At 39.7% G+C, this 72089-nt stretch overlaps 1 protein-coding gene across 1 annotated transcript; it reads right to left on the bottom strand.

The window, feature by feature from the left end:
* Positions 1 to 12849: 12849 nt before the first annotated feature.
* CD101 (CD101 molecule) lies at positions 12850 to 71444 on the bottom strand. Its single transcript, XM_056819259.1, has 9 exons — positions 68454 to 71444; positions 55932 to 56312; positions 53267 to 53683; positions 51515 to 51904; positions 40516 to 40896; positions 38338 to 38745; positions 34484 to 34894; positions 31844 to 32239; positions 12850 to 17549 (listed from the first exon to the last, which is right to left on the bottom strand). Exons 1-9 carry the CDS (start codon positions 68497 to 68499, stop codon positions 17284 to 17286), a joined length of 3096 nt encoding a protein of 1031 aa, XP_056675237.1. The 5' UTR covers positions 68500 to 71444; the 3' UTR covers positions 12850 to 17283.
* Positions 71445 to 72089: the final 645 nt, after the last annotated feature.

Below are 72089 nucleotides of genomic sequence, written 5' to 3'. Positions count from 1 at the left end.
ATTTGTCTGGATTACTGTCAAGTCATTGATCTTTGTCTCTTTTCTGCCCAAATAGCTCATGCAAGCTCAAAGTCTTTTGGAAAACTAGGCCAGGGGTTGGGTTGATTTCTCCCAAGTCCTATTTTCTTCCAAGAAGTGTTTTAATAGCTGCAGAGTAGTACAATTGGTACCCACTGAAGAGAGGAACTCCCAAATTCCCAAGGTAGCCCCTCCTGGAAGGCTCATCTCTCCTGATTGCTAATGGGTCACATACTCAGGGAAAGAAACATACAGCAGAAGGTACAGTCAGGTTCCCAAGAGTCAGGTTCAGGTTTAGTATGGCAAATAGTTCATGTACCAGCTGCATGTGGGACTAGCTGACATAGGTGCCTCGGTGGTTCCAAGATTGGCCTAAAGGCATTCTTATACCCAAAGGGTTATTAGTAACATCATCTGCTCAGTTCATAGATTATATAATTTGAGCTAGAAGGGATCTTAGAGATCACCTCTTTGAGATTTATTATGATTATATAACCAATACATGGTTAGAGGTTAAGTGACTTGTTCAGGGTCACACAGTAGCATATGTCAAAGGGTCAGAATCCTGGTTCTGAAAAAGCACTCGATCCATTATGGCACATTGCTTCCTTCTGCCTTCTCTACTATATGTATACATATATATATATATATGTATATATATATACATATATGTATATGTAGGTATTTATTCATATCTATGTATCTTTGTACAGATATTTATTATATATACATGATGCTTTTTACAACTTAAGACATTGCATATTGTGAGAAAATTGAGGGAATCAAAGGGATTAGGATAGCAATAATTATCCCACAGGATAATTGTGGGAATTGGGAAAATGACTCAATTTTGGAGCTAGCTTAGTTTCCTTTCTATTCAATTATAAGCCTAGTCCAAATTCTGTCTTGTGAGAAAACTTTAGTTAGTTGCAAAAATTGGGAGAAAACCTTATTCATTGTCTGAACCTAGCCCTGTGTGGCTGGGAAACTGGAATACCTGTACCTGCTATTTAGAGACCCTTAACTAAAGACCTAGTTTATGTTGACCAGAAATGTAGTCAGATCCTAGCTCAAACATCTCATGTGTCTTATCCAAAAAATAGCCCCATCCTCATCAAGTGGTTATTGCTTCCATGTTCCTTTGATTGTTTATAGGTACTGGGGGATGAAGGGAATACTTCTTTTCCTGAATTCAGGGAACTGCATCTATTTCTTCTCCCTCTTCCAGCTTAGAAAATCTCTAGTTTTACTATCCACATTCAGAGGAAGAACTGTGGGAGTAGAAACACAGAAGAAAAACAACTGCTTGATCACATGGGTCGAGGAGATATGGCTGGGGATGTAGATTCTAAATGGACATCCTAATGCAAACACCAACAACATAGAAATAGGTTCTGATCAAGGACACATGTAACACCCAGTGGAATTGTGCATTGGCTATGGGAGGGGTAGGGGGGGGAGGGAGGAATAGAATATGATTTTTGTAACCAAGGAATAATGTTTGAAATTGACCAAATAAATTTTTTAAAAAAAGAAAAAAGAAAAAAAGAAAATCTCTAATTTTTCATTTAATTAGAAGTCAGATTGCCTGAAGTTTGTATTGTTTCCTTTTAACTAATTGGTCTTTTTTAATTAACTGTTTTAAAGTCTGGGTCCCCCTGTTTGGGGTCCAGCCCTAAATCGAGGAAGGAGCCTGTGCCTGATTTGCTAGGCAATTGGCATGCATTGCTTAATAGATTGATAGGCTTAGAAGATCAAACCTTTGTTTTTTCAGCCATTTTATCTTTTGCTCATTACAATATATGATAGTTATAATTATTTTTGTATGCTTAGAGGAGGCACTAACTACCTCCTCATCAGTATATTGCAAAGGAAAAAAAAGGAATATCTTTTTAAAAAATTGAAGCTTCTGTTAACATGGGGCTAATTATAAAAATAACCATGATGCTCCAAGGAAACATTCATCATAGGCCATGCTACCAAATTTGTCTCTTAGGACACTAACAAAGTTTATAGAATGTTAAGGCTGGAGGGACCTTTGAGGACCTCCTTAACAGGAATATCAATCACCAACGCTGGCTCTAAATGATTTTTTAAAAAAGAGGAGGGGGCCTTAGCTTTGCAGTTAACAGAAAGTAAGGATGGCACTTTACAAAATATTGGCTCCAGATTCCTGAATTAAGTTCCTACTTGGAGCACATCATGCTCCACAATTAGATACTATAGAGGGGAAAAGAATAGAAGGAGAAATGCTAAGAAATTCACAGAAGGCAAAATTCACCAAAGGAGCCAGCCATAAAAGCCAATTTCAGTTTTTTAGCTATAAGTACAACCAAGTATGAGTATCAAACAAGGTGAACCAGAGATCCTAAGGCAAGAAACGAATTTGATCTCCCTCGTATTGCTGAGACTTTTTGGAAATGAGACACAGGATTAGACTATAACTGGAAGGAGAGCATAACCTATTCAAAGGGAAGAAGACAGGGAAAGTGGGGTGGGGAATAGCATAAAATCACATTGTAGAATAAGAAGGCATACTAAGGTAAGGAAGTTCAGACAGCAGGGTGGGGAAAGTGAGCTGGAGAGCATTTGGAAGAAGATCAGTTTAGGGGACAAGAGAGGTGCTATGTCATAAACTACCTGGACAGAAAGGGGAAGTAGATGAGGTCTTTAAGAAACCATTGACCAGCTTGGATTGCAGGCATGACATAGTGGTGAGAAGTAGGATGGTGGGAGAAGAAGAATACTGGACTTTGGTGCAACAGAAACCAAGGTTCAAATCCTGCCTCTAAAACCTACTAATTATATGATTCTGGCAAGTCATTTTGAACCTCAGTCTCCTGACCTGTAAAATGGGAAGAAGACTTCCTGTGACATCTTTCTCATAGGGTTACAGAGAAGAAATGAAATTGGCATTTTTTTAAGTCTTAGAGGCATTATAGAAATGTCAGGAATTATTAATAATAAGGGATTTTAATTATATAGATGTCTGCTGGAGAATTCTTAAGTATGGGAAGAGCTGATGAAGGATTGATTCAGAGAAAGGATAGGTAGAGAGTTCTTAGGACTAACATTCTCTGAGGGAAATCTGCCCCAAATGGAAGCTCTCCACAATGGTTTTTTTCTTATTTTATATTTAATTTCTATTAGTAAACATTTATTTTCTACCTCATTAAAAAAAAAAGACCAAACCTTCATGACAAATAAAACCCTACAGACAAAACAATTTGCCAGATGGGTAATGTCTGAAAATGTATATCTCTTATGCATCTTGAGTCTATCGCCTACTTCTTTGGCAGTATGGGAGTAGCATGCTTTGTGATTGGTTCTTGAAATCGTGGGTAGTCATTGCATTGATCAGATTTCTCCCATCTTTGTCTGTATTTATACTAACAATGTTTCTCTGATACAAATTATTCTTCTGATTCTGTTCATTTCTCTGCAATAGTTGGCACAAAACCTCCCAGGTTTCTCTGAAACTATCCTTTTTGTTATTTCTTATGGCATTTGTTTGTTCATTTGTTATGTATCTGTCATTAAAAAAAAAATCTTACCTTCCATGTAAGAATGTGTGTTGGTTCTAAGGCAGAAAAGCAGTAAGGTCTAGACAATGGGGGTTAAGTGACTTGTCCAGAGTCATACAGCTAAGAAGTGTCTGAGACCAGAAATGAAACCAGGACCTCCCATCTCTGGGCCTGCTTCTCAATCCACAGAGCCACCTAGCTTCCTGCCTCTAATCTTTCATTTTTGAAGAAGATTGAGACAGTTAGAAAGAAAGCATAATAAATAAAGTGCCAGGCCTGGAGTCAAGAGAACCTGGATTCAAATCTGATCTTAGACTTGTAGAATAAGAAGGCATACTAAGGTAAGGAAGTTTAGACATCAGGGTGGGGAAAGTGAGCTGGAGAGCATTTGGAAGAATATCAGTTTAGGGGACAAGAGAGGTGCTATGTCATAAACTACCTGGACAGAAAGGGGAAGTAGATGAGGTCTCTAAGAAACCATTCACCAGCTTGGATTGCAGGCATGACATAGTGGTGAGAAGTAGGATGGTGGTAGGATGGAGGTAGTTGTGTGACCTTGAACAAGTCACTTTACCCCAATTGCCTAGCCCTTGCAGCTGTTCTGTCTTAGAATTGATAATAAGACAAGTCATAAGGGTTTTGAAAAAATGAAGAGGATCAATGCTATCACAGGGTGATGTCTTGAGTTGCACATAAATTAGATTTAAGTGAGGCAGAGTTGCACAAAGCCATCAGTCTTACTCTCTGTTCCAGAATCAGAAGTCCAGTGCCAAGACAAAAGGCAGGATGACTGGGGATGGCTGCAGATTCAGTCAATGACTGCGGCATATTCAACATTAGGTTGAGCTTTAAGGGCTCCACAACACCTGCTTCTGCTGTCTTTATGGCCATTGGAACACTGTTCTAATTGTTTTCCTCCACCACCCATTTGGTGGGAAGTTTTCACTTGCTTCAGGTAGACATTCTACTGTTGGATCTGAGATCTGCTGGTTACCCTCAACTTGGTTTAGCCCATCTGCAGAGAAGGTTTTACTGGTATGTGGTCGCTGTGCATGCTATAGTTTCTTGGAGCCACAGACGATAGTTGGGTGAGAGGTGAACACCACAGGTGGAAGAGCAGCCCTGCAAACGTACCTGGCAAGCCTTACACCAGAAGGGACTAGGCATCCCTGAATGCCCCATATGTATTATATATTTTATATATATATAATAGTATTGTATTACCAAAAATGAAATTGTAAAGACACAAAGTAAGAAAATTCTGATGAGGAAGAAAAAGAGTTCTCTGAAGTTTCCTAAAGATACTAATTTGGGTGCATAAGGAATTTACGAAAAAGTTTCCATTTTTAAAAGTCCTGTACAGGAGATGGGAGCAAGGGCAGTAAATGGAAGATAAATAAATATAAGCACATGGCACATCTCCAATGCAGAATCTTTCCCCGTCACCAGGCAACTCCACTTGGTAAACTCGGGACATCTGGCCCTTTCAAATTCACAACAGGCATGTTCATCTCAGGGTCAATGTTTGGTCACCTATACTTAGGGAAAAAACAAAACAAACTGAAAAGGAAGCTGGAGTTCCAAACCTAACCTCAATCTCACCTAGGCAGGATATATGTTTTAGCTGCTATGTGCTTATTGTGCCAGGGTAAAAGAAAAGGGGGTGAGCTGCCCTTCTCCCACCCCTCACAGGAAGTGCCAGAGTTATATGATGACTCCCGATGGTTTGAAGGAAGAGAGACTTAGGGGGAGAGTTTTTTAAGCCTACTAGTCATAATCTCTTTTCCAGTGGCCAAAAATGGGATCACTCCATCATCCCCAGGGCACCCAAGGGCAGAAACAATCAGGGAGATCATCACCCTCAAAGCGTTCAAACACAGCAATAGTATGCATGGTTGGTCAGAATTAGGTAGGACATCCCTGCACACACTCTGTGCAATCCACAGTTATAAAAGAATCCAAAGGGCAATGGAGAGATACATGATGGATGGAGATAAGCTACCATGAAGATTGGATTTGGCTCTCTCCTGATTATAACAATGAAGAGCTCTTCCTTGATTGTGAAAATTAAATTGTAATCCGCTGTCTATTTTTAGATTTTAATTCCCAAAGTGTAAACACAGTACTTAAAGTTGATCTACCCATTTTGGATTTTAACCACAAAAAGGTGTGGTTAAAAGTCATACATTAAAAAAGGTCATACATTGAGTGGAAGGTTTGTGACCCACATGTGAAAGAGTGGGCAGTCCTGGAGTGGAGTATCGGCTGTGATTGGTGGATGTAAAATTTTGGGGAAGTGACACAAGAGAAAAAGGTCTTTAAAAGTGGAAACAGAGACACATTTGAGAGAGACACTCAAACTTGGAGTGAAGACAGTCACCGTGCTGAGTGTAAAGACCGATTTCTTTGTCCTTTCTGGAGGTGTGAGCCTCCGGGAAAGGCCCATCATCTTGAGACTCCTTTCCCCTGGCTGGGGCCTTAGAATTGCTACCTGGGTTAGAGGAAGCTGGAGCTTGCTTTCTCTCTCTCTCTCTCTCTCTCTCTCTCTCTCTCTCTCTCTCTCTCTCTTTTTCTCACTCTCTCTCTCTCTCTCTCTCTTTCCCCTTTTCTCTCTTCCTTAATATTTTCCTTCTATTATAAAAATAAACTACCATAAATTCCATTTTACTTTAGTAATTCGTTTTTGGGATTTAGAAATTAAATTCCTGGCGACCAATTAAATATTTGTCCAACCACAAAACTAACAATACCAAAAGATATAACGTTGACTTGCACACACAAATTGGCATAATGGTAGCCTTTAGAAATTCATCAGGACTTCCAGGTAAACATGGCTGCAATCTAGACGCAATTCGCTTCCCCTCCCCGGCACCGAAGGAAATAGACTACCTCAAAAGAGCATAAAAATCACCTTTGGAAGAAAGGAGGGACTCTGCAGTACCCCAAAGAAACAAAGGTACGTGGGGTTTGAACATTTCCACACTATAAGGAAGAAGAAAAGCTTGCACAAAAACATGAACTGAGCTGCCCCTCTCCCCTCCCCCCCCCCCCCCCCCACTAAACCAGAGTAAGCTATCAGAGCGCTCACTGGGACAGTGAGTGAGTGAGGAGCGTCTCTGTCTGGGGGGGGGGGGGAACACTAGGGTCCTTGGGATCTAAAGATTGCAAGGAAAGGACCTCTCAGGGCGGTTTCAAGGGAGAATCCTGCGCTGAGCGCAGGGGGCTGTGGAGCTGAACTTGGGGAGGTTGCGCTGAGTATCTGGGTGGAGCTAAACACCTGGGCGGGCTGTGCTGATTGCCCCAGCAGTCAGGCTGAACCTGCTGCTCTAAGAAACCTCGGAGGCTGGGAAGAACTAGTCTGAGGCAACCTAAATTCGCAGAAAACCCACCCATATCACCCAGACCCCAGACCAAAAAAAGAAAGTGTTATAAAACCACTAAAGGGATGGCTCACATGTCCCCAAATCAAGCCTCCAATAAGAAAGGGGGGAAAAAGTGACTATTGAAAACTTTTATGGAGGGAGTACCCAAGGAAAAGAAGAGAATGAGGATGAAATCCAAACAAAATCAGAACATGCCTCCCAAAATGGAAACTATCCACAAGCTCTGGAAGATTTCAAACTGGAAATTACCCAAAAGATGGAAACCTTTTGGGAAAAAAAAATGGGAGAAAGAGATCATCAGTCTGATAGACAAGACTTCACAAATGGAGAAAGAGCTGGAAGCATCTAATAGAAGGGTAGTGTAAATCTTGAAATCTCTCAGACTTGTGAATGTTAAAAATTTCTCCATCAGGGAATTCTTAATTGGAACAAATTCCCCTACTGAGAAACATTCCCCATTTTGATGTGAGAACTCGCCAGGATCAGAAATGGGAGGACCTCCACTCCAACCGTACTTAAGACTGCTTTAGGGGAAAAAAACTCCTTGCTAAACAAAAAAAGTACTTGGATCCATGCTTATGGTGGGGCAAGGAGTTCTTTGAGCCAGGCCTGTTTTTAGAATTGATACAATGAGATGCTAGGTACCTAAAAGGATCGGGCAAGTTTTGTCTTAATGAGATTAGTTGACTCAGCTGTGTTTTCACTGGTTCAGACTTACTGAGGAGATTTGTCGACTTAGCAGGAATTCAGATGGGCAGTCCTTTGGGAAGCGTCTACAGTGATTGGTAGATGTAGGGACTTAGGGGAGGTGACATGGGAGAAAAACCCCTATATAAGAAAAAGCAGAATCTCTTGATGTATATCCTTTTGGATATATCCTTTTGGAGAACTCCTTTTGGAGGATCTCTGATGAGGACCGCTTGGGAAGAATCTCTTGAGAGAGGCTCTGGAGAAGGGAAACTCTTGGAGGACAATCTCTAAGGAGGTCTCCCTGGAGCTCCTCTAAGGGGACTCTGTCCCTCTGGAGGCTCTGGAGAGAGGCCCTTTGGAACAGTCTCTGGCTGGAAGGCTCTCTGGTGAAGTCACCTGATATGGAACTGGCCTGGTGTTACTAGAATCCTTGTTTAGTCAGACCTTGTGGTGAGTGTTAAGAAACTGACTGATTTCTCTCTTAAGACTCAGGTCTAGGCCATATTGGCTTGAGGCCCTCCATACTTATTCCTTTCTTACTTTCTCTCTCTTTCTTTAATTCCTCATTATGTTATTAATTTAAAAATCTCTATAAAACCCAGTTGACTTGGGTATTTGAATAATTGGGAATATTTCCCTGGCGACCACCTTATATTTGATTTAAAAACCAAGACACTGTAGTGAAACATATTTGCTACGGTCAAATTTATTCACCCTCCCTTGTATCTATCACAATTTATATCTTCCACTATTTTAATCACTACAGTTTAAGACCTCAACCATTTTAAATCTCACAGCAGACAAAGCTGAAAAGCAAAACCAGTTCCTAACGACCAGAATTAAGCAGCTGGAAGACAGCGAGATCACAAAACAGCAAGTATCAATAAAGCAAAGCCAAAAAATTAATGAATTAGAAGAAAACATGAAATATCTCACTGAAAAGGCCACAGACTTGGAAAACAGAGGAAGAAGAGATAACCTCGGAATTATTGGTCTCCCCGAAAAACCAGAGATAAACAAAAACCTCGATGCTATTCTATAGGAGATTATAGAAGATAATTGCCCACATATTCTGGAGCAAGGGGGCAAAATAGAAATAGAAAGGGTTCATAGAACACCCTCTATACTAAATCCCCAAAAGACAACCTCTAGGAATGTAATTGCCAAATTCAAGAGCTTCCAAGATAAGGAGAAAATCCTACATGAAGCCAAGAAGAGGAGCTTCAGATATAGGGGGGCTCCCATAAGGATCACACAGGACTTAGTGGCTAACACACTAAGAGACCGCAAAGCATGGAACACGATATTTAGAAAGGCAAGAGAGCTGGGTCTCCAACCAAGAATCAACTACCTGGCTAAACTGACTATATACTTCCAGGGGAAAGTATGGGCATTCAACAAAATAGACGAATTCCAAGCATTTGCTAAGAAAAGACCAGAACTTAGTGGAAAATTTGACATCCAATCACAGAAAGCAAGAGAAACATGAAAAGGTAAATATGAAAGAAAGGGAAAAGGAGATCGATCTTATCTTTTTCTTTAAGTAAAACTCTCTCCTATAAGGACTACATTTATATCAAATTATATATATTAATATGTGGGGAAAATGTATTGTTTAACTTGCAAAAATTGTATGCATCATAAGAGTAGTTAGAAGAATCATACATAGGGAAAATTGGGGCATCAAGAAGATTTGGTGAAAGGGGGGGAAAATAAAGAAAAAGGGAGGGGGGGAATTGTCGATAATACTAACATTTACTTCAAGAAATGGGGGGGACTAAATAGAATAATTTTTCCCATACAAAGATACACATGGGAAGGGGAGGGGAAGAACTCTCATATGAGAAGGAGAGGAAGAGAGCGTGAAGTGGTATTACTTAAACCTTACTCTTAGTGAAATCAAATCTGAGAGGGAAGAACATCTAGATCCAGTGGGATCCTGAATTCTATCTTACCCAATAGGGTAAGAAAGAAAGGAAAATCAAGGAGGGGGTGGGAGGAGGGAGTATAAAAAGGGAGGGAAAGAGAGGGGGGAGGGGAAGGGAGCATAAAAAGGGAGGGGCCAGAAAGGGAAGCATATCAAGGGAGGGGATTAGGGGGACTGACCTAAAGTAAATCACTGGTTCAAAAGGATATAGCTAAAGAAGAAAGGTCAGAACGAGGGGAAGTTATCAAAATGCCAGGAAATCCACAAGTAACAATCATAACTTTGAACATGAATGGGATGAACTCACCCATAAAACCTAGACAAATAGCAGATTGTATTAGAACCCCAAACCCTACCATTTGTTGTCTTCAAGAAACACACATGAGGCAGGTTGATACTCACAAAGTTAGAATTAAAGGATGGAGTAAGACCTTTTGGGCCTCAACTGATAGAAAGAAGGCAGGAATTGCAATCATGATATAGGACAAAGCCAAAGCAAAAATAGACCTGATCAAAAGGGATAGGGAAGGTAAATATATTCTGTTAAAAGGGAATATAGACAATGAGGAAATATCACTAATCAACATGTATGCACCAAATGGTATAGCATCCAAATTTTTAATGGAGAAACTAGGAGAATTGAAGGAGGAAATAGACAGTAAAACCATATTAGTGGGAGACTTGAACCAACCACAATCAAATTTAGATAAATCAAACCAAAAAATAAATAAGAAAGAGGTAAAAGAGGTGAATGAAATCTTAGAAAAATTAGAGTTAATAGACATATGGAGAAAAATAAATAGGGACAAAAAGGAATACACCTTCTTCTCAGCACCACATGGCACATTCACAAAAATAGATAATACACTAGGTCACAGAAACATGGCACTCAAATGCAGAAAAGCAGAAATAATAAATGCAACCTTTTCAGATCATAAAGCAATAAAAATATCGATCTGAAAGGGTACATGGAGAGCCAAATCAAAAATTAATTGGAAATTAAATAATATGATACTCCAAAATTGGTTAGAGAAGAAATCATAAAAACAATTAATAATTTCATTGAGGAAAATGACAATGGTGAGACTTCCTTTCAAACCTTATGGGATGCAGCCAAAGCAGTACTTAGAGGAAAATCCATATCCATGAGTGCATATATTAACAAATTAGGGAGGGCAGAGATCAATGAATTGGAAATGCAAATCAAAAAACTTGAGAATGAACAAATTAAACCCCCCCAGAAGAACACCAAACTAGAGATCCCAAAAATTAAGGGAGAAATCAATAAAATCGAAAGTGATAGAACTATTGAGCTAATAAACAAGACTAGAAGCTGGTACTTTGAAAAAACAACAAAATAGACAAAGTACTGGTCAATCTAATTAAAAAAAGGAAAGAAGAAAGGCAAATTAATAGCATTAAGGATGAAAAGGGGGACCTCACCTCCAACGAAGAGGAAATTAAGGCAATCATTAAAAACTACTTTGCCCAACTATATGGCAATATATATACCAACCTAGGTGATATGGATGAATATCTACAAAAATATAAATTTCCTAGACTAACAGAAGAAGAAATAGATTTCTTAAATAATCCCATATCAGAAACAGAAATCCAACAGGCCATCAAAGAACATCCTAAGAAAAAATCCCCAGGGCCTGATGGATTCACCAGTGAATTCTATCAAACATTCAAAGAACAACTAACTCCAATACTATACAAACTATTTGACAGAATAAGCAAAGAGGGAGTTCTACCAAATTCCTTTTATGACACAAACATGGTACTATTTCCAAAGCCAGGCAGGTCAAAAACAGAGAAAGAAAATTATAGACCAATCTCCCTAATGAATATAGATGCAAAAATCTTAAATAGGATACTAGCAAAAAGACTCCAGCAAGTGATCAGAAGAGTCATTCACCATGATCAAGTAGGATTTATACCAGGGATGCAGGGCTGGTTCAATATTAGGAAAACCATCCACATAATTGACCACATCAAAAAGCAAACCAATAAAAATCACATGATTATTTAAATAGACGCAGAAAAAGCCTTTGATAAAATACAACACCCATTCCTATTAAAAACACTAGAAAGCATAGGAATAGAAGGGTTGTTCCTAAAAATAATAAACAGTATATATCTAAAACTATCAACTAATATCATCTGCAATGGGGATAAACTAGATGCATTCCCATTAAGATCAGGAGTGAAACAAGGATGCCCATTATCACCTCTACTATTTGACATTGTACTAGAAACACTAGCAGTAGCAATTAGAGAAGAAAAAGAAATTGAAGGCATTAAAATTGGCAATGAGGAGACCAAGTTATCACTCTTTGCGGATGACATGATGGTCTACTTAAAGAATCCTAGAGATTCAACCAAAAAGCTAATCGAAATAATCAACAACTTTAGTAAAGTTGCAGGATACGAAATAAATCCACATAAGTCATCAGCATTTCTATATATTTCCAACACAGCTCAGCAGCAAGAACTAGAAAGAGAAATCCCATTCAAAATTACCTTAGACAAAATAAAATACTTAGGAATCTATCTCCTGAGACAAACACAGGAACTTTATGAACACAACTACAAAACACTCCCCACACAACTAAAACTAGACTTGAACAATTGGAAAAACATTAACTGTTCATGGGTAGGACGAGCCAATATAATAAAAATGACCATCCTACCCAAACTCATCTATCTATTTAGTGCCATACCCATGGAACTTCCAAAATTTTTTTTTACTGATCTAGAAAAAACCATAACAGAGTTCATTTGGAAGAACAAAGGATCAAGGATATCCAGGGAAATAATGAAAAAAAAATACAAAGGAAAGGGGACTTGCAGTCCCAGATCTCAGACTATATTATAAAGCAGTGGTCATCAAAACAATTTGGTACTGGCTAAGAGACAGAAAGGAGGATCAGTGGAATAGACTCGGGGGGGGGGGCTTCACTGCTATATTGACTCCCCTTCCTTTCCCTCACTTACATCATGTGATTCTTATGCTTTTCCTCTTATAATTTAAAGCTATAAATTAGAAACTGAAAATGTTATTTATCCCTGTTCTTATTCATAGTTGTCTTCCATATAGATTAATTTCTCTCTGTTCCACTTCCTCAGTACTTTTTTCTCAAGATTTTCCAACATATTTTGTCTAAGTCTTCCCTTTTCCTTGATTTCCCTCAACTTCAGGTCATAGTTATTTGTGTATGTGTTATGTTCTCCTTAATAAGTTTATAAAGCTTTATGAGGACAAAGACTTCTCTTTATATCTGGACCTGTGATTTTATTATTGTGGGGAACCCCCAATGAGGAGACTTGTCTAATATAGCTCACCAATTGTTTTAAGGCTTTAAATCTTAGAGAGAATGGCCTGGAACATGGAGAGGTTCAAAGGCTCACCTACAGTCACACAGTATGTGCCAGAGGTGGGACTTGAACTCATGTCTTCTTGACTCTGAGGTCAACTCTATCACACTGGATTTCAAGGATGCATTTAATAAATATTCATCAAATAGCTTAGTCAGAAAGGAAGATTTTATTCACATTTGATACTGATCCATGATCCACAGAGAACACCCTCTAGGTAATGTTCACCACCTCTGAAAGACCACATGTGTTAAGGGGTAAAATTAAGGTAAAAAAATGGCTGTGTTCAATTCAAATTAAGGAGAAAAGAGAAAAGAAAAAAATGTTTTATACTCACCTGATATCACAGCTGTGTTTTGAACTGTTGAGCTAGATGCTTAAAAGACTGACTTAAGAAGGTAATAAAGAAAGAGGAAAGAAAAGTTTCACAGAGATTTGAGGGTACTCTTCACAACCTTCATGGATTAGCCAGACTGTTAAGGAGTAAAATTAGGGTTGTTGACTGAATATATTATACTAGTGGTTGCCAGGGATTAAAATTCAATCCCAATAAAATACTCAAGTCAGTTTTGGATTTTTATAGTGGTTTAATTACAATAGAGGGAAGAAATTAAGAAGAGAGAGAGGAAAAGGAATTGGACTGCTCTGGCAAGCCAGATAGGAGTTCAGTGGCCTAGGCCTTCTCAATATAGCTTGGCTTCCAGCCATGAGGCCTCCTCTGAGATGAGGGGCCTCCCAGGAGAATAGCACTTTAGGAGCTAAAGGATAAGAGGAATCAGCCCAAACCACTCACCAAGCATGCTAAGAAAGCTGCCACAAGCTCCCAAAGCTGAAAGAGCCCCCAAGAAGGGGCTTTGGGAAAAAGCCTCCTCATGAGAGAGCAAGAGCAAGAGAGCCAGAGAGATAGAGACCCGAAATATTTAGACAGTTCTTTACATCACTTCCTGCGTCTCGCATACACAATGGTAGCTTAAGCTTGGCTTAGGACAGCCCAGGGGGTCTGTCAGTTGTTCCTGATTTGTCACGTGTTAACACATATTGTCATAGGCCATCCTCCTCAACACTTAATCCTTAAGTAGGGGTGTATACATTCCTGGTTGCTAGAATTCTAAGACTAAGCAGGGTGGAGTAAATCTAAAATTCACACATGTTATCACAGTCAATTGAGAGAACCAAGTGACTTAGGAAGAAGGGGAAGGATGAAGAAGAATGGGAAACTATGGAAATAACTTCCCCGAGTTCATTACCAAGCCTTTATTGAAAAGACATGAATGAGCAGAACATGGTTCCTAAACTAACATTGCAGGGTAGAGTAACTGAAAGACAAAATTCAGAGAGAGGAAAACTGTAAAATCAGGGAATATGACAGTCCCAAAGGCATAGCAGAATGAAAAGAAAAGAGCTCCAAAAAAGCAGCAGTTCCAAAGCCCTGAGCCAAATATCTAATAAGCTAATCAAATATAAATAGAAAAGACACACTTCAAAAAGATAAATCAAATTTTAAATGGAAGGCCAGTTCTGATGGTGATTTGGTTTAATTCTCATCCTGCCTATCCCTCTGCTCCACTCTGCACTGGAGTGTCAATTGACACAAAAAAATTGATGATGATTTTACTTTGAAGTAAAACTTTATGATGAAAATTTATGGATGAAAAAATGTGCTGTGTTCACTGACAAAGCTTGTGCCTTTAGGGTATTGCTAAATTCTGTGTCTTCTCATGGTAACAATAGAAAGTCAAGTATAAGCTACTATATTTATTAGATATTGTAGCATCCTATAACAATGATGATTTTACAAATCATATCCTAACACACCATAAGTCAGATAATGCCAAACATAATAACTGCATAAAACAAACACTGATAGAATATAGCTTAAAATGGAAGGAGTAGGAAAAGCTAGGTGGCTTAGGGGATTGAGAATCAGGCTTAGAGATGAGTTCTGAGTTCAAATTTGTCCTCAGGCATTTCCTAGCTGTGTAACCCTAGGCAAGTCACTTGATCCCCATTGGCTAGTCCTTACTGCTCTTCTGCCTTAGAACTGATACTTAGTACTGATTCTAAGATAGAAGGTAAGATTTCTTGTTTTGGGGGGATTTCTTTTGTAATGGAAGGGGCACATCATGAAAAATCCTCTGCAATACAAAAAAAGGATATATCCATCTAATTATAGCATGAATTAGACTATAGGAAGCTAAAAGGAAGACTAGTAAAAGGAATTCAATTCCCAGCTTTGTTTCTTTCTACTCTATCATTGTACAAGTCCTTCACCTGTCTGGGCTCTAATTTCCTCATCTGTAAAAATAAGGGTATTTGGGTCAGCTGACACCTAGGGTTCCTACCACATCTGTATCTTTTGAGTGAAATAATTATCCCATTATTCCAATGATCAGCCTCTTCCCATGAAAACAAAACAAAACAAAAAAGCCTTGACTTTCTAGAAATATATCTACCTTGCCTTCTTCTTGATTTCTCTGTAACTTGATCTATAGAATGCGTTTCCCCTATCTGTGAGAGAAGAATAATATATTTGTTGCCATCGACATGTCTTTAGATGAGGCTATAAAGGGATGAATTTAAGAAACCAGCGGTTCTACTGGGGAATTCTTACTGCTGCCAATGACTCCCTTGCAAAGGAGCTAATTACATTTAGAAAGGACTTTTGCCTGATAAAATAATTAAAAATAAATAGCTCTCCTTGGAAATGCAAATTGCCCTGCATTAAAGCAACCGTGCTGCCTACAGAGGCAGTAAATAGACTGATTCTCTTAAGTCTGTTTGTTATACATTGGACTTAAAGCTATCTATTCAGTCTGCTGTAACAGCCTCTTGACAGTTCTTATAGTTCATCTAAGGGACAAAGAGTTTTTTTAATTAAATTTCATTTTTTTCAATCAATGAAAATATGCCTTCTCTCTTTTCTACCTCCTTGAACCCCAAGAAAGAAAGAAAAGAAAACCCTTTTAACAAATATGTATAGTCAAGAAAAAACCAAAACCAAAAAAACATAGTCCTATATTGGCCATATATCTCAAAAAAAGTCCCAATCTGCATGGAATCTGTTCTCTCTATCAAGAAGGAACCAGCATGTTTCATCATAAATCCTCTGGAGTCATAGCTGATTATTGCATTCATCAGAATACTTGAGTCTTTCAAAGTTGTTTGTCTTTACAATATTGTTGTTACTGTGTAAATAGTTCTCTTGGTTTTGCTTAGTTCACTTTGCATCTGTTCATACAAGTCTTCCCAAATTTCTTTAAAACCACCGTTTTCATCATTTATTATGGCATCACATTCAGATTCTATAATTTGTTCAACCATTCCCCAGGTGATGGGCACCTGTTTCCAGTTATTTGCCACTACAAAAAAAAATTGTTTTAAATATTATCTCTAGTTGGTTTTGCTTAGGACTAATCAGGGAGTATAGATTTTAGGGGGCTTTGGTCCTAGTAGCTTTGGGAACCCTTTTTACTCTGAGAAGTCATTATAAGTCCCAGATCATAACGTTTTCTGGCATCTGGCCCAACTATTTCCATGTAGTAAGTACTGATTGGTCAAGAACAAAAGGCTTCAAGCAATAACATTTGATCTACCCATTTTATTTGTTTCCTCAAGTTCATGGCCCCCATTTGGAAGAGGAAAAGGTTAGTGGGTGGTACTGTTGCCCTTCCTTCTTGCCTTGATCTCAGGTCTTATTAAGTCAACAAGAATGATATCATTAGGATAGTTTTCCTGAGGTCACTCAGTGTACAAAATTTTTAAATCCCCACCCCAACCCCACCCCAAACCAAAATCATAGAGTATTTTGACTAGCCTTGAACTACAAGAAAATTTAGTCCATTAAGAGTACTGAATTTGTGGTGGGAGGATATGGTTTCAAATAATGATTCTACTCCTTATTTATCTGTGTTACTATGGGGAAGTCATTTAATTTCCATTTTTGGAAGTTTTGACGAGTTGTTATTTAAAGTCCCTTCTAGCTCTAAATCCTATACCTAATTTTCAACACCATTTCTTCCCCCATTCTATACCTACCTCAGAATACCCATTGATCAAGCACTATACACAGAGGTCATCACAATTTGGAGGGAATAAGGGAAATAGGAAATGGAATTCTTGCCTTTAAGAAGCTTATGGTTTAGGAGAAGAATCAGAATTCATGTATATGAAATAAGTGAAGAAAATATATCTATTTCCTTCTGCTGTGTTATTTGAGTAAATTCCTACTGCCACAAGGACCAAGGAAACTGACAGTAGATAGCCTGACGTTATCAAGGGTGGAAAAAAATATACACCACAAGTACAATTAAGAGTGATTCAGTCCATATGAATATTTCCAGACAGGGACTCCTTTCAGCATTCAATTGATTTCATTTTCCTCCTCCTCCTCTGGCTTCTCATCACTCTTATAGCCATTATAGTTCAGGATGTTTCCTTCAGCCCCTTTCAAGTCCACCCAGAGAGCCTTTTCTTTCTGGGCTTTAGAACTCTGTAGAGAAAACTTCTTGGTCTTCCTGTAGAAGTAGAGTGTGAAAATGAGGAGGGGAATGAAAATAATAAAGGGATAGATAACCAGGACGTGTAATAAAAGTGATGATGAACAAATCCTGGAAGAAAATGTGGGCTCTGCAACAAAAAAGAGAAAAACAATCATTGGATGTGGCAGCTAATTCTTTCTTAGTTCATTTGTATTGATCAGTTAGAAGCAATTCCTGATTTGTTACAAATAGTTATCAATAAAAGGGGGGTTAAATAACAGTCATAAGTCTCTCTGAAATCATAGGAGATGAATACTGAGGGAATAGTATGTGTAGAAATTGAACCCTTTCATCCAAGTAATAATGCTCTTTTAACAAAAACATCCTTCCCCTCCTATTGAGCTATTTATCACTACTGAGAAATACAGAGCACATCCTGGATGGCTATGGGATTCTGGTATTGGTGAATGATTCAAGCAGCAGCTACTGCTGACTCCTGGGGAAAAGATATCTACAATTTGGCCCTAAGTCCTGAAGAATTTTGAAAGTTCTAGGTTTTTTTTTTCCCTTCTAGATACAATTTTCATGGTATTTTTTTATTTTTCTGTCACCTCCCTCTCCAATGGACTTCCTTTTCTCTACATCTCCATTGTATTCTTCCTCTTTCTCCTTCCCAGAAGGCTATTTGAACACAAAGAAAAAGGAAGGGGAAAAAGAAACAGTTCAGCAAAATTTATTGAAAAAGTCTGATATGATATAAAATGTTCCACACTCATAATCCCTCCACCCCTGCAAAGAAGGTTCCGATTTTTCAATTTTCATTCCCAGGACTACAATTCTCTTTGATGACTATGTTGTTCAATCATTTTCAGTTGTGTCAGACTCTTTGTGACCCCATTTGGGGTTTTCTTGGGAAAGATAATGGAATGTTTACCATTTTCTTCTCCAGCTCATTTTATAGATAACAGATGCTGAGTCAAACAGTTAGGTGACTTATCCAAGGTCATGCAGGTAGTGAGTGTCTGAGGCCAGATTTGAACATGTAAAGATGAGACTTCCTGACTGCAGGCCTGGCACTCTATCCACTGCACCACCTAACTGTCACTCCCAAGACTATAATTCTAGATAACAAAATTGTACTTTGAATGAAGCTGCCCAAAGTAGAGTGCTCAGTTGGTGATGGCTGGGGAAATGACATAAAGATATTCAGAAGTCTAATTAGTTCAACAGCTAGCTCAGTTGAAAAATTGAGATGAAATGGCAAGTGAGTCCAAAGGCCAACCTAACAAGTAGGGGAGGCAGCAGAGGGGGCCAAATGGCAAATAGTAAGGGGTCCCCAGAAATGATGTTCATATCATTTATCAATGGACAGGATTTATGTGAATTAATCAGAAAAGGATATGTATTCTAACACTACATACAGTTTTTTATTTGAAGATGGAAGTATTGGGAGTTAGCGAATCCTAGAATTTGAGAGCAGGAAGGGCATCTAGCTTGCCTATTTCTACCACAAATATTTTTAACCTGGGGTCCATAGACCTCCAAGGAGTCTCTGAATACATTTAAGGGGTGGTGGGTGGAATTCCAGGATGGGGAAAATGTGTATCTTTATTTTCACTAATCTGTAATTGAAATATAACATTTCCCTCAATTTTTGAAAAATACCTTTCTGAGGAAGGGTCCAAAGGCTTCATTCACTAGACTGCCAGAAGGGTTCATTAAACAAAAAAGATTAAAAACCTTTAACCTACAACATAGACCTTAATTCTTGAATTCTCTCCACTTAAAAGTTTTAAGTGGGCCAACTAGGTTGCTCAGTGGATAGAAAGCCAGGTCTGGAGACAGGAGGTCCTGGGTTCAAATGTGACCTTGGATATTTCCTAATTGTGTGACCCTGGGCAAGTCACTTAATCCCAGATGCCTAGTCCTGACCACTCTTCTGCCTTGGAACTGAAACTTAGTATTAATTATAAAGTGGAAAGTAAGAGGTTGTTGGTTTTTTTAAGTTTAAAATAATTGACAGACTGTAAACTCCATGCAGATAGCAATTGTGCCCAGTAATGTCTATATAGTAGAGGTTCAATAAATAAATATTTATTCCATGTACAAGGGTCTGTGCTAACTGATAGGTATAAAAATTCTAGCAATAACCCTGAGAACACCTCTATACAGGCCTCTAGAAAGGTCACTCTAGCTTTGAGACATTCTGTGGTTTGGTACCCACTCAAAACCACAGAAGGTCAGCCAAATGTTGCAGTAGATAGAGTGCCAATCCTAGAGTCAGGAAGACTCTGGTTGTGATTTCAAATTTGGCCTCAGACACTTACTAGCTGTGTAATGCCAGGCAAGTCACTGAACCCTATTTGCCTCAGTTTCCTCTCTGTAAAATGAGCTGGAGAATAAAATGGCAAAGCAATCCAGTATTTTTTCTACAAAGACCCCAAATGAGGTCAGGAAGAGTTAGAGTGATTGAAATTATTGAACAACAACAAAGGAAAGCTTGACAAGCTTTTTTAGCCCTAGCCAAGACTATGAACCATGGTAACTAACTAAATAACCAAACAAAAGCCAGGTAGAGTGTCCCAGGCTAAGACTAAGAGTTCTTTTCATTGCCAATGTCGGATACTAAATCAAAGTTCAGACAACTCTTTAACCTAGAGTTAGAAATTCCTCCTGATTCTCATTTGATCCCTTATGGGAATACAGTGCACCAAGAGTCCATTTCACAGAGCTTTGACAAACCTTATAGGACCTCTGTGGAAGCTAAAGCTACAATGCCCATGGCACTTTTAAGAGCCTTTTGGAATTGGCATGGAAATGAATTCAAACAAGAAAAAAAAGAAGCCTTCCACTCTCCTGGGTCACATCAACAACTCTGGTTTTTGATCTATGTTCTTCCAGCTCCCCTTTCTATATTCAAAAAGACAAAAAAAGAAAGAAAGAAAGAAAGAAAAAACACCCGACCAAATAGCTCCTGTCCTCAAGGATTTTTAACAGGCACATATAACATATACATACAGAAATAAATACAAAATCGTTTTCAGATGGAAAGACCATTAATAACTGGGATGTTAAAACATTAGGGAAGGCTTAGAAGAGGACAGGGACCTGACGTGAACAAACTGAATGAGGAAACAAATACATTCAACATCACCTGGAAACAAATGTCATTGTATTATACAAACAAAAAGAATTGTAAATAAGCAATTAGTTGATAACTTCTGAAGATTATTGGACATTAGTTACAAGAACTCAATAGTGAGGGGTTTTTCCCCATCAGGAGGGCACTGGAGGCAGCACACTGGAGAGTTAGTTGTTAAATTCTCGGTGTGAACATTACACTTGAGAAATCAACAAATGCTACAAATCAGGGCTTGACTTTTATTGATTATCTAGATTTAAGAAAGTGATGGAGAAAATATTAATACTACAGACCAAATTTTAAAATGTGCCTTGGACACATCCCTTCTTCTCCCCAAAGCCTCAGTTATGAAACATTGACCAGCACACTCGTTTTCTCCTGTCTCCTTTGTCTACCCCACCCTAAAATCTTTTGTTTCTGGTTTTGGCAGAGTGAGTAATAAGAAAGCCATCTACAACACTGACTTCTGAATCCTCCCCACCCTTAAAAAAAAAATGTCACTATTTAGCTTTGCCTAGTGATTGGGAACACATTTAGAAAGGAACAAGAGAGGAAAGCCTGAGAAGAGAAGGCTAGCGGGGACTCTGGAAAACCAAGAGCAAGCTTTTCCCATTTTAAAGCAAATTTACACAAGGCAGATTGAAGAGCCAGACAGCCAGAGGGCCCCCTCACTTCCCAGCCAGGGCACTTTGTCTACGTGGCCTGAGAGACCAACTACATTTCTGTAGTTCTCTTAGGGAGGAGCAAAAGACTGGCAAAGAGGGTCCTCCCTTCACCTTTCTGTAATGACTACAGCAGCAGGAATAACCATAGGCAGCACCTGAGGTTTTAAAGAACTGATGAATTAAAATTGTAGGAGCTAAGATGAGGCACCATTTTGTATTTGGTGGGATAGAGGGGATAGAGGAGAGAGAGAGAGAGAGAGAGAGAGAGAGAGAGAGAGAGAGAGAGAGAGAGAGAGAGAGAGAGAGAGAGAGAGAGAGAGAGAGAGAGAGACAGAGACAGAGACAGAGAGAGACAGAGAGAGACAGAGAGAGAGACAGAGAGAGACAGAGAGAGAGAGAGAGAGAGAGAGAGAGAGAGAGAGACAGAGAGAGAGACAGAGAGAGACAGAGAGAGAGACAGAGAGAGACAGAGAGAGAGAGAGACAGAGACAGAGACAGAGAGAGAGACAGAGAGAGACAGAGAGACAGAGACAGAGACAGAGACAGAGAGACAGAGACAGAGAGACAGAGACAGATACAGAGACAGAGACAGAAACAGAGACAGAGACAGAGACAGACAGAGACAGACAGAGAGACAAGAGAGAGAGACAGAGAGAGAGAGAAAACAGAGACAGACTGAGAAAGAGAGTGAGAGAGCGAGAGACAGAGAGAAAACAGACAGAGACAGACAGAGAGAGAGAGAAAGAAAGAGAGAGAGAGAGAACAGACAGAGACAGAGAAAGAGAGAACAGACAGAGACAGAGAGAACAAAGAGAGACAGAGAGTCAGAAAGAGAGACAGAGACAGAGACACAGACAGAGAGAGACAGGGACAGACAGAGAGAGAACAGAGACAGACAGAGAAGAGGGCATAAACAGAGAATGAGACAGAGAAAGAGAGAGAGGCCACCTTGCAGCCCTATGTTGTGCCAGAACCCCTTTTGCCACTCAAGCCCTGAGGTGAAGTGTGAGGGGACCACTAGGATCCCTGGTTTCTGCCAGAGTCGATTACCTTAATATGAAAGGCTGTCCTAAAAGGATGGCAAAGTGTTCTGATCACCGCAGTAATTTGGCGGGTGTCTGAGAAACCGTCAGCTCTGATGATGCTTCTAAATTACCTCTCTTGAGAGAGGAGGGTTTGCTCAGGCCCCCCATTCACCATCTGCCTCTCAGGATTAGAATTAGTGACATTCAAAAGTCTTAAAAGGTTTGGCATTTTGATTCAATCGGGGTAAGTGCCCAATATTCAGAGAACGGGGCCTGTGAAAACAGAGCCAAATATGTAATGAGAACACTTCATCAAGAGATTTATTTTGGAGCATTCCTAGTCCTGGCCAAAAACATCACGAGGCCCCCTCTTTCTTGATATTACCTCAGCAGTTCTGGTAATGGTCAGGAGGCAGCTGCAGGAGCATGGAGCAAAGACTGGCCTACTGAAATTGGGGCCAGTTCATTAAGTTTGGGTAGCATGGGGTTTGTATGGATGGGCTATCTCTGTGTACCGCAATTCCATGAAGAAAAAAGCCCAGGTAAAGGTAACAACAATAATAGTAGAACTAAGAATAGTGGAACTGCCTCTTTCATTCCAAACACATATGTATTCTTTTTTTTTTAATTATTTTTTATTCTCCTAGAATAGATACTGAGTATCAGTTGCGAGGGAGAAAAGTACTAGAAAGTGTCTTTGAACTCAGGACTTCCTGTCTCTAGGACTGATCCTCTATCCACTGAACCACCTAGTTGCCCCTTACATATTTTTTTTCTTAACAGAATCTTCATTTGCAAAGTATTTTTCCTAGACAAGAGATTCCAATAGAATAGAATAGATTCCAATTTCATATGGAATATACACTTTCATTGAGTATAGGCACTGTCTCATTTGGGGCATTGTTTTGTATTACTGATACCTGGTTCATAATGGATGTTTAATAAATGCTTATTTTATTGTTCTTTCAACATTCCTTGAGCATTTATTCCACACCTATGTGCCTATATGACTCGTGATAAGTCTGGGGACTGGAACTATGATTTCATTGGTTTATATTCTGGTAAGAAATATGGATCAGCACCTTCTCTGAAACTTAAGGAATTAGACATTAAGTGACTTGTCCAGGGTATCACAATCTTCCCCAGGTTATCCTAGTAGGGAAAGCACAAACACCACATATGACGAGAGAACTCATGCAGAAGGTCAATAACACAGAAAACACATGGCCATGGAATATGGTGCATGATGAGGCACATGCCACCCCATGCCAGACATGAGAATTGTACTGTCTGCCCTGGTGGTACAAAGACAAAAGCAAACCTTCCCTGTCCTAAAGAGCGTACACACCAGAAAAGCTACAAAGAAAGTGATTCCAAGGTAATTTCGAAGTAGCACGTTCTCCTGGGTATATGAGGGAATGGGGCAATACTTCTTACCCAGGAAGACCAGGAAGTACCTCTGGAAGGAGGTGGCAACCTTGAGCTGAATTTTTAAGAAAGCTTAAAGGAATGCCAAGAGGTAACAGTGAAGAGGGTACATTCTGGGAATGAGGGATATCCTCTGCAAAGGGATGGAGGACAGAAGATGCCTTGTTATTGACATGGAACATACCTAAATAAGTGCTGGGAAATGATCTATTGACTATTAAACCGGTCCACAGCTCCCTTTTCATTCCTCTGATTTCCTGAAAGAATCCTGCAGGTTTATTCCCAAGATAGGGATGATTAGATAATTATAAAGAACTAGAGAGAAGGGGAGGGAGGCACTCAGGCAGCTGCCACCTGAGATCCCCCCAAACCATTTTCCTGTTTTTACCAAACCACCGATGAGGGGGGAAGTTGGAGGTAGAAGACCTTTCAGCTCAAACTCTCACAAACTGTTCCAGACCTTCCCTTCCCTCACTGGAGCCACTGGAATCATCCCAAGGTTCTAAGAACTAACTCCCAAACTGACTCAATGTAAGAAATCTCTCCTGCCCAAGTAGAAGCAGAGAATTGTTTGAGGAGTTGGCAGGAAAATCAAATGCTATATTTGGACTGGCTTGGGCTGGACTAGACTGGTACTCACTTGGAGCATGTGCTGGCTTAGAGGGGAAAGAGAGAAAGAGAATGAGAAGGGAAGGAAGAGACAAAGGGAGAGGAAAAAAGAAGAGGAGGGGAAGGGGCCAGGCGGAGAGACACAGGAGGCATTGGGCCAAAGTTGGAGTTAGGAGAACCAAAAAACCCCCATAATACAGAAATGCTCATAATATATATACAAATACATAATACATAGAACATAAAAATCATGTCATAAGAGTCTCCAGAGGGCATTCAGAATAATTTTCTTCTTCAGATGTAATGAAAAAGGCAGTTTATCAAGCCTTGGCTCATGATTTAAGACCTAAGACCTCTCTGCCTCACCGACTCTGAAGAAGTCAAGAACCACATAATTTTAGTCTCCAGTATTTGCCTTTTAAGATGGAATACCTGTTGGCTTTGCAGTTATCCTGGGGAGACGAACAGCAGGGGTATATTGTGCAGTGCCTCAGAAGAGGTAGAGAGAATTATGTGTGCAGTTATTATCCATTTCCTCCATTGTAAAAACCTCTGTAGGATCTTGGCCTCAGAACATGAAATGTGGAAATATGGAAGGAATGTGTGGAACATCGAGTAATTGTTGGATGGAAGAGAGGTTACTGGGGAAAAAAGCTGTCTAGCAACTTGGGTAGGGTTAGAGAAAAAGCAGGGGAAGAATAAAATCAAAACCAGACTTTTCTCTCTGGGTGTTTGAAGCTCACCTGTCCCAACCAGATAGAAACAGAAGGTTCCAACAATAATCTTTCCCATTTTGGGACATTCACCAAAGCTGGTTGGGGTCCTCCCAAGCTCCATCTCTTTCCTCCTCATTCACATTTAACCACTCTCATTCATCCCTGATATTACACATCTGCTGCCCTTCCAGGACTATTTTTCCTCATCACAATGGTCATTTCCCAGTCCAGTTGGAACTTCCATTCATTATATTTTCTTTTTACCCTTCACTCCACACTGTATGTTGCTCTTCCTGCTTTGAATCCATCTTACCATGTGCTGAAAGTCGCCTCATTGTTACCAAATAAAAATGGCTTCCCAATCTCGAGTAACACGCATGTGTTACTATTAGTGGGGTACAGTCATTGTCCACTGGAAGAACTTTCCAAATTAGGGGAAAAACTTACCTTTTCCAGGAAATATTGAAAAATAATTTGCATTTGCCTAATGTTGCTGTTGTTCAATTGTTTCAGTGGCAGCCAACTTTTTGTGAGCCCATTTGGGGTTTTCTTGGCAAAGACACTGGAGTGGTCTGCCATTTCCTTCTCTAGCTCATTTTATGAATGAGGAAACTGGGGCAAACAGGATAAAGTGACTTGTCCAGGGTCATAGAGCTAGTAAGTATATCAGCTAGATATGAACTTTCTAACACCAGACCTGTACTCTACCCTGATGTGCCTCCTAATGCCCCTAGTCTCCTAATAAGGTAACTCAAGGGAACATATCCTTTGACCCAACAGATTCCATTTCATAGCATATACCCCGAGGTGGTCAATGATAAAAAGAACAGTTTCATATATTTCTAGTAGCACTTTCTGTCGTAGCAAAGACCTGGAAATCAGGTAGATGCCCAGCTACTAGGGAATGGCAGAACAAGTTGTGCTTCATGAATATCTTGGAATATTACATGCTCTAAAAAAAGATACATATAGGAAAGATGTAAAGCAAAATAAGCTGAAGAGGAAAATAATAAATACTAAGATGGTGTAAATGTGAGAGACCATTCATTAATATGACAGTTGAAATGGAGAGCTATAAAAATATTTTATTTTATTTTTTAAACCTTTACCTTCCATCTTAGAAGCAATTGGTTCTAAGACAGAAGAATGGTAAGAGAGGCAATGAGGGTTAAATGATTTGTCTAGGATTACATTGCCAGGAAGTGTCTAAGACCTTATTTGAACCCAGGACCTTCTGTCTCTCAGTCTGGCTTTCAATCCACTGAGCCACCCAGCTACCCCACAAAAGTTGTTAATTTTTCAAAACTCATACCTGGGGCAATGGGGGTTAAGTGACTTGTCTAAGATTACACACAGATTTAAACCCAAGACCTCCCATCTAGCTGCATGTACCACCTCCAACTTATTTTTCAAGTTTTCTTGGAGAAGGTGACAACAACATGAATCCAAGGGATCAGATCATACATAGATCACAAATTGGGAGCAGCAGAAGACCTCAGAGATCATTTCTAGATCAAGTCCCTCATTTTTATATGTAACAGCAGTGAGAGATGTCCTAAGAGGGCCAGTCCTTAGAATGCACACATTCTCCCTCTAACTCTGGTCCATCATGTGGGAACTTAGGCTACAAGTAATGGGATGATGAAGAGTCCCCTGATGGGCTACCAAGCAGACTTTGCAGATCTTCTGAAAGAGGAGACCACTTCTGGCTAGGCTCTCTTGGTGTCCATTCTCTAGGAGAAAGTTGTGACTCCAGTGACTGATGGGAAAGGACTGAGCAGTGTCTAAAAGCAGTGAAAGTGAATTTATCAGAGAGAGAGAAGCCACCAGAAATAACAAGGTTGGCTGTTTGATTGGCCAAGGCCCAGTGCCAAGGTGAAATGCTTAATTAGCAGTATTGCACAAATGCCTTAGGTCCTGATGAGGTTTAAAATATTAGCCTCTCACCTAATTGTATCTACATTTGTGCTAGGTTATTAAATGCTGGGTTAGTCGTTTTGTTCATATATATATTGTGAGGTTTTTATATTTAGCATTTATTTCTGTATGAGAATAACCAACTGTGACAAAGCCAAGTCATATTGCACATTGGGTAGCTGCTCTTATTTTCCCTTTTGGGAAGGCTGACATGAACTATACATTTTCCTATAGTTAGCATCATCTCCTGGATGGTTGGGTGAGGTTGGGGGTTGTTATCAAGCCAATGAATGCGAGAAAAGGATGCCTAATTCCTGTAAATAAGAGGAATGATCTCGGACCACTGAACCTGGGCAAACCATCCGTGGGGATAAGACAGAGACAGACGAGCGAGTACTCCAGTCCTTGGAAGTCCCAACTGTAATTCCTCAAATACCCAGACAAAAAAATATCATATATATATATATATGCATATATATATAGGTATATATATATATATACACACATCTATGTATATATGGAAATATAATACTGTTAATAAGTCACTGAACTACCACCTGCCACTTCTGCCATCAGCTCCTAAAACAGGTCCTTGTTTCATCTTCGGAGTATGTGTGTGTGTGTGTGTGCATATACACATATTTTATACATGTGCGTATATGTAAAATGCATGTAGATCATAAATATACACATATAGACACATGCATTTATATACATATATGAATATATTTATATGTGAATGTATACATATGTATATTGTGTCTAGATATGCATATGTATATGTATTTTTAATATATATTTATACATGTATGGGCACCTAGGCTGATAGAGTGTCAGACTTGGAGTCAGGAAGATATGAGTTCAAATCCAGATTTAGACACTTATTATCTCTGTGACCCTGGGCAAGTCATTGAACTCTATTTGCCTCAATTTCCTATGCAATGAGTTGGAGAAGGAAATGGCAAACCACTCCATTATTTTTGCCAAGAAAACTCCAAATGGAGTCACGAAGAGTTGGACATGACTGAAATGACTGAACAAGAAAATATGTATGTGTGTATATAAATGCTAACTCTACCTCTCTGCTTATACAGAAAGATAACATTTTTATAGTGCTTCAAGGCTAGCAAAGCAGTTCACAGATTGATTTTTTCCAACAACCTTGAGATGGATGGTGATGTTATCTTTGTTTTATAGAAAAGGAAACTGAGGCAGTTACGTGATTTGCTTAGGATCACATAGCTAATAAATGTGTGAGGCTGGATTTGAACCTGGTTCCTCTTGACTCCAGGTCCAGCACTCTATTGCCCTATTTGGCTCTTGCACATACAGTCATTCTATCTACCTCTCCTCAATGGTGCTGATATTCTAGTTTAGTTTTTTCCATCCTTTAATGTACATGCAGGAAGGAGAGGTGGAGTCTCATGGAGTGCCACATGCCAGTTTAGAGGGTCAAAGAGGACCTGAGAGAGTCATGAATATGCCAACACTTTTCACACTTCTCTGTAGCTCCATTGATCCTTGGAGATATGGTGACTGACTAAATCCAAATTCGGCGCAGCTAGGTGGCGCCACAATACATAAGAGCATCAAGTATGGAGTCAGGAAGATTCACCTTCCTGAGTTCAAATCTAGCCTCAGACACTTTCTAGCTGTGTGACCCTGGGCAAGTCACTTAACCTTGTTTGCCTCTGTTTCCTAGACTGTAAAATGAACTGGAGAAGGAAATGGCAAACCCCTCTAATATCTTTACCAAGAAAACCTCAAATGAGGACACGAAGAGTTGGACAAGACTGAAAAACAACTGAACAAGGAATTCAGACTTGTTTTTTTTTTTTTTTTGTTTTGTTTTGTTTTTTCTGAGGGGGCTGGTTTTAAGAGGGGCAAGAGAGAACTGACCAGCTTTCGGCAAATCCAAAGGCTGCTAAGGCCAGTCAGAGCCTCTTTCAGGGGCTCATTTGGATACACTTCACCTGTGATTGGTATTTGGGCAAGGCTTATTACTTTCTGCTTTGCATTCACAATTCTAAGTCCTGGGGCACAGCCATGGAAGAGGGACTCAGTGGGAGTTCTGTGAGGAAAGGAAAAGAAGGATTTCTGCCAGAGATAGTAATTTGTTGAGCTGACACAAGGCTGAAAAGAGGAAAGATGGACTTCATTCTAAAAGAGGTTTTGTTCATGGCAAGAGCTGGGTCTAGGGATTGGATAGATGATGTGGTTTATATTACATGTCCTGACTCTTTCTGCTTTTATTATGCATTTACCAATTTAATTAAGCAAGGTAATTAAATCACGACCTTGGGTTAAGGTAGATAAATGAAGCAAAAAGAAAAAAGGGGTTTAGAAAAGTACTATGGGTTGGAGGCAAAGCAAAAAATGTCCATGATTCCTACTCCCATATATGACTTCCAGAAACTATCAGAATGGGATAGAATTTAGGTGATTGATAGTAATATATCCTCTGTGTCCTAACTGTTTACAGAATCCAGATGACTAGATTTGTTTAGCTTCTTAAAGACAGATGTGGAAACTGAGGCCCAGAGAGACCCATTAAAACTCAGACTTTGGCCCTCAGTTCCAGAGCCCTGATAGGTGAGCTTTCTCCTTGATTTGGTGGAACCAGGACAACCAGGACTCCATACCTCCTCCTCTTTCTCCTTTTCCCTCCACTTAAAGATAAACTCTGCGCCCAGGACCCTGGGATCTGACGGTGAACTGTCACTTTATCTTACCCAGTAGCTGGTTGGCAACCCACTTTCTGCTCTTGTTTAGTCATTTTTCAGATGTGTCCCACTCTTTGTGTCCTCATTTGGAGTTTTCTATTAAGATATTTATTTTCCCAATTACATGTAATAACAATTTTCTACTTACATTTTCTGAATATATAAGATCTAAAGTGTCTCCTTCCTTCCGTTCCCTCTCCCCTTTTGGAGACAGTAAGAAATTTGATCTGGATTATTCATGTGTTATCATGCAAAATCTATTTCTATATTATTCATGGTTATAAGAGAATACTCATATAAAGACAAAACCATCTGTTTGGGGTTTTTTTGGTGGAGATATTAGATTGGTTTGCTATTTCCTTTTCCACTTCATTTTAGAGATGAGGAAACTGAGGCAAACAAGGTTAAGTGACTTACCCAGGGTCACTTTGTCTGAAGGCAGATTTGAACTCAGGAAGATGAATCTTCCTGACTCTAGGCTCTGCATACTATCTAGCTGCCCCTAAATGTTACTCTTAGCCATTTCCAACATATGCTGCTCTGCAGTTACCCTTAGCCCTCTTCACCCCCATTTTAGCTTCCTTTGTATGTACCCTTACTTATTAGAGTATCAGCTCTTTGGGAGGAAGAATTGTCTTGTCTGCTTGATTTTGTATCTCCTGATGTTTTGCACATTGACTGGCTTAAAGAAAGCACTTGCACGACTGTTCAGTCAATCAATTCATTCATATGTTATTCATTCATTTCTGACTTGCCAAAGATTATACAAGTAGTAACAGAAGCTGGATTTGAAACAAGTCCTTTCATTTCAAATCAAATGTGCCACACAAATGAGGTTATTGATTTCTATAGGAGCCTATAACATAACATAACAAGAAGCCAAAGTATTGTGAGTACTTAAAGACAGAGAGACCCTCTTCATACATATCTGCCAGTTTAAGCTCTTGATCTTTTAGGAGTTGGTGCTGACTCTGACCACCAGCCTCTTGACCATCTTTATGATTCAGGGCCTGATGCTTCAGCCGTGAGCTCCTTCTCTCCCTGTTGGGATAGTACCTGCCTTTTATCTTTTCTTCGGTTGGAATTTAGATCAATACAAACACAAACACATGCACACACACACACACACACACACACACACACACACATACACACACATCTGCCAAACTTTTGGCCACCAGTAGTTTACCATCTGATGCATGGTTATAACTGGGTCTATAACCACCCAATCCCATGGGCAACAAGATGTCACAGGGATAGAATCCTAGGTGTGGTGTTAGGAAGCCTTGGATTCATATCTGACTTCAGATACCTCTTACTAGCTGTGTGACCCTGGGCAAGTCATTTAACCTCTGCCTGTCAGTTTCCTTAACTATAAAAAGGAGATAATAATAGCACCTACCTCTTAGAGTTAAAAATTTTTTTTCATTTATATGTAGACACAATTTTTGACAATTGTTTTGACATTTTATAATTCAGATTTCCTTCCTCCTTCCCCACTCTCCTCGAGGCAGGAAAGAGTCTCTGATATAAGTTATATCAGTGCATTACCTATTTCCATAGCCCTCATGTCATGACTGAAAACCCTCATCACATATATAATAAAAAAGTTATGAAGTTAATAAAGTAAAGGATGTTGTGCTTCGATCTGTAATCAGATTCCCATAATTCCTTCTTTGTCTCTGGACAAAAGCATTTTCTATAGTTGTTTGTGAAGATCAAGTGAGATGATATTTATAAAACACTTAGCACAGTGCCTAGTACATAGTAAGGGCATAATAATCTCTGATTGCCTTCCTTTCTTGCATAGAAACACTGAGGCAGTGATGGCAAACCTTTTAGAGACCAACAGAGACCAATTGCCCAAACTGCAACCCTCCCGCTGCATGTGAGCCCCCACCTTACTCCAGACAGGATAGGGAGGAAATGTTCCCATTGGGTTGCTGGGCAGAGAAGCAGGTGATGTGAGAAATGTCCTTGGGCATGCATAGGGAGGGGTGGAGAAGTCTCCTCCGGCACACACTGGCAGGCATGTGTGCCAAAGATTCACCAAACAGGTCACTAAGGTAATTCTGATCTTATGAGTTTCCCCCTTTCCCCTAACCCTTATTACTAAGAATAATTAAAAACAGGTTTCTCACCCCTTCTAAAATATTCCCCACCTACTTCCCTCAGGTACCACCAGCAGACAGGACCACATGATTAATCCTTTGTTACCTGAATGAAGCACCATGAGCTGTGTGCGTCCTGACTCGTCAGATGCCTGGCTGACCCATTTGCTGGGATTTGCATGGAGTTGCCATTCCTCCACATTGCACCAGTATGTCCCACTATCCGTCATCTCCACACTTTGAAGTTTCAGTACAAAATCTCCAGCCGATGAGCGATAGCAATGCAGTTTTTCTCCATATTCCTCCTTTCCATACTTGAGGATATTGTCATGTTGCATCTCTGCTAGAATTGTAACTCCAGAATGCTCTTCCTTAAAGAACCAAACTACAGAGAAAAGGGACTCTGAATTGCCTGGATTCTCCAGACTACAGTTGATGGCAACATCTTTGTGCTCAGGAGTTGTCACAGTGTAATTTGTTTTCATAACATTTAGTTTACTTCCTGGGAGAAAAAAGAGGAAAAGACCAATAAGAAGAAGACACAGATTTTTTAAGAGCAGACCTTAATTTAAAACAAAGAAATCCTTATTTTCTATCGGTATCAATTCTAAGACAGAAGAATACCAAGGGGTTAAGTGACATGCATAGGGTCACATAGCTAGGAAATGTGTGAAGCTGGATTTGAATCCAGGTTCTCCCAACTTCAGGCCTTGTGCTGTATCTACTGTGCAACCTAGTTGCCCCTAGACCATACGTTTTTGTTTTTTAAACCCTCATTTTTCTCTTAGAATTAATACTAAGTATTGTAAGGCAGAAGAGTGGTAAGGGCTAGGCAATTGGGGTTGTGACTTGCCCAGTCATATAGCTAGGAAGTATCTGAGGCTAGATTTGAACCCAGGACCTCCAGATCCCAGGCCTAGCTCCCTATTTACCCCCTGATCCAACTAACTGCCCCTAAACCTTAAGTTTTAAATATTAAAGTCTTAATATTTTATGATTTTCTTATGGGGACCAAATTATTCTTTGGGAATTACTCATGTCATCCTAATACCTCAGGGCCTCAGTTTCCTAATCTTCAAATAAGGAATCTGGGCCAGTGTATCTCTAGTCATTTCCAGCTCATAAATTATACTAATTCTCATCTCCTTACCCTCTTTACCCTTTGAATCTCATCTACCCCTCTGGCTTTGATGAATGACCCAGAGCAGAGGACTCCTAAATCTATAAAACTGCCCTCACCCTCAGGATCTCCTCACAACCCCAACCAGGTAGTTCTCACTGCTTGTTCCAGATACTGGCATAGAACAATGGAAGAAGCTTTGGATTTGGGGTTCCAGGCCCTGGGTTAGAATCCCGGATTTGCCCTTTATTTCCTATGTGACTTATGGTGAATCACATAATCTCTCTTGCTCACTTTCTTCATTTGGAAAATGAGGGAGGTGTGACTAAAGCATCTCTAGGGTTCCTCTCAGCTCTAAAATTATGATCTACTCTATCTAAAATACAGGAGCAAACATGCAAGCACTTGGGTGTATTTAAGGCACCATGTAGCCATTTATGTGAAAATGAGGTAAAACTACAGAGAGTATCTTATCTTTTTGGTGGCATAAAGGATAGCATTCTGGGCTTGGGATCATGAAGACTCATTGTCATGCCTTCAAATCTGGCCTCAGACACTTACTATCTATATAACCCAGAGTAAGTCTCTTAACCCTGTTTGCCTCAGTTTCCTCATCTATCAAATGATCTGGAGAAGGAAATGGCAAACCACTCTAGTACCGTTGCCAAGAAAGCCCCAAATGGGATGACAAAGAGTCAGACATGACTGAAAAACAACTGAAGAGCAACAAATTTTTTTGGTAGATGTGGTAGGATATATAAGAGTCAAAAAAGGATGAGGAATAAAGAGGTGAATTCCTCTGAAATTTTCCCATTTCCTTCTGCCCACATCCATTCTGCATTTTCCTCTTTTATTATACCTCAAAACATATAATATTAATAAGTCTAAATTTTTTTTATTTCTGGGTGAACTTAACTCTTGTAAAGAATACTCTTCTTATCTTGAGCTTATAAACAAACACATCAATGAAAAATCCATGATAGAATCAATCCTAGAGAGAATTAATTATTTGATCTAGTACCTTGATTTCTATGTATATTTGGGGATATTTATTATTAAACACCTTAAGAGACTATTTTGATTTTTGTTTACACTTTAATACTTTCAGGACCCAAGGTTTCTTTTTTTTCCCATTGGGACCCTATGTTTCAATGATATGACAGTTCCTTGCACAAATGTGCATCATGGACCCTGTGTGTTTAAAATACATTTATTAAAGAATACCCATTTATCCATCTTCTTGATTTGCAGTGGCTAAAAAAAATGAATCACTTAGGATCCAACCTTCTGGACATAAGTATCTATGAATGGCCCTTTATTATTTGTAATGGCTCTTTGGTTTGAATTTGTGGTTGCCATTCTTTAATGGAGTTTTGTCTTTCGAACTCCTCATAATTAACTTACCTAGAGAATAAAAGAGTGATGGCTTGATTGGTTTCAACCAATGCTGCACCCACTCATTAAATAAACCCACTAGTGAGAAAAGAAATATCAATAGGGTTGAGGTATAATTATTTGCTGATTACTAGTAGATAGTAGGCCATTGGTAAATGTTGTATGTGGCATATTAATGAAATTTTAGCCCACGCAGTTCCAAGACTTTAAAGGAACTCTGGAAGAATTTACCTATAGACTTGAGTTTTAATTCTGTCTTTTCTGATTCTTTTTCTCCAAGCTTATACCAAGAGCCACCTGTGGTCCATAACCACTCTTCCACAGTGCAGTGATATGTCCCCTGGTCACTGTTATCCATATTCAGAATGTGAAGCTGAAACAAGTCCTTTGAAATCTTTTCACTGTGAAATTTCTGTTTCCTCCTTAGAGTGTGAAGATCGTCTCCATATTGGACAATGTCATCTTGATTGGTCTTCAGGATCTTTAACCACGAAGTTCCACCAGAAAGGGGGAGGAAATACCAAGTGACACTAACTTTAATCTTTCCTTTTGTTTGGGATATGATGCTACATTTGATCTCAGCTTCCATGTTGATGGAGATCTCTTGGACTTGACTGCCTGATTTCACCATCAGTTGACTATCTAAAAGAAAAGAATGACTTCTATTATTTTTCTATCACAATGGCACTTTATAATACACACTGAGCTCATAGTTCCCATTCATATGATAGTTTTAAGGTTCAAAAAGCCCTTTATGCACATTATCTTTTGGATCAAGTGAGATCATATGTACAAAGTGCTTTCCAGACTTTCAAGTGTCATATCATGGCCAGCTAATATTAGCTTCACAACAATCCTTTGAGAGGGAAACTTATTTTATTTCTGTAGTTTAAATTTGTGTTGATATCTTTTAGTTTTATGTCCCCTTCCTTTTCTGAATATAACCCTCTCCCTATTGAGTTATCCCTTGTAACAAAAATAAAACAAGGGCAAAAAAACCCCCCCAAAACAAACAGTTCAGTAAAAACTAACCCTCTAGCTCTGTTACTCCCTGGGTGACCTTCGGTAAGTGATGTCAACTCTTTGGACTCAGTTTTCCTCACTTGTAAAATAAAGGAATTAGATTAGGTCTTTCCCAACTCTAAATCAACAATCCTACAAACTGAATTGAACACTGTTCCACCTTCAAAGTACTTAGTCTCTGAAAAAAGAAAAAGAAAAAGAAGGGAAAACCAGTAGGAATGAATAAGAAAGCATCATTTCGGATTCTTAAGAAATTTTAAAAAATTAAAAATAATTTTTTAAGCCCTTACCTTCTGTCTTAGAATCAACACTATGTATTGGTTCCAAGGCAAAACAGTAGTAAAGGCTAGACAATGGGGGTTAAGTGACTTGTCCAGGGTCACACAGCTAGTATATATCTAAGATCACATTTTAATCCAGGACCTCTCTGTCTCTAGGCCTGGCTCTCAGACCACTGAACCACTTAGCTCCCCCTAGAAAGGAAATTTTAAAAAGGGAAGGAAATATATTTTCTCATCTTTTATTTGGGGCCAATCTTGTTTACTATAATTAAATAGATTCAGCTTTGTTTTGTTCTTTCAATTTATATTATTGCTGTTATTATTTACTTTCCTCTTTCTAATTACTTTATTCTGAATATAAATACTGCTTAAATACATGCTATATAAAATATGCTTTCTTTTACATTAGATATTCTTTATACTCTGCAAAAAAAATTATTTGACCAACTACTCTCAGACTATATGAATCTCATGCTTTTCTGAATTCTTCATATTTGTCATCCTTTATGGCACAATAATATCTTATTACATTAATGCATTCACCATATATTTAATTCACCATTCTTTAATAATTGGTTATGATAGACATAATTATAATTCCCATTTTATATATCAATCTATCAAAATATTTATTAAGCACCTACTATGTGTCAGGCATATATGGGCAAGTGATGAAGCAGATAAGAGTGTAGATCAAATCTAGCTTGACACTTATTAGCTATGTGATGTGAACAAGTCACTTAACCTTGCTTGCTTCAGTTTCCTCATCTGTAAAATGAGCTGGAGAATGAAATGGCAAACCACTTCAGTATCTTTGCCAAGAAAATCCCTTAAATGGGTCATGAAGAGTCAGGGGCAGCTAGGTTGCACAGTGGATAGTGTACCAAGTATAGAACCAAGAAGACCCATTTTCCTGAGTTCAAATCTGGTCTCAGATACTAGCTGTATGATTCTGGGCAAGTCACTTAACCCTGCTTGCCTCAGTTTCCTCATCTGTAAAATGAGCTGGAGAATGAAATGGCAAACCACTTCAGTATCTTTGCCAAGAAAATCCCTTAAATGGGTCATGAAGAGTCAGGGGCAGCTAGGTTGCACAGTGGATAGTGTACCAAGTATAGAACCAAGAAGACTCATTTTCTTGAGTTCAAATCTGGTCTCAGATACTAGCTGTATGATTCTGGGCAATTCACTTAACCCTGCTTGCCTCAGTTTCCTCATCTGTAAAGTGAGCTGGGGAAGGGAATGGCAAACCACTTTAATAACTTTACCAAGAGAATCCCAAATGGGGTCCAGAAGATTTGGACACCACTGAAAAAAAAAAAACTTAGCAACAAAAACATACCAGGTGTTGTGCTGAGCACTGAGATAGAAAGGGATGCAAATCACAGCCCCTGACCTCAAGGAGCTTACAATCTAATCGATATTAGATAGCCTTAATCCTAGTCCAGAATAGTTGAATGATTTGCCTGTAATCACTTGACTTGTAAGAGTTAGAATGAAGTTTGAACTTGGGTCTTTCCTGACTCAGGTCCAGTGCCCTTCCCACTTACACATGTTGCCTCTCTGTTTGTTGGAAGAAAGGCGGCTGACCACAGCAAGGACATCTCATTCTGTCCGGGTTGCTTCTGAGTGCTTACAGATTTGTTTAAGATCAGTTCTATTACTTTCAATGGTGCCCAGACAGATGGAAGCTGTGTACTGAGCGGTTTTGCCTGTGTGTATTTGCATACAGGCTACTTAGAAGAAACTCTCTGTGTATTAGAGTCAGCTCTCAGTTATCTCCAGGCAGCTTTTCTGCTTCACCATAAATAAACCATGGTAAATGGGGTTTCTGATTTCTTGCTGACACACTGCTTATTTAACTCCTTATTAGTCAGGCTGACTTGATAAACCCCTACCTGTCCTCAGGGAAAGTGTGATTTAGAAAGTCGGCCAGGCTTGGGTTGTGAACCAGAGAGAAAAAGAGTACCTCTGCCTAGCCTGTGCTGTGCCTGGATTAGGAGACGTGCTCCATCTTTCTCCAGAATAGGCTAAAGAACAAGTAAGAGCGCAGGTTGGGGAGCAGCTTAAGGAAGGGGAACAATATTCCATTTTTTCCTAATTCTTGACATCACTGCTTCATTATTTGCTTAAAGTTTTGTGAATTCCCAGAACATCCAGCCAGTTTTAAATATAAGCACTAAAATGGGCCTCAAAGCCAAATACACATGATTTTTGGCTTATTCACACAACTCCTCTGCTTTCAGAATAAAGAACATGCATGCATGCTACATGGTACCTTTGGGGAGGGGGGAAGAGTGCATGATGATTTCATTTTCCTGACTCAATATAAAAAGACAAACTGCTAATAGGAGAAGGAATTCAGGGGGCATTTAGGTGGCTCCATGGGTAGAAAGCCAAGCCTAGAGATGGGAGGTCCTGGGTTCAAATCTGACCTTAGAAAAAATACTAGCTGTGTGACTGTGGAAAAATCATTTAACTCCCTAGCCCATATTGCTCTTCTGCCTTAGAACCAATACACGGTATTGATTCTAAGATGGAAGATAAGAGTTAGAGAAAGAGAGAGAGAGAGAGAGAGAGAGAGAGAGAGAGAGAGAGAGAGAGAGAGAGAGAGAGAGAGAGAGAGAGAGAGAGAGAGAGAGAGAGAGAGAGAGAGAGAGAGAGAGAGAGAGAGAGAGAGAGAGAGAGAGAGAGAGAGAGAGAGAGAGAGAGAGAGAGAGAGAGAGAGAGAGAGAGAGAGAGAGAGAGAGAGAGAAGGAATTCATTTTAACTGAAATTTACCTGGCAAAGTAATATTTATCCCTAGTGGGTGAGAGACTACCATGGCTGCTACCCTAGTTGGGCCATAAGTATGTTGTGTTTCTCTCCGGTAGGCTTCCACTTGACATTGGTATATTCCTGTGTCTTCTTTTGTGGCATCATGGATTAGGAGTTGAGAATGAGAAGATTGTGAAATCCTGATTTTCTTTTGCCACTGCACTTGGGAGTAACCCCATTCAATGGTGCCGTTGTGAGTGACTGTGACTAGTCGCTGGTAATCTAACGATCCCCGGGGTTGAAATCGCCAGGTTACGGTTATTGGCACCTTCAGGGAGGAATAGTCGGAACGGATGATGCAGGACAGGTCAGCGGTATCACCTAATTTGACGTTGGGTTGGCGGCTATGTAGAGTCACATGCAAACCTGAATCTACAGTTAAAAACAAGAAAGCACATTCCCAGGACAGTTACAAGATGGAAACACAGCAGGTCTGTACATTCCTAGCTGTCTCTGCTGCATATTCAACCCCATGTGCTCATACCATACAGGGATGATTGCTGTATATTGTCAGGCTGAAATCAATCTAAATTTATGCTTCCTATACAAGGACTCTTTCCTAAAGCTGCTGCCTCTTGATACAGCCATTGGAGAGTTTCCTCTAGATTGCTCCTTGGGCATTTACACGAGGGTTAAACGCTCCATTCCCCCAACCCACCGCTCTAAACTCGCAATTCCATGCTGCTCAGTAGCCCAATAACTGTTCCTTTCAAGGGATGAGGGGGATGGGGGTGACCCTGCTAACTACTCAGTTCTACCTCTCAGAGTGGGGAACTCTCAGCTGTCATGTATTCCCAACACACTTGTCACATGGCAGCTCCAGGACGCAGGAACAATTTCTGACCCTTAAAAGCTCAACTCAAGTGTCATGATTTGATGTCTGTTTCAAGGATCACTAAATTTTACCGATCTGGTGGCCCAAGATTACGCTTTGTAACGTGAAGCACATCTCGACCCATACCTCAGCCTTGGGCTATAAATGATTTGATTATACCATTAAACCGTGTCTCTTCGGGGAAATGGCATCACTCAAATGCTATTTTCTTTTTGAAGAACTACCCTGCGGAAAAGGAATTAGTCTTGTTGCTTGATCTCCGAGAGCATAATCAGGAATAGTGGGAGAAAGTGTAAGAGGCAAATTTAGCTCTCCTTTGAGGGAAAAACTTCCCAACAATTATACACCCATACAATGTTTGTGTGTATGTGTATGCATGGATGCACACACATATGTATATAAACACATGTTTATTTCTACATACACATGTTGTATAGCTTAATCCATAGGTGTATATATATATATATATGCACACATATCCCTATATACACATGTACATATTGATATACAGATGTATATATGTTAATGTATGAATATATTAAAATGCATAAATCTATAGATACATATTATATGTGTGTATATAAATATGCGTGAAAGACATGTATTTATGTACATATTTATGTATGTGCACACATGCATATAGAGATATATACACAGATGTGCACATATCTATATCTACACATGTGTATGTCATATATACACATGGACATGTATGTATAGATATACAGATATGTATATACTCCTATATGCACACATCTATATGTATATGTCACTTAACCTGTTGGCCTCAGTTTCCTCATCTGTAAAATATGCTGGAGAAAGAAATAGCAAGCCTTTCTAGTGTCTTTGTCAAGAAAACCCCAAATGGGATCACATATACATATATGTGTGTGTGTGTATATACACACACCTGTATATACCTCTATATACATATGTATATGGGTAAATATCTACATATGCATACATGTATATGTATAAAACATATGAGGGTATATATGTATCTCTATATAGAGACATGTGTATGTTTCTATATACATATATAGTCATATACATATATATGCATACATATGTACACACATATGTGTATGTATGTGCGTATGTATATGTACATATATGTGAAGTGAAATGGGCTGTGAAAGGAGGCAGTGGCTTTTCCCTCACTGAAATTCTTCGAGCATTGACTGGATGACCATTTGCCCAGAATGTTGTATGGGGAGAGCTGGACTAGATGGCCATTAAAGCTCCTTCTAAAGAATATTCTGCAATTCTGTGAAGAGGAAGAGAAGAAAAGGACCCGATTGACTTACTTAGAGGGTTCAGGGTGACTGAAGTCTTCTGAGCCCAGCTCAAACCTCCATTCTTGCTCTGGAACTCCGTCACTTTGCATTCATAAGCCCCACCATCTGTCATTAAGGCGTTGAAGATCTCCAGTCGGAATGTTGTCATGTTCTCTTTCTCCAATCGTATACAGCCACGGTTGCCACGGTCTTTGTAGGAAGGGCCCAGGTGTACAATGCCATCTGTTTCCAGGCTACCTATGAGCTCTGGCTGCTGTAGGTTGACCGGAATATGCCTCCAGACGACTGACAGAGGATTGCCTGCTCCATTCACCTTACAGCGAAAAATTAGGGTCTCTCCCTCCCATACCAATCTCTTTCCATTCTCCATCGATAGTTCCATATTTTTGGCTGTGGATTTTATTTTTAAGAATCAGTTTGCTGTTTCATTAAACAAATAAAAATGTCTATCATTCTATACTTGGTGAAGTTCTCATTAATTTAGATTATAATATTTTGAACTTGTTGTCTTGCCTAATGTCATTAACTGACTTCACAAAAACATAATGTTAGGAGAAACAATATTATTGTGGGGCAGTTACTATGTTATAATGCTACAAACAGGGCAGTAAGTAGCCCTAGACTGGAGGGAGTTAATATCCTAGGGGCTGAAGCATGGGTTTGGATTACCACCAATTATCTAGCTATCAACTTGGGCAATCAGTTTGAATTAATTATAGCTTTCTCTCCTTCCCTTTCTGTCTGTCCCTTTCCATTGTCTTTATTTGTCCCTTCTTGCCCATATTTTTTTTGTTTAATTTTTTTTAAAAACCCTTGCCTCCTGTCTTAGAATCAATGCTAAGTATTGGGTTCAAGAATTAAAAGTGGTAAAGACTGGGCAATTGGAGTCAAATGACTTGTTCAGGGTCACACAGCTGGGAAGGGTCTGAGATCAAATTTGAATCCAGGACCTTCTGTCTCCAGTCCTGGCTTTCTATCTACTGAGCCACTTAGCTGACCTGATCCTGTCTATATTTGTGTATATATTATTCTTGGAAAGAGTAATCAAGGGTATAGAGGTAGGCCAGTGGATAGAGTGCTGGACCTGAAGTCAGGAAGACTCCTTCTCCTGAATTCAAATCTGCCCTCAGATATTTACTAGCTGGGTGACCCTGGGCAAGTCACTTAACCTGTTGGCCTCAGTTTCCTCATCTGTAAAATATGCTGGAGAAAGAAATAGCAAACCTTTCTAGTGTCTTTGTCAAGAAAACCCCCAAATGCAGTCACAAATAGTCAGACACGATCAAAACAACTGAACAACAACAGAGCAAACCTGTACATCCTGATGTTATAGATCCTCAGAGTCACTTAGATAAATGACTTGGATAAAGGCATTGGTGGCAGACTTGCCAGATTGGCGAAAGATGCAAAGCTGGGAGTAAGAGCAAATATGCCAAATGTCAGAAGTGAGGTTACAAAAGGTATCAACAGGCTGGAATAATGGACAAAGGCTAAAAAAAAATAAGCTTAATAGAACTAAATATAAACCTTGGATTTGAGGGTTAAAAGAGATCAACTGTTCCAGAACAGGATGGAGGAAATGAGGTTGGAGAGAAATTTAGAGGAAAAAGACATGAGAAGTTTTAGTGAACCACAAAGCTCAGTTTGAATCAACCAGGTACTGTGGCAACCAAAGAAATAAAATGATAATCTTAGGCTGCATAAAAGAAAATGTAGCATCTAGAGCAGTGATGGTAAACCAGAATCCCAAGCCCTGTCCCTACCATACCACCTAGACTGAGTGTCATGTTGGTCCCCTTCCCTCTTCCAGGGACCCTGTGCCATGCCCCTCTACCCACTAAGTATTGGGTGTACCTGTCCCCCCTTACCCCACATGGGGAGGGAGAAAGGGTTACCATTAGGCTGCTGGACAGAGGGGTGGGTGATGTGAAAAAATGTCATCAGGTACAGTGGAGAGGGAGAGGGGAGCAGTTCTACCTAAGTCCCTCTGTTTTTTTAGTAATGAACTTTGGGGGAGGGTGGTCTGGTACCCACAGAGAGTGCTCTGTGAGTCATCTTTGACACTCATGCCATAGGTTCACCATCACTGATCTAGAGTGAAGAGGTAATGGTCTTTTTTGCTTTAACCTAATCAATCCACATCTTAATTTCCATTTGTGTGTGTGGGGGGGGGGGGAGTTAGCTTTTAGAAGAGACCTGGGCATTGAAAAACTGGAAGACAATTATGGTAAGAAGGATTGAAACCTTGCCATATAATGATCAGTTAAAGGAATCATGGATGATCAGACCAGGAAACAGAAGATTTAAGATTGGCAATACAGCTTCTTTCAGTTTATGAAATATTATCACATGGGAGAGGAATTACATTTATTCTTGGATGCCATAATGCAGAATTAGAGACAACAGGAGTAGAAGTACCAGCGACACAAATTTCAGCTCAATAGAAGAAAAAATCCTGACTTATGCTATTTGTAGAAAGGAAGGGAAATTCTATTAAACAAGAGGGAGAAATTATCAGAGAAAATAGATGGGTTTGGTCATGCAAAAAATCAAGCGTATTTGTACAAGAAAAATGGATATAACCAAATAAACAGAAAAGAAACAAAATGAGAAAATGTTCAGCCAATATACTTCGGATTTCTGATCCAGGTCTTTGTCAGTAAGAGAGCTCCTTCCATCAATATGGACTGCAACCTTAGAGGAGAGTCTTACTCTTTTGTTTGGCATTTAAAGTCCCTCAGAACTTGGACCCTCTCTTTTCCAGTATTTATTCTCTTTGACATCTCCTAAAATTCAGCTATACTTTCCCATTTGCTGTTCCTCACACTTTACTTTCCACGTATTTGAAGTCAAGTTTTAATCTAATATATTTGCTACAAACATTTATCCCAATCTGTTATTTGATATAGTAACAATGATTATTTAAATAATGCTAACTAACATTTTTATAGTGTTTTAAACTTCACAAATCACTTTATATAGCATCACATTTGAACCTCACAAACAATGCAAAAGGGTAGGTGTTACTTTTATATCCCTTTTACAAAGGAAAGTGAGGCTGTGAGATGTTAAGTGACCTGCCAAGGGTCATACAGCAAGTAGGCTTCTAAGCCAGGATCTGAACCCAAAACTTTATCAAGGTCATACAATTAATAAGTGGCAGAGATTTAAGTGGTAAGATTTGAAAACAGGTCATTGGACTCCAGACCCAGGGCTCTGTTTCCTGTTCCACGATGCCTCTAATCTGTTCCCTGCACCAATGTTTCTAGTTTCAGATTGGGCTAGTCTCTTTTTGACTCTGGAAGCAGTACCCTATTCAATAACCTGCATTTACTATATACAGAGAAAGAAGCAGCATGTCCTACTGGAAAGAATTGGCTTAAAGCTAAGAGGAGCTCAGTTTCTAGTCTGCCTGGTTATATGACCTTGGGTAAATCACTTAAACTTTCAATGCTCTGGTTAACTTTATTTTTTTTTTTACCCTTACCTTTACCCACCTAAGAATCAATACTAACATTGGTTCCAAAGTAGAAGAGTAGTAAGGACTAGGCAATTAGGGTATTTACATGACTTACCCAGAGTCACACAGCTAGGAAGTATCTGAGGTCACATTTGAACCCAGGACCTCCAGACTCCAGATCTAAGTCTCTATCCACTGAGACACCTAGCTGCAACTCTGGCCAATTTCTACGACTAAGTTGCAGTGAAGGTGGTCACGTGCAATGGAAGAGGGAATATCTTTCTTCACCTGGGAATAAAGAATTTTGTTTTTTACCTATACCACTGAAATCAAAGATTGTCTCTATCCATATGTTTACATATAATATACAGCTGTATTGATAGTAGATTGTAAAAATGAATGTATAAAGACATTGATATTTTTATAAACAATATGCTATGTGCAGAAGCAACATATGGTATGGTGTCAATAGCAAAGGACCTGGATGCCATTTGTCTCATCTAGGCAGTATCCAGAACAGCAGGAAAAAAATAAATGCTTGTTTGTTAAGTTCTATATTCTATATCAACTTTGCTAGGTAAATTAATCTTTCTGAGGATGAGTTTCTTGTATTTTGGGTGCACTAATACTTGGACTGAGACAGCTAGGTAGCACAGTGGGTAGGACCTGGAGTCAGGAAGTTCTGAGTTCAAATCAGAATGTGGGAACTGAGACAAATCACTTAACCCCTAATTGCCTCAGTTGCTCATCTCTAAAATGGGGACACTCTAGAGAAGGAAATAGCAAACTACTCTAGTATCTTTGCCAAGAAAACCTCGTAAACAAGTTCAAGTGGCCATGAGGAGTCAGACATGATTGCACAATGACAAAGACTTGTACTACCTAGTTCCCAAGATTAAGGAATTGTAAGGAAGGCATTTTGGAAGTTCTCTGTGAATGGGGATGATTATTGTATTGGATGTTTATTTTTATGTAATTCAATCTCTCTAGCATGTCCCTGATCATTTTACTTATTCAAGAAACACAAATGGGATTGCCATCTACAGTTGAGATAAATACTTTCTTCCCTTATTTACAAAGGTAGTATAGCCTATGGGACAGAAAAATGGGACTTTGAGGTTGGGTTTCAGTTTAGCCTCTGACACTTGGTAGCTATGAGATCCTGGGTAAGTCACTTAACTACCTCCAGCAACAGTTTCCTCCTCATTAATGTGGGGATAATACTACTAGGAGCACTCATCTAAAGGGGTTATTGTGAGGTTCAAATGAGATCATTTATGTAAAGCACTTTTAAAACCACAAAGCCCAATATAAATGGCACAGTTGTCACTTTTATGGGAAGGGCCACTCAGGCAGCTTCAAAACTCATCTCTGCCATTTGTTAGCCATGTGACCATGAAAAGGCTGGGTATCTCAGTAGATAGAGTAGTGGGTCTGGAGTTAGGAAGACTCTTCTTCCCAAGTTCAAATCTGACCTCAGACATTTATTAACTGTGTGACCCTGGGCAAGTCACTTAACCCCAGGTGCCTAATGATATGACTATACTCAAATAATGGGTAAAACCTATAATTATAACAAATAACAGTTTATTTAAGCTAAGGGAAAGAAGGGAAGGCAATTGGGAAGATCTGATCTTAACTCCCAAAGTGAGCACTAAACTTTCACTACCTATAAGTCTATTTCCTATAACTATTCTAATTAACTCCTTAATTACTATATTAAATTTAGGGAAGGACTTGTAGGTACAGGAACAAGGGCCAAAGGAAGTCTCACAGACTCTTGTCCTCTTGAGTCTGGCAGAAGTCCCAGTAGAAATCAGCAGCAGCACACAGGAACAGGAAGGGGAGTAATGGTTTAACCCACGTAGTCCACTGTGGAGTGTTAACCAATCTCTACCACTTCCAGAAGATGAACTTGCTTGAAGGAAGATCACACAGTCCTACTCCAGAGAGTAATTCCACCAACTGCCCTGCCTCTTCCTGAGAGTTCCAGAATTCTCTTCTGCCCTGCCTTTACCTTAGTACTTCCTTCTTTCAGCTTGCTCCTGCTAAAATCCCTTACAACACTAACCTTTCCCATTCTTCTACCTTACAAGTGATCCTTGGTAATTGATTCTAAAACTGAAGGTAAGGGTTAAAAAAAAAAAGAAGCCAATGATCCATTTAAATTCTGTTTACTGTAGCAAGTACTTAGGAGAGGATGGTTCAAACATGGTTTGTACTTCTCTGAGCTTGCAGATGTTGACATTTCAATAGAGCCTTAATGATGTTTACAGATCCCTTTACATACATTCCCTTTTCTGATCCTCTCAATCTCTCAGTGAGGTGCCATTTTTAATTCCCATTTTACAAATGAAGTAACTGAGGCCCAGAGAGAAGGGATTGGTTCACTTTTCCCCAGAGAAAAGGGGAGAGAAAGCTGGCATTCACGTTTCACTCTGCTGACTCCAAGCCCAGTCCTAGAGGAGCTCAGAGCAGCTGATTAATGGACAGCTGAAAACAGAGCTCCCAGTAACATCAACTTCCTTTTTATTTGTTAGGCTAAGTTGACCTTAAAAGTCTTTGCAGCCATCCCCTAAACACAAAGATCCTAATCACCATCTTCCTATACAAGTTACAGGATCCACATGTGTATATATTTATATTTTCTAAAGATTAAACTTGGGCTAATGCCTGTAAACAGGTAATGTGAAACACGAATTCCTTGTAGAGCCTGAGATTTTAAAATATGTTTCTATATAAACACAATTCCATAGAGTTGGAGGGAGGTTCTTTGGAAGACAACATCATCCAAAAAGGAAAACTCTCTTTACTGATGCAGATCAGAAGCCAAAAACCAGGTATTTCTTATATTGATGGGATTAGGAGTACCGGGCCTTTTGGGATCTGAAGATTCCACATACAATTTTTGGTTCCTCCCTGTGCACCTAAGAAGAAGAATTTTCTCTTTTTCTTTCAATGAGATATTTACAGTACTTCACATGCATTTAGGAGTTCCTGAACTTTTTTAAAATTTATTTTAAATATTAATTAGTTAATTAAATTTAGAATATTTTTCCATGGTTACATGTTTCATATTCTTTCCTATTCCTCCTCCCTCCCCCTTCCTGAAGTCAATGAGCAATTCCACTGGGTTTTACATGTATCACTGATCAAGAACTGTTTCCATATTATTAATATTTGCACCAGGGTGATCATTTAGATCATATCCCCAACAAACCATGTGATCAAGAACATGTCTTTCTTCTGTGTTTCTACTCCCACAGTTCTTTCTTTGGATGTGGATAGTGTTTTGGAGTTCCTGAACTTTTAAAGATATCTCTACATTTCTAACCTTTGTGTATGATTGGCTGGCTTTCGTGTTTGTTTGTTTTGCAAACTTTAGCTTTTAATTATTTTGACTTTAAAAAAGAAATTGTGTATATTTATGGGATTAGAAGATAAAATCTGTTGATATAATATGATATGATGCATATCGTTTATGTATTTCTGAGTTTCTAAACTCTTCCTGCATCATCTGCTGGCCTTTGCATAGCTTCTATGGCTTCCACAAAACTCCTCCTAGATTTCCATTTAATTTTTTATGCCAACCCACAATATAGCGAAACTTTGATGGCGAAAGTAATGATGTGGAAGGGATACCTATATTGAAAAATTTAAATTCTTAGCACATCACCCAGATTTACTCATAACTGCAGCGATGGGGGGCTGGCTGCTGGGTGGCTCAGTGGATTGAGAGCCAGTCCTAGAGATGGGAGGTCCTGGTTTCTGTAATAAATGCTCCTATTAAGATATTTATGGTAGCAGAGAAGTGTTGGAGTGATAAAACCAGGAAATAAGTTAGAGGAAAGGCTAGGGTTTGCACTCCTTCCTCCCCACCCCACTTCCTGTCCCTCTCTCAGTTGATTTTAATGGCTCTTCTCAATATGGTAAGTTATTAGAAGTTTCCAAAGGACTAATCTCACACTGTAACTCTTTTCTAAAAGGGGTTTTTTATTCTTCATTTAGGGTAATTAAGGGAGGTGGGAGAGGGAAGAGGGAAATTAAGGTCTCCCTAATCTCCAATGGGATTCAATACAGGGAAATAAAGTTATTTTGTCTATGAGGGGATATTGCTGATAAACTGTGAAAAGGTTCTTCAGAGCTAAGCTCCAATCTTTTCAATATTAAGTCAATGAGTAGCCAGGAATCCAGAGCAAGCCTGTCTCTCAGCCTCTTTCCTCCCTATCAGCAGGAAGAAAATCTCTTCATTCAGCTTCTGGGTTTTCCCAACTGCCTTCTCTTCAGATTCTATTGGAATCTTCCTTCTTTCTGGTTGACTGACAGTTCCTTTAAAATTCCATCTCTTGCATTTGCTTGCCAATATCTCTCTGGTGTTGTAATCTCTTTCTCACATTTCAAATCTGGTCTTAGATACTTCCTAGCTGTGTGACCCTGGGCAAGTCACAACCCCCATTGCCCTAGTCTATCCCTCTCCTTTGCCTTGGAACTAATACAGAGCATTGATTCCAATATTGAAGGTAAAGGCTAAAAAAAAAAACTGCATAGGGAGAAGGGAAGGGGACAAGCATTTATTAAACATCTATTATATACCACCTACTATACTAAATACCTTATAAATATTATCTTTTTAAAAACCCTTACCTTTTTATTTTTTAAATATAATTTTATTTTTATTTATTTAAATATTTTTTGCCATGGTTACATGATTCGTGTTCTCTCCCTCCACTCCTCCCTTCCCTCTCCCAGAGCTGACAAGCAATTCCACTGAAACCCCTGCCTTCTAACTCAGTATCAATTCTAAGACAGAAGAATAGCAAGAGCTAGGCAATGAGGGTTAAGTAATTTGTGGGCTCATGGGTTGGGTAGCATTTGAAGCCAGATTTTAACTCCTGGCCTGGTGCTCTATCTATGGTGCTACCTAGCTGCTCCTATAAATATTATTTATTTGATCCTCATGACAACCCCAGGAAGTAGGTGCTATTATAAGTGTTGTATAATTATAGGATTATTGTAAGTGTTGCAAAATGATAAGTATTATAAATTACATGTAAAATTATAAATGTTGTAAAATTATAGTATTGTATAATATCAACGTCTGGGATCACACAGCTGGTACATGTCTGAGGATGGATTTGAACTCATGTTTTCCTAAGACAGCTAGGTGGTACAGTGGATAGAGCACTGGGCCTAGAGTCAAGAAGACCTGAGTTGAAATCTGTCCTCAAATACTTCCTAGCTATGTGACCCTGGGTAAGTCACCTTACCCTGTTGGCCTCAGTTTCCTCATCTATAAAATGAACTGGAGAAGGAAATGGTAAACCACTGTAGTATCTTTGCCAAGAAAACCCCAAATGAGGTCATAAGGGGTCAGACACAACTGAAAAATGAATGAATAACAAAACAAAATAACAAAAAATAATAAGTAACAAGATAAAAATAACAAAAACTTCCTAAGGCAGCTAGGTAACTCTGAGAATAGAATACTTGGGCTTGGAGGCAGAAGGTTTTAGGTGCAAATTTGACCTCTGGAACTTCCTAACCTGTGTGACCCTGGGCAAATCACTTAACTCTGGTAGCCCTTGCTATTCTTCTGTCTTAGAATTCATACTAAGACAGAAGGTAAGGGTTAAAAAAAAAAGGCAATATTCATAAAGCATATAGTATAGCCTGTGGCATCTAAACGTGAGTTCAAATCCAGCCTCAAACATTTACTAGCTATGTGACCCTGGGCAAGTCATTTAACCTCTGCCTTAATTCACTAGAGAAGGAAATGACAAACCACTCCAGTATCTTTGCCAAAAACCAACAACCCGTGGGCAGTATTGGCATTCTCTGATCCATGGGTAATGAAGAGTCAGAGTGAGCAACAATGACTTCCTAACTCCACATCCAGAGCTCTCTCTTCTGTGCCATCTCACTGCCCACTGTCTTTCAGAAATAAGCCTTGAACTCAGGTCTTCTGAACTGTCAGGCCAGTGCTTTATCTGAGGCCTCATGCCGCCTCTTGAGGAGGAGTTTAATAAATATAAAATGCCTTGTAAACTTTAAAGCACAACATAAATTTCAGCTTTCATTTCAAGGACAGAGAAGCCCAGACACGTCTGAACAGCCACCCTCCAAGCTCCTGCTGCAGTAAACAGAATTTCAACCTATCATTTGCCTCTTTATTTCATATAGTTCAGTCATGTTTGGAATGGAGGAACATGACTATTGTTCCCCCATACAGAGGAGAGATGGGAGGGAAGAGGCTAACAAAAAGCATTTGGAACAGGAAAACTCCATCTGGGGTTGTAAATGCCGGTACGTTGTTTTCCAAAAGAAAGAACAAAATGCTGGAGGTAGCCTGGTACAGTGAATGGAGTCCTGGTTCTGGATCTTTAGGGACTGAGTTTGAATCCTACTTCTGCCACTTATTACATGTATGACCTCGGAGAAAGTCACTTGATTTCTCTCATCTATAAAACAAGGGAATGTGGCTGATTAGCCTCAGAGGTCCTTCAGGCTCTTCATCTATAATCCTTACATCTTGCCATTTGGACATTCTGGCCTGGAGTCAGGAAGACTCATCTTCCTGAGTTCAAATCTGGCCTCATCCACTTACTAATTATGGGACCCTCAGCAAATCATTTAACATTGTTTGCCTCAGTTTCCTTATCTGTAAATTGACCCAGAAAGAGAAATAATAAACTATGCCAATAGCTTTGCCAATAAAACCCCAAATGAGGTTGCAAAGGATTGGACATGACTGAAATGACTGAACAACAACAGGAATAACAATTCTATCACTCTTATTCCCTAGCTACCCTTCCTTATCCTCACTCTCCAGGCAAGAGGGTTGAAATGTTTTGGGTGTCTTTCCTTCTTTAAGTATGAAATACTAGAACTTGTAATAGTAAGAAGAGGAACACAGATAGAATCAAGTCATAGAAATCCAGAGCTGAAACAGATCTTCGAGATCATCTAATCCTTATTTGACAGACGAGGAAACTGAGTCCTAGACAAGCTAAGTAGATTATTCAGCTAGGAAGTGGCAGCAATAGAATTAGATCTCAAATTACCCTGATTCCCAATTCACTACAATTTCTCTATCAAGCTATTTGGGGGAGAATTAGTCACCCAAATAATAACAAACAAAAAAACCAAAGCAAGAGTGAGTAAGTTGGAGTTCAGGGAGACCTTGGTTCAAATCCCTCCTCTGACACTTAGCTGTCTAACTCCTGACAAGTCATTTCCTCTCTCCAAATTCCAGGCAACTCTCCTAAGACTCATGTACTAACCCCATATGAGTTGAGACTTCATTGGTGGAAAGAATTCTCAAACCATGGAAATCACATATTGACATATTTGCTTTATAAGAGGATTGATCACACCTTTCCTTTCCTTCCAATAAGAATTGTCCATGGGATATTTCCAATAGGACATGTTTTGTACCCAATTTCTCAGAATGCATCCTTTGTGCCAGTGGATGCAAACTTGAACTTGCTAAGGAGGAAATGTTAGGAGAATGTTCAGGAATGTTTTCTAGGACAGCCTTACTTTACTTACCTGTTGGCTTTCGGAGCTGTATATTGATATCTGCAAATCGCTTTGTCTGAGTACGCCCTAAAAAGTCCGTGTGAGAGCTCGCCATCTCTGCCACCTCGCACCTGTATACACCTTCATCCTGAGGACCCATGGAGGAGATGGTGAAGGTGAAAGCCTTTGGGTTGATCTTCGATACCTGGAGCTCCCCCAGGTTGGCTCTTTCTTCATAGTCTTTCTTTAAGTCCAGAACACCACTGGCATCAATACTGCCAATGTCAGTATCATTCAGGTACCAGACCACCTGCAATCTTTGGTTCTGCTTGCTCTTGGACAACAGTGAGCAGATCAATCGCAACGGTTGCCCTATGGCAAAGGAACTTACCACAGAAATGTTAACTTGAAAATCTCTATCTGGGAAAACAAAAATGAGACATTTATTTGAAAAATTCACTTCATTTCTCCATTCAGTAACAGAAAATCATAAGATTACAGTAGTCTTTTGCCACTTGAGACCAGTAATAGTCTATTTCCTATGGAGTCATAACTAAGGTAGGCTGACCAGGGCTTTTCCCAAGGGTGATGAAATTTAGAGGGTGCTGAAAGCATTTGTACTCCAATAGTCAAAGGCAGCTAAGCCTTAAGGTACTACTACATCATATGCTTTGTCCCCTCCCATTTCTCCCAGTGATTTGTTGTCTAGCTAAAAGGGTTTAGCTCCCTGCTCTCTCCCTTAGTGGTCATCTTCCCCAACAGTTGCCTCATATTCTCTCCCTACATGAATCCTTGAGTCCTAGAGTCTCAATTCCTTCCTTGAGATCTTCTCCTGAAACTGAATTTGTCTTTAAAAAGTTGAGAGGGGGCAGGTAGGTGGTTCAGTGGATTGAGAACCAGACAGAAGGTCCTGGGTCCAAATCTGGCCTCAGATACTTCCTAGGGCAAGTCACTTAACCCCCACTGAGTAGCCCTTCCTGCTCTTCTGCCTTGGAACCAATACACAGTACTGATTCTAAGACAGAAGGTAAGAGTTTTTTTTTTTTTTTAAGTTGATTTGAGGTCTTTTGTGTTGCTTACTCTGGGCCCTTAGAATCACTAGTGACCATAATGTATTTTGCAATGGAATAGAAAGTTACTAAGAGGGAAAATAGAAATCCACTTTGTATTCTTAGCACATTTTTTTTTATCCAGCCCAAGATTTTTTTCTAGGCAGAGTGTCTAGATAATCTTTTATCTGACTGGGATCAAAATCAGGTGACTTCCTGCCCTCATCACATTGCTGACCTCAAAGAAGTGAGAGTCTGTCCAAGAGCAACATAAAGCTGTGCTGAAGAAGGTTTTGAAAACGGCATAAAGATGAAGCTTCATATGATAAATTTCAGTTGTTTAGAGCCATAATTGAGAGATAACTAGCAAGGGAGGGGACTCCTTCTTACAAACAGCCTGTAGACTGTCATCCATGACTTGGTCAATCAATCAATCACTCAATCCGTCAGTTTATGAGTATTTATTAAGTCCCTAGTATATGCCGGGTGCAGCCCTCGGCAACATCCCATGTACAATCGCACGTGGATAGAATTAAAATGGAACACTGCACTCTTAATACCTATAATTCCCACTTGGCCAAATCCTAGTTTACTCAAACCTTCTGGAAAATGTATTTTGGAACTGTTGCAAAACTGAGTCCCCACATGGATTTCTTTTTTCTTCCATTAAAAGAAACACGCCTTTCAATATACACTAGGATGGAAATACTTAATAACCCAAGAAGAATCTTACCTTCAGGTTGGACCATCACTGTAGCTTTGTCTGTCTGTTTCCGAGTGATAAATGTCCATGTCTCATCAGGGTCCTGAATCCATTCAGTGGCTTCACAGAAGAGCTGGCCCTGATCCACAGGCAGCAATCTCCCTATGGACAATCTGAAGCCTGTATTCCCGGTTTTGTCTAGCCTCACATCCCCTGCTAAAAACCTCTCTGTGTAGGAGGATCCGGGGATCAGGATAAAATCTTTGGACAGGGAAATGATCTCGGTGGCTTGATTTCCTCCTCCTTCCGGAAGCCGGTACCAGGAGACAGAGAGGTGGGTATGTTGAGTTGTGGCCTTAGAGACCTCACAGGTAAGTGCTAATGATTCTCCTTCCTCTCTGTTGAGAGTCTGAGGACTCATGGTCACAGAAAGGGTATCTGGAATCACTGAACATGAGAGAAATAATGATGTCTATAGTGCAGTTAACAGATAACATGATTTAACGAAAAGAATACAAGGCTTGGATTTAAGGGTCCTGGGTTCAGATCCCACCTTTGACACTTATGTATTAGGAAAATTGACTAACTTCTAAACAGCTCAATTTTTCACCTGTAAACTTGAAATTACCTAGAGGCTCACAGAATCATAGGATTTAGACCTTAGAGATCACTGACTCAAATGACCTTGTTTTACAGGAAACAGACTTCCTCAAGGCCAGTTTTCATTGTGATCATTTATATCTTGGAAATCAGGAACTGCTACAAATCAAGGCTTGCTTTATTGTTTTGCTGATTGTCTAGACTTAAGGAAATGATGGAGAAAATTGTTAATAATGCAGATTAAATTTGAAAGTGTGCTGTGCTTTTTTTTGGAGGGCCAACTGTTAAATATTTGCTAGGACAATCCTGCCCATATTGTAGGTAGCAGGGCTGTGATTTGAGCCCAGGCAGTCTTACTCCAGATCCAAAATTCTTTCTGTGATATTAGTCTTACTCTGAGTTCATCAGCAAGCATTTGTAAGCACTTCGTTTAAGAATATCAAGGACTACCTCAGAAGAGTTGTCAAAGGAGGGCATTATATAAATGTGATATTGTTATCATTCTAGGAAAGTAATGCTTCTTGACCACCATCATGACAGCTTTCTGCTCATCTACCCATGTTCTTTTTCTCCATCTCCACTGTGACCAATAGCAAATATTTGCAAAAGAAGGGGCTAGGCCAATTGTCTAGTTCAAATCAAGCTCAACGCCAACGGGTCCAGAAGAGGACTGAACCCTGGCATCATTAGCACATTGCTCAAAGCAAGTCAGCTAATCAGCCTCCAGTAAGACTTAAATGGCACAGTGGAAAGAATGCTGAACTCGGAGCCAGGAAATCTGGATTCCAAGCCCAACTCCTTCATTAGCTTGCTGTTCAACCTTGGCAAAACACACCCCTTGAGGGCCTTCAATTTTTCATTTGTCAAATGAAGGAGTTGGATGAGGAACTCTCCAAGGTCCCTCGACCCTGACAATTTGATGACCTCTGATTCTTAGCCAATATAAAATGCATGGATGGAACTTTGACAAAGCAGGTGAAAAGATATCATGCTAGCTTATATTAACTCTTCACTTGAGTTGAGATAAGGGCAAAGCCAAAGAAAGACCAAGGCCTTGCATGGAACAACCAAGACAATTTGGGTATCTCTAATCAGTAACAACAACCTTGAAGATAACCAGAAATTTCATTTAAATCCTGGATCTTTAATAGCATTCCTGATTTTAAGTCAAGTCCACAAGAGGAAAAAGGGGGATAGTAATTTTTAATACTCGAATACTTTTTATACTTAAAGAAGTATAACCATCTAATGCGACATGGCAAGAATGATAAAGAGAACATATAATTTTTGGTTTGGAGGTTTTTAATAATTTTTACCTTTTGTCTTAGAATTGATACTAAGTATCCATTACAAGGCAGAAGAGCAGTAAGGACTAGACAGTTGGGGTTAAGTGACTTGTCCAGGGTCACAAAGTTAGGAAGTGTCTGAAGCCAAATGTTAAGCCAGGACCTCCTATCTCTAGTCCTCTCTACCCACTGAGCATCTGGCTTCCCCTAGAGGCTTACATTCTAAGCAGGGAGACAGCATGTGTGTAAATAAAGCATTACTAGAATATATGCAAAATAAGACAATCTAACTTTGGAAAGGAGCTTGGAGGGATCAATAAAGGCTTCCTGTAGAAGGCAGAGGTAGCTGGGTGGCTCAGTAGATAGAGCAATTGGCCTGTAGTCAGGAAGACCTGAATTCAAATCAAGCCTCAGGGCAAGTCATTTAATCTCTGTTTGCTTTAATCCACTGGTAAACCACTCCAGTACCTTTGCCAAGAAAACCCCATGAGCAGTATGGGCATGCTGTGGTCCACAGGGTCACGAAGAGGCAGACATGACTGAGTGATTGGACAACAATAACTGAAGGCAGTACTGAAAGAAATGGGATTCTAAGAAGCATAGGTGAGGAGAGATTGAAATCTGGGTGTGAGAGGGCTAGCCAATGCAAAGGAATAGAGTTGAGAAATGAAGATCAAGCATAAATAGCATGGAGAAGGGTGATGTGGCTAGTTGTAGAGTTTGAGAAGGGAAGCAATTTATAATGAAGCTGGAAAGGTCAATTGTGGCTAAGTTGTGAACTTAGAACATAGAACTGGGGAATACTTTACCGATTAGGTTCACGGTGTCACTGTAGCTCCCAAAGAAGTTACCATCAGTGGAGGGTGTATGACACTCATACTTGCCAGCATCCTGGGGTTGGAGCTTTCCAATATGAAGCAAGACTGAGTTTCCTTGGATCCTCTCCACATAGATGTCACCAGTCTGAACTCGAAGGCTGTAGAAGGCATAAGTGAAGGTACGGTCCTTGGTACTGATTATCTGTATCTCTCTTTCTGGCTTATCTGGTTGGTAAATGGACCATTGGAAAGTCTGCTCAGAGGGTCCTTTGTGGCCAGTTACATTACATGCAATGCTGACTGGATAACCTTTGGCCCGGTACAGTGGTCCTTTCTGAACTGTTACTCTTCTCTGGCCAGTGCTGAGCTCAGCTTTCCCATTAGAAAAAGGAAGAGAAATAAAAATAGATTAATACCATGGTTGTCTATATACAACACAGCGTAGTTCCCAGTGTTACAATTCTGGTAAATGAGATCACAGGTTATTGACTACAGTCGCAGCCCAAACACTCAATGTCTTCTCAGGCTGAACATTAGTGGAATAGCTTGATGAGCTAATTGGACTTTAGGGGTACAGTGGGAGGCAAAAATATGGTGGAGAGATATCAAGAGAGTCTGGCAGAAGGCATGGGATGATGAGATGGTGTTAGGACAATAAAAAAGGTCATAAAAGGAAGCCTGAGGGAGTGTAGAATTTGGTGAACTTCATGAATCTGCAAAGATAGAGAATGAAGAAGAGAACGCACTTCAAAGAAATGGGAGGGTGGAGAAGAAAGATATTATAAAGATCACATTAATGTCCCACCCACCAAAAAGAATGAGAATAATTCTAAAGGGCAGGATGCTTTTTAAAAAGGGCAGGAAAGACAGAGATTCACCAAAAGAGGCAAGCCTGATTCAACTGAATTTGATTCACTAAATGTTTGATAAGTGCCTATCCTAAATAAGGCGGGTTTAGGAGGGTCACAATAATAAAAAAGATGTAGTCCTGGATGAAAGAGTTTATCATCTACTAGGAAAGATAAGGTTATACAATTGCACATTATTTGACATATGATTAAGGGTAAATAATTTAACCTCTCAATGCTCTAAGCAATTCTTCTAGACCAGTGATGGCGAACCTTTAAGAGACATAGTACCATGCCCTGCCCTCACCCCACTCCCCAGACCAAGTTCCATGCCCACACCTCTCACTGAGTGCCAGGTGTGCTCCCCCCTCCCCCAAAGTCCATACAGGGGAGAGAGAAAGCACTCCCATTGGGCTGCTGGGGCAGAGGGGTGGGTGATGTGAAAAAAATGTTGTCAAGCATGGTGGAGAGGGGGAAGGAAGCAGCTCAGTCCAAGTCCCTCTGCTTTTCTAGTAATGAATTCTAGGGGTGGAGGGTGGTCACATGCCAACAAAGAGGCCTCTGCATGCCATCTTTGGCACCTGTACCATAGGTTTGCCATCACTGTTCTAGACTATTAGTTGTAGAAAAGTACACCTCTACAGTGAGAGGGATTTCTTTATCTGAAAACTGCCTATTCACGTCCCTTGACCATTTATCAATTGGGGAATGACTTGATTTTTTTTGTACAATTGACTTAGCTCCTTATAAATTTGAGAAATTAGACCTTTGTCAGAGGTTTTTGTTAAAAAGATTTTCTCCAATTTGTTGCTTCCCTTCTAATTTTGGTTGCATTGGTTTTGTTTGTACAAAATCTTTTTAATTTAATGTAATGAAAATTATTCATTTTACATTGTGTAATATTCTCTGTCTTTTACTTGGTCTTAAATTCTTTCCCTTCGCATAGATCTGACAAGTATACTATTCTATATTCACCTAATTTACTTATAATTTCCCTCTTTATATTTAAGTCATTCTACCATTCTGAATTTATCTTGGTATAGGGTGTAAGATGTTGATCAAAACTTAATCTCTCCCATACTGTTTTCCAATTTTTCCAGTAGTTTGTGTCAAATAGTGGGTTCTTGTCCCAAACATTGGGATCTTTGGGTTTATCGTACTGAGGTAATTTACCCCAAGTCTATTCCACTGATCCTCCCTTCTGTCTCTTAGCTAGTCCCATATTGTTTTGATGACCACTGCTTTATAGTATAGTTTGAGATCTGGTACTGCTATAAATCATCTTTTCAAACTCTTACCTTCCATCTTAGAATCAATACTATGTATTGGTTCCAAGGCAGAAGAGTGGTAAGGACTAGGCAATGGGAGTCAAGTGATTTGCCCAGGGTCACACAGCTAGGAAGTGTATGAGATCACATTTGAACCCAGGACCTCCCATCTCTAAGTCAGCTCTCAATCCATCTAGCTGCCCTCTGCAAAAGACATTCCAAGGATAATTAAAAGGAAAAACATTGAGCACCAGGACCAGGACTCAAGAAGCATGTCTTATGTGCTAGGCATCCTGGCAGAGCCAAAGCTAGAGGTCACATTCCCTGCTCCTCCCTTGGCTTTGCCTCTTTAGATCAGGGGACAGAATGAGCACCTTAGAAACTGCTGACTTGTTTTTGCCAAATCGATTCTACACCAGTAGGGGGGTGATGTGTAAACCTGATTCATGTAAGGGATTATTAACCCGTAGGAGGGATATGATCTGAAGTTTAACGCAAATGGGAGCTTGGCAGCATCTGACAGCCTTTACTTGAGGGTTTTTTTCCCCCTAAAATCGTTCTTCCTTATAGAGACGGAGCATCCGGCCTGGGAGATTTGTCTGAATAGATCTGGCTGGGTGCAGTCAGCACTTTCTTTCATCCTGCCTCCTTCACCATTCCTCCTGCCAATGATCACTTTATCATCCACTGCTTATTTACTCATGTATTTCATGTGAGAGGCTCCTCTCCCCAGTCAGATGGCATGCCATTGAATCAGAGAGTTAGGGCTAGAAGGGGCCCTTGAATCCAGAGCCTTTATTTTACAGCTTAGGAAACTGAGGCTGAGAAAGGTGAAGAGACATGTCCAAGGTCCCACAAGGCAGTTATATTATAGATCCATGGTTTTTTGGGTAGCTAGGTGGTTCAGTGGATAGGGAGTCAGGCAGACATGAATTCAAATTTGGGCTGTGTAACCTTGGGCAAGTCACTTAATCTTGTTTCCTGAGTTTCCTCATCTGCAAGATGAGCCAGAGAAGGAAAAGGCAAACCATACCAGTAACTCTGCAACAGCAATAACAAAAATGTCAGGTGACTTGGTGGTTCAGGCATTGGACCTGTACTCAAGAAGACCTGAGTTCAAATTCTCAAGAAGACCTGAGATCAAATTCAGCCTCAGACACTTATTAGCTATGCACTAGCTCTCTCAGATTCAGTTTTCTTCTTTGTCAGTTGAGGATGATAATAGCACCTATATATATATATATATATATACCTTATAGCATTAACAAAGGATTCGGTTCCTGAACCCCTCAAATTAGAGCCTGAACACTTGTCAGCTCTATCAGATCTGAAAAAGGCTATCATGTCTGCCCCTGCTCTAGGCATCCCAGATTACAACAAGCCATTTACTTTATATGTGCATGAGCGAAGAGGAGTAGCCTCTGGTGTGTTAACTCAGACTTTGGGACCTTCTCAGCGCCCAATTGCTTATTATTCTGCCCAACTAGACCCAGTAGCAGCAGGAGCACCACCATGCCTTAGAGGAGTAGCTGCTACAGCCTTACTAGTAACAAAAACTGTTGATTTAGTATTGGGATGTCCATTAACAATAATGTGCCCACATGAGATTGAAGCATTATTGGTAAAACATAGAACACAGGCATTCTCGGATCAGAGAATTACAAGGTATGAAATAACCTTATTAAATAGTGAAAATATTACCTTGAAACGCTGTTCAACTCTTAACCCTGCCACCTTGCTTCCAGATTTACCCACTTCAGGAGAACCATTACATAACTGTGAAACATTAGTGTCCATGGCAGAAAAGCCTCGAGATAATCTCTTGGACACTCCCTTAGACAATGCAGATCTGATTTTATTTACCGATGGTTCCTCTTTTATGAGGGATGGCATACGTTACACTGGAGCTGCCATAGTCTCAGAATTTGCCACTGAATGGTCAGCTTCACTACCTTCTAACATTAGCGCTCAAGGAGCAGAACTCATAGCTCTAAAACAAGCTTGTATAATTGCCAAGGATAAAAAGGCAACAATTTATACGGATTCTAGATATGCTTTCGGCATTTGTCACTCAGTCGGGATGCTATGGCTCCAAAGAGGATTTTTAACCTCAGCTGGAAAATCCATAGCTAATGCAGAAATTATTAATGAAGTTCTTTCTGCTCTCAAACTGCCTAAAGCCCTAGCTGTAGTTCATTGCTCTGCCCATACAGGTGGCTCTGACCCTGTCTCTAGAGGAAATGACCGAGCAGATGCCGCTGCAAAACTAGCAGCCATAGAAGGACCTGGATTAATTTTAACATTAACAACCACTGATAATTTAAATTTATCACTCTCCTATAATGAAAAGGAAGTGGAAAAGTGGAAACAAAAATTTAAAGCAAAACAAATTAATGGAGTATGGGTGTCATCTGAAGGGAAACCCCTGCTCCCTAGAAGTTTCTATAACCAAATTTGCCAATCTATTCATAAAAATGGTCATTTTGGCACCCAGGGCATCGTGGACTCTGTCAAGAGAGTATGGATAGCCCCTGGTATAACTACTGTAGCCTCTAAAGTATGTTCAGCCTGCCCTATTTGCCAGGCATATAACCAACATGCATATCGTGGAAAAGCCTTTGGGGGACGTCCTCTGGCTTACACACCTTTTGAACATCTACAGATAGATTTCATAACAATGCCAAAGGCTGGACGTTATAAATTTTGTCTAGTAATTGTAGATCAACTAACCAGATGGCCGGAAGCATTTCCTACGACCCGAGCCACAGCAGATTTTGTTGCAAAGATACTTTTAAAAGAAATTATTCCTCATTTTGGCCTACCAGCATGTATTGACTCCGATAGAGGGAGTCATTTTACCGATTCTGTCTTAAATCAAATATATTCTTGCTTGGGGATAACTCCAAAATTCCATGTTCCATATCACCCCCAGAGCTCAGGCCAAGTGAAGAGGATGAATAAAGAACTTAAGACTATGATTGGCAAATTATGCACTGAGACCCATTTAAAATGGCCTGAAATTCTCCCTCTGGCCCTATTTTATCTTAGAAGCAGGCCTAGAGGAGACTTACATATTTCATCATTTGAGATGCTTTTTGGACATCCGCCTATACAGGCTAAGCCTTTCTCCCCGGCTTATACATCGCTATTAGGGGGAGATATTACTATTGCTTCCTATATACAGGAGTTACAGCACAAACTACGTGAACTTCATGAATCCGGAGCTGCAGTACAAGCTGGACCATTAGACTTTTCTCTGCATGACCTGAACCCAGGAGATAAAGTTTATATCAAGAATTTCAAGCGAACTGGAGCAACTGAACCTTCATGGGAAGGACCATTCCAAATATTGTTAACTACTCCAACATCTATAAAGATTGGAGAAAGAGACTCTTGGATTCACTGCTCACATGTGAAGAAAGCATCTTCTGCTGAGACTGATTGACTCTATCCTATCATATGAATTGTGACTCTATCTTATCATATGAATTGGAGATAATAATCCATAGACAAATGGATATTTTTTTTCAAGAATATATTGAATTACTGATTTTTTTCTTATTTTTTCTTATTTCTTTTCTTTTATTTTTTGATCAGAATATTTGATTTTTTTTCTCATTTTTTTGTACTGAAGGTACACATAATTAATATTAATATTTTTTCCCCTGCAGTAATACAAGTTAATATATATATTCTTGCTATAATATCAATATATGCCTAAAAGCTTTAAACTATGGGAACCTGCCATTTATTGATAAAATATTATAGGACTGTGATTAATGTTTGTGTCTGATTCCAGGAAAAGGGATAAAAACAAGGAGCACAGACTAAACCTGAATAGTGCCAATAGAGCACACAAGAAATATTAAAGTGAGACTCGAGGTTGCGACGCTTAACTTATGTTTAAGTCGTAGGACTTCCTTGTATCTACACTCTTTTCGAAGTACTCAAACAAGTACAAAGCTTGACTATCATGCTGGCTCCCTATATCTCTGAAGGAAAAAAAATCAGACAAGGGAATGACATTTCCCCATCAAAATAGAATTCTAATTCTTTTCTTCTTATATTATGGCAACTTCCTGTAGTCTTGGCTACAAATGGCTAAGTGAAATATTACTGCATTCTGTCCTACATACTTGTGGGATAGAAATTACTTTAAACTGGACCTATACAAGGTCTATTTTGAATTTTTCTTATGTTATTTTTCTATTCTTTTGATAATTGACACATACACCTCCATAACTGAACATTGCATTCTGACCTAAACTTGATATTTTTTTTAATACTTACTTCAGGGGGGATTGTATTTTAATTTAAAATCTAAGAATTTTTGAATTTTTTTTGTTTGAGATTGTATTTTTATAAAAATCCAAGACTTTTGTTTAAGATTTTACTGTTATAAAAAAATTCAAAGATTTTGATTCTGTTTGAGAAAAGATCTTCAAGAAAGAAGCTTGAAACTTTTATATCCAGAGAATGAACTGTTGCAGAAAGATGCCGAAACCCTACACTTCATCAAGAAGATCAAGAATGAACTTTGGATGTGATTGATTGGACTGAACTTTTGATTGAACATTTATTGTAACTGTACACATTTATGCCAAAAGGGACTGCCCCTAATTTGGCTTTCTGTCAATGCGCCTAGCAAACATTGGTTTTGCTTTCTTTTCTTTTCTATTTCCTCTCTCACTATTCTAATTTCTCTTAGAAAATTGAATATTGTGTATATCTTTAGTTAGAAGTGAATTTAGAACTATAAAATGATTATGTTAAATGATCAATGGGGAGACTAGTCTCCCAATGATCATCAGGGGGGATTGTAAACCTCAAAATTCCTTAGACTTATAAATGTTGGAAATTTCACCATTGGGATATTTCATACTTGGAAAATTTCTTACTGATAAGTCTATTGGAATGGGAACCCCATTGGCATGGGAGGTTCCTTCTCTTCCCTTCTTAAGATTACTTTAGGACAGAAACCTTTTGCTGAACAATGGAAAGGACTTTGACCTATGCTTAAGCATAGAACAGGAAGTTCTTTGAGTCATGATTGATTTTAGAATTGATACAATGGAGATACTTGGAATCAATCTCCACCCTACTCAGTCCCAACAGGATTGAGTAAGGGCTGCAGCCTAGATCAAAATTTAATTATTCCAATCTCTACTCTACTCAGGTTAACAACATTTAGGAAGGGCTGTAGCAAAGGATCAAAGATTTAATTATTTGAAAATATGACCTTCAACAGACATGTGCAAAATAATTGACACATGCCTCTGGGCGGTCCTGGGTTAAGCTAGAGCCTCCATTGGCACAGGGAAATTGATGGACAGGGGATTGGTAGATGTGAGGACTGAGGGGAGGCAACTTGGATGGTTTCCTTAAAGATAGGGGGTCTGAAGACTCGAGAGGAGTTTTTTTTTGAGTAGTTGGTCGGTGTGGTTCGTGTGGGCTCTGAGAAGCTTGCTCTGAAGGAAGCTGAAGGTGGGGGCCTCTGAGACTGTTTCTCCATTTTGGTCATGTGAGTAATAGGGACTGATCTCTTTTCTTTGCCCCAGCTATCTAAGGGCTTGGGCCTTTTGGCCCAGCCTAAACAGAAGGGGTATTTAAGCCCTATTTCCTTCTCTCCCTTTTCTCTCTCTCTCTCTCTAATTACTTCCTCCTATTGTAATTAAACTCCATAAAAGATTGACGGCTGACTTAAGTTTTCATTTAGGAATTACATAGCTGATTCCTTGGCGACCTTAAATTAATATATATCAGTCTTTTAAAGTGATTCCCTTGTCACACCTCCCAAGGTTGTAATGAGGATCAAAGGAGAAAATACATATAGGGGGTTTTGTAAACCTTACAGCACTATATAAATGCTGGTTATTATTGCTATTACTTTGATTCCAACTCAAGCCCCCTTTCTGCTGGCCAGGCTGCCTCAAGTACTTGTTCACATGCTTTCAGTAGAAAGAGCCCTGGGCTTGCACTCATAAGACCTGGGTTTGAGGATCAGCTCTGCCACTTATGGCCTGGGTGACTGGGCAAATCACTTTACCTCTTATAGTCAAAATTTACTCATCTGTAAAATGGGCATAATCTTTTCACTGCCTGTGGAGCGTATGTATATGAAAGAGTACATGAAAGAATGTATAGGAGGAAAGCTTTGTAACTGAGAAGATATGGATAGTACTGTTTGTGTTTATACACATAGGTATTTCTGAAAACAATGTGCCTATTTAGCATATGGTTTAGGTGTTAAAATACTTATTTTTGATTGCTATGAATTAATGTGTTGGGGGAGGACTGGATTTGGAATTAAGGGGCTTACATTAAAAACCCAGCTCTATTATTTGTAATATATGTGATCTTGGGCAACATCATTTTGTTACTTTAGGGCTCAGTTTCCCCATCTGTAAAATGAAGGCATGTTTCCTTTTCTTCCTTGCCACTTGCATGATGGGTGCCCTCGTTAATTCTTAAATGATATTTAGATTGACAAAGTACTGGGAGAAGTCTAAGGAGGACCAACATAGAGAAGTTCTCAGTATTATATCATTACATTTTTGGCAAATTCATCACCTGACATTTTGAGGTCTGATCTGGGGGGAACAGAGGCAGATAAAATCGACGCCAAACTGTTTTTGTGGGGTAGAGGTGGGAACCGAGGGGTGATCAGCTCTCATGTTTCATCCAGGAACTGAAAGTCCTTCTGTCTTCTGCCCTAGTCAAACCATGACTGCAGTCACTATTGGGTAGAATTCTCAGTCCCACATCTCAGGAAGGATAAAGATAAGCTGGAGAAGGTTGAGGGGACCCCAAGTTGGTTAGAGCTCATGGGATCAGATGCTCAAAGAGGTGCTGGTGATCATCTAGTGTTTAAGGAAAGTGAGAACCCAAGAGCTTCATTAACTTGCCCCAAGTCATAAAGATGGTAACTGAAAAAGACAGGATTTGAATCTGGGTCCTCTGACTCAAAATCCATGGATATTTCCAAAATACTGGGCTGTTTTTTTCCTCCTCTTCATCATGGTTGGGTATTGAAGTCAGGTGCCCAGAATGTATTTCAGAGTGAGCTGGGATTGCCAGAATTTAGATGAAATGCACCATCCAGTTTAGGTAAATGTAAGTGGGTTAAGAAAACAAAAAACCTTCCATGTTTCCATTACTTTTCTGTGGACTATGGGCTTTTTTCCCCCAGGCCCTTTCTTCTGCCAATAAAATATAAAGGAAAAAAAAAGAACCTTAGTTTCTCTAAAACACTGCCCATTTTAAACCCAGTTTAGTTTCATCATGTAATGAAACTTGGCAATAGAGCAAAAAGTACACTGGAATCAAGGGACCCGAGTTTGAAGTCTGACTCCAGCACTTCCTAGCTTTGTGACTCTGGCCAGTCATTCTCTTTGAGCTTCTGAAGTTTCTTCATCTGTAAGGTGAGAATCATAATATTGGAAATAACACTAATAATCATTGATAAACAACTTTAAGGCTTTTAATGCTTTTTATGTTAATTACTTCATCTGATCTTCACAATCATTCCTTGTGGTAAGTGCTGAACACTCCAATTTTCAAATGAGTAAACTGAGGTTTGGGGGCAGCTAGGTGGCATAATGAATAGAGTTCTGGAGTTAGGTAGTCTCATCTGCCTGAGTTCAAATCTGGTCTCAGATACCTACTAGCTGTATGATCCTAGGCAAGCCACTTATCCCTATTTACCTCAGTTTCTTCATATGTCAAATGATCTAGAGAAGGAAATGGAAAACCACTCCAGTATCTTTGCCAAGAAAACCCCATAGGGGGTCACAAAGAATTAAATGAAAAATGATGGAACAACAAGAGCAGCAATAGCAACAACAAAATTGAGGTTCTAAAGATGAAATGTCTTATCCAAGGTCACACAGCTAGTAAGTGTTGGAGGTGGGTAGACTTATGAAAATAGGTTGTGCTGACTCAAAGACAACTCAGAACTGTCTATTCCCCCCAGCCCAACTTAACTCCTGGGGATTATAAAGAAAGTGCTTAATAAACCATAGGGAGCTATGGAAATATGAGTTATTGCTATTTTACAATAAGCAAATCTATTTGGAAACTGTCTACCACAAACATACTAACTATAATAGACAGAAACAGAAGCACTGGCCTTTATCGATTACCTAGATAGCGATGGTGAATCTTTTAGAGACTGCATGCCCAAATTATATCCTCAAGCTGCCTGTGAGCCCCCCACATTACCCCAGACAGGTGATGAAAGAAGTGCTCACATTGAGCTGCTGGGCAAAGGAGTGGGACATGTAAAAATTGTCCTCAGGCACAGTGGAGAGGGGGAAACAGAGAAGCCCCCTCTGACACTCTGGGGCATGCGTGCCACACCTTTGCCAACACAGATAAAATCGCCATCCTGACTCGCCATGGTGATGCTCACGTCATGCCTAGTACTCAAGTCTCATGACAGATTCCCCCTATACTATACACCAATAACCTCCATGGGCTTCCTGGTCCCAGAATCCAACTTAGTCAGCCAACATATACTGAGCATTCACTATAGGTTGACTACACTCTTTAATTACTCAGCCCAGCTCGTATTGGTAATAAGGCAGCAAAGCTCTTTGTGTCAGGTCTCTCATAGCTCTTTCCTGGCCTAGTAGAGCTCTTTAGGACTTAGTATCTCCAGTTGGATGAATAGTCTTCAATTCCCAAATCATGATTTTTCTATGAGCCCAACCAAGCCTCCTTAGTGTTCTCCTACTCTATCTAAAGCAGTTTCCACTTAGCCTCAATTCATTCCTAGTAAAACTTCCTTTCCTCTCTCCAATATGGTCCAGACCACCCTTAGATTCAAGCAAGCCCAAGACCAGCAATTTCCTACTAAGCTCCTTCATGATCCTACCTTCTAGTCTAGTTATATCTTCTTAGACCAACCAGCCTTACCCAGAAGTGAATGAGAAGTCTTATTTGAGGCAGCCAAATAGTGCCATAGTGCATAGAGCACTGGAGCCCGGAACCCCTGAATTGATATCTGGCCTCAGACCTTTACAATTCATTTAACCTTGGGCAAGTCACTTAAGCTCTGTTCACCTCAGTTTTCTCAACTGTAAAATGGGGACAATAATAAGTACTTAGATTTCATGGTTGTGAGAATCAAATGATATTTGTAAAGCACTTAGCACAGTGCCTGGCTTATAATTGGTGCCACAAAATATGGATTCTCTCTCTCTTCCAGCCCCATTTTCTTTGCCATCCCCTATCCAACTTATTCAGCCCCTCCAAAGTCTGTTTTTCTCTTCCAGCATAGGCTCAACAATGATCTCCCCAAAGGAGTCCTCATTTAGATTAGAAGATAATCTAAAATATAGACTATAACGATCGTCCTGGTACAATTATCAATAATATGGAAATAGGTCTTGATCAATAACACATATAAAACCTAGTGGAATTGTGCATCGGCTATGGGAGGGGGGAAAGGAGAGGAAAAGAGCATGAATCATGTACCATGGGAAAATATTCTAACTTAATTATATAATTCAAATCAATCAATCAATTAAAAAAGAAGGAAGATAATCCAAGGAAGGAGGAGATAAAATGGAAGTTCTGGCAATAGCAATGGAGTAATGAGCATGAAAAGCTATAGCCAAGACATTTTCCCACTCTCTGGGCCCAGAACTACCTACCCTAACAACAAATGACCTGATGTCTTTCAAGTTTTTGTCTACTTCAAAGTGTTAATATAATTATTCAACAAGCATTTACTCTACACATCCTGTGTACCAAATGCTGACCTGGCTGCTGGAGATATAAAGACAAATATGATGTATAAGCTATATCAGATTACTTGCTGCCTCGGGGAGAGGGGAGAGGAGGAAGGTAGGGAGAGAATTTACATCAAAAAATGTCAGAAAAAGGAGTTTGAAAAATTGTTTCTTCTTGTGATGGGCGGACGGGGGGCAGACAAATACGAAGTAAGCCCTCAAATAACTGACCGTCTATATGGAAAGATAGCATATACAAGTACATACATATGTAAAGGAAAGGCAATGGTGGGGAAAGCATTAATAGCTAGGAGACTCAGAAAAGGCTCCATGAAGGAGCTGCTATTTGAGTGGAGCATTGAGGGAACCCAGAGATGCTAAAAGGGAGAGATGGGAAGGGGTCCATTTCAGTTGTGGAAAGTAGCACGTACATAAGGCTAAAGATGATGATGATGATGATGATGATGATCACTGTTCTGCCTGCTATTGAAGTCCCCTCCCAACACAAAAGGCTACATCTTCCTGTCCCCCCCCTCTAGTTTGTAAAGTGCTGAGAAAGATGGTATTTAATAAATGTTTGTGCCCTTCCCACCCATCCTTTCCTCCATCCATCCTTACTAGACCTGGCCACATGCAGAGAAACATGTGGATCATGAAACTTACTCAGAAAGAGGAGAACAGAAGTTGCCACAACTGGGACAGGCCCCATGGGGAGGGGGAGAGATGCTGTCTTTTCCTGGGAGTGAAGTTATTTGAAAAGCAGATGGTGGCAGACAGAGCTTTCCTCACAGTCAAAAAGAGGAAACAAGGCTGTGGTTTTTAACCTACAGAGCAACAGACGTGGCGTGCGAACACAAAACATGTTACTAAATGCTACCCTGAGTTAGTCACTTCCATTTACAAATGAGAAAATGCAAGTTAGTCCAAATGCATATTTTAAAAAATGACCAGCCATCCAACAACAATAACAACAACAAATTCCTATGAGACAGGTCTTTTTCCATGTGATGAGTGGAAGCTAAAATCCTTCCAGGATTCTTTGTGATTTCTTCAAATATGTGGAAAATAAATATGATCAATCAACAAACACTTGTCAAATGCCTACTCTGTGTTAGGCACTGGAGATCCAAAGAGAAAAGTAAAGTATACCCTGCACTCAGGGAGCTTACATACTAGGAGGGTGGGCAACATATGGGCATCAGAGAATTGAAGTAAGAAGACAAAGGGTCCAGAACCTTTCTCCTCTCTGATTGCCCTCACTTCATTATCATAACATGGAAACAGAAAAAAAAAAAAAGATCCCAGGAACATAGATTTTAAGCTGAAAGGTACCTTAGAATTATTTATTCCAACTCTCTCATTTTTTGAGATCAGGAAAAAAGTCCCAGAAAAGTAAAGTGATTTCCCAAGGTGATGTAAATGCTAACTAACAGAGGCATCATTCAAACCCAAGACCTTTGGCCCCATCCTTTTAGTTCTTTATGCTTCATCATACAATACTTGTCTAAAATGACTGTTCCTAAGGATGAGACATCCTTACTTCCAAATTAAAAAATGCATAAACTATCAGGCTTCAGATCCTATTATTAGGTTATAAAAGCTCAAAGCGGTCAAGGCTAATTTGAAATCTCTCAGTATCTGTAATATAAAATCGAAACTTCTCTCTCTAGGACGCCAGGCTCTCTATATTCTGGCCTCAAACTCTCCCTCCAATGCTTTCTCCTAAAATATGCTTTACAATTCCTGTACTCCAAACAAAAAAGCCTATTAAACTTGGCACTCAAACATGCCCAACCCATCTCCTTTGGGTTTGTACAGCCAAGACAGGCATGTCTCCATTTCTCTCCAGGTTCTTCTTTTCACTCTCCAGACCTTTTCCATTGTGGCCTTTCCACCCTGGAAGCTCACTCTTCCCTTATGGTTTCCTCTCTCTGGAAATTTACTTTGACTCTGTCATCACACTGGAAATTGAGTCTATGCCTTTGGTCCCTTCTTCTAGTTTCTTCTAGACCTTCCATTTTAAGGAAAGTTCCCAGGCCAGCTATGTCTTCATTCTTCTTTGAGCTCCATTATTGACTCTGACCTTCTCCCCAAACCTCCAATTGTTTTTCAGATCCATATATGTGTTGTTTTCTCCTTTTAGAAGAGAAGGTCTTTGTAGGCAGGAATTTTCTCTTTCTGCTTATATCTGTATACCTAGTGCCTGGCATAGTGCCTGAGACATAATAAACACTTAATAGATACTTCTGTTTGTTTGTTTTTTTAAACCATACCTTCCATCTTAGAATTGACACTAAATATCAGTTCCAAGGCAGAAGAAGGGTAAGGGCTAGGCAAATGGGGGTTAGGTGACTTGCCCAGGGTCATACAGCCAGGAAATGTCTGAGGCCAGATTTGAAACTAGTAGGCCTCTCTATCCATTGAGTCACCTCCCTGCTCTTTAATATAGATGCTTGATGACTTAACTTGTACACATTGCTCATTTGGCATGTAACATCCTTTCTCCTACCTACCTGATGGTTGCTTTTCTCAAATCCCACTTCTAGGATACCCTCCCAGACCACCCCAGCCCAGGGTATCGTCTCCCTCCTAGGAACTCTGATACCACATGTCTGCCACAAATTTGATACCCATTGACACTGTACCTATGAAAAATTAACCATACATTTTATTTCTCCAATTATAGTGGAAATCTCTTGGACACTTTTTGGAATCTCCCAAGCCTTAGTACAGCGTCTTACATATGAAGCCATCAATAAATATTTATTGGGGAGGATGTCGGATCATGAATCATAGATTTAGAGCTGAATGGGCTTTAGAAATCATGTAGTCCAAACCCTTTAGTATATAGATGAGTAACAAGTCCACAGAGATCGAGACATTTGCCCAAGATCCCATAGGTCATAAGTTACATTACTTAAGCAGTGAATTGTCTTTGTATTAGCCAAGACTAAGTGAAAATTTAACTGCATGAAAGAAAGAGGAAGAAAGGTGCGATGTTAGTTGAGGAAGGAGAAGTAAAGTTAGGCTTTCCCAGACCACAATCAGGAAGGTAGGCATGGTCTCCACAGAAACAACTGCTCCAGTCATGGCCACAATCCTGATAGAGGTATAATCCCATAAGAACAAGATGTGTTGCTTCTGGAGCCCCTGGAGCCAAGGGCTAATTTGAGGGCTCTGCTGGTCTACGATCCTGTACTTAAGTAGGTTAGCTGATGTTTCTGATTTCTTTGAAGACAGAGACGGTCTTATTTCTGTTTTTGTATCCCTAGCATCTAGCATACTCTATGGTGCAGAGTATATGCTTAATAAACATCTGTTAGGCTAAGCCGAATGTCCACAACCCAAAGTGGTCACAGTTCTTGGAAGGAGAAGGGTTTTCTTTTTTCCAAGCTGGTCTTGACCTTTAAGAGCTTGGGTTGTTGTGAACTCGGGGCCATCTGGAATGACCAGATTCTCTATCCTTGGTACCCAAGGCCCATTTTTGTGACTTCATTCAGGGAAGGTAGAGGGCAGTTTAAACTCTTGCTTAAGGACTGTTTGACCAATGTTTCTTTTTCTTTTTGAGACAGCAATGCACAGTGGAAAGGGTACTAGATTCACAGTTAGGAGGTCTAGTTTCACATCCTGGCACACATACCCTTAGCCTCTCTGGGCTTCTTCATCTGTAAAATAAGAAAACTTGATTAGATTAGCCCCAGGCTCCTTCCAAGGACTAAATAATATGATACTAAAAGGAACAGAACCTTTTAAATCCTTAATTCAGTTCAGTAAGTGTTTATATTTCACTGTCAGCTCCTTGAGAGCAGGGACTACCAGACTTTTCTTTGTATCTCCAATGCTGACAAAGTATCTGCTAGTAGCTAGTCACTTAATATAGTAGTTACTTAATAAATAGAGTAGTTACTTAATAAATGTTTATTGACTGATTGCCTAAAGCCATCTGTAGAAGCATGGTACAATGGAGAGCACTGGCTATATCAGTGATGGTGAACTTAGGGCATGGGTGCCAAAGATGGCATGCAAAGCCCTCTCTGTGGGCCCATGCCTCTCCCCCTTAGTTCTTTACTAGAAAGGCAGGACTTGGATGGAGCTGCTTCCCTCCCTCTTTCCACCATGCCTGATGACATTTTTTCACATTCCCCCACCCCTCCACCCAGCAGCCCAATGGGAGTGCACTGGGGGTAAGGTGGGCAGCTTACATAGCTAGAGGGGAACAGTGTTCAGGACACTCCCATCCCCCCCCATTCCACTGGCTGGGGACATCCCCCACTTTCCCCTCCCCTTTGTCCAACAGCC

Source organism: Monodelphis domestica, chromosome 2 (assembly GCF_027887165.1).
Source record: "Monodelphis domestica isolate mMonDom1 chromosome 2, mMonDom1.pri, whole genome shotgun sequence".
Classification (NCBI taxonomy): domain Eukaryota; kingdom Metazoa; phylum Chordata; class Mammalia; order Didelphimorphia; family Didelphidae; genus Monodelphis; species Monodelphis domestica.
This window is presented reverse-complemented; position numbering and strand designations above follow the sequence as displayed.

What these genes read in the sequence shown, in the direction of transcription:
- CD101 (XM_056819259.1), bottom strand. Translation starts at nt 68,499, where the DNA reads ATGGGGCCTGTCCCAGTTGTGGCAACTTCTGTTCTCCTCTTTCTGA. An exon ending in TGACACCGTGAACCTAATCG is followed by an intron (nt 53,684 to 55,931) that starts GTAAAGTATTCC and finishes TCTCATGTTCAG; the next exon opens with TGATTCCAGATACCCTTTCT. An exon ending in AGTGATGGTCCAACCTGAAG is followed by an intron (nt 51,905 to 53,266) that starts GTAAGATTCTTC and finishes TTGTTTTCCCAG; the next exon opens with ATAGAGATTTTCAAGTTAAC.